The following is a 71,580-nucleotide window of genomic DNA, read 5'->3' on the forward strand; positions in this document are numbered from 1 at the left end:
CAGCCTGGGCTGGATTTTCTCGGTGGAACATCTCCCTCCAGTGGCCAAAGGCAAGTGGTTTCCACGGAGCTCGGGCAGCTGGGGACAAGCAACTGTCCTCAACTCCCCTGCTTTCTCCTTCCAGCTCCACAACAGGCTGAATGGAAACCAGCAGTGCCCTTCCCCACCTAGGAGCCCTCTGGTCAGGGTTGGCAGTTTTGCCAGGAAGCACAGCCCTCTAAATCGTGGGCCCCTGGGAAAGCATCACCACCTGATTAAGGCAGGGTGCTCTGGGAAACCAGCCAGAAATGGGAGACTCCATGTGACCCAAGAACCAAGCTCTCCTCAAGCACAGCCCAGGACAGCCTAAAGGAACAGGTAGTACTCACAGGTAGGACAGATCATTGCACCCAGCTGTGGCTCCAGGATCCATTTAAGCCCCTCTTGCTCTGCACTCATCTGGTCAGGGTTCCTGAAATCTTGACTTAGACCAGTTGCCACCAGTGTTTGCTGGTAGCGCCCCAGTACTTTCTCTGCAAACTTCATTCTGTTTCCTCATGTGTGAGGACTCAGGTCATACTTACTACTTCCTAAAGCAACAGCTGTAAAATTCATTAGCACACTACCTTTGGTTCTTCTCAACCATTCCAAATGTCCAGGTGCACCAATATAGTGTAGGATCTGAAGGAATTTTGAGACCTAGCTCATATCGATTTCTTAGCTGAGAAAAGCAAAAAGATTTATGTACTTGTCTATCTGCTTCTGAGGAGCTTTTCAGTCAAGGCCAGCATGTGGTGACATAAACTACAAAAAGTGACCATCTAGCTTTCTTCCTTCTCACAGTGGCAGGGCAGGGGCTGAGGAATCCTGCTGAAGGTGAGTAGGAAAAAATTATATAGTTAAGCATGCAAGAGCTGTATGCACTGTGGGCATAGCAGCAAGCTTGTATTTTATCAGAATTAGTTCCTAAGGCTTATGACTTCAAACTGTGCAGACAGTGCAGACTTGAAGAAACATCTTCAAATACTTAGCTTAGGAGATAGCAGGTAATCCAAGGAACTACCACTCAGCTCACCCTAAGACAAACAGACTTCATGAAACAAGCCAAAGTTTACTTTAGAATACAGCCCAGAAAAATTGTCACCTCCCCCTGCTGGGCAGGATCTTTACAGTCGACACTGATCTCACACATGCGCCTCAGCCCTTTTGATACCTTGAACAAACAAGATGTCAGTGATCTGCATGAAAAGCAGAAAGGGGAGGAGAGGGAGCAAGGGGAAAACACTTCAGTGCACAAGTCATAGGCAGAGACATATATTTTTTAGCAAAGTCTTTATTACAGAAATATTCACCCTCTAGACTTTTATATCTGTACATGCATTTCTTCCAGTAGGAAGATGTTGCTAAAAACAGACAAAAACAAAAAAGGAAGTCCAGAATGGGCTCCTTTTTACTTGCTGCTCAGCATTGGCATCTGTAACTGAACAAGAATCTTACAAATAAGAACACATCAGAGAATAGACTTTGTGTTACAAAAGCTAGCAAGCTTTACTGCTAAGGGTGCCTTCTGCTACAGCAAAGGTCAGCTTGAAGGATCTGTGCAGGAAGGGGCAGATACCTCAAAATTGCAAAGCCTTATCAGACCTCCATAAAAACCAGTTGCCCAGTCACTCTCCCCAGTCATTGCTCTGCCCAAAGAAGAGGACAGAGCCGGGACCCACTGCTGGGGCCCTGATTCCCTGCACCAGCCTTTCTTCCCAGAAGGAAAACCAAGTAGGTAGTGAAACCACTCCTTGGAACTGCTACTAGGGTTATTACTACCTGCCCCACCCTGACAGGAGACAGTCCTGGAACCACCTCTGTAAGGCAAAGGCTCTCTCACCAAGGACCTTGTAACAGGTGCTTGGCAAGGACCATCCACTTATCTCCCACGCAGATTCCTGGTGTCACAGTCTTTGTACCACGTGTAACAGCAGGAAATCTGCTGCGCCCAAGACACCTCTAAAACTGAGGACTTGCACCCAGCTCTCTTATGTAAGCAGTTGGGCCAGTGTTTCATGTGCATTTCCTACCTTCTTCAGGTCTACACCACTCCTTGCTGCTGGCCACTGGCTCAATAGAGCAAACACCCCAGCCATGAGCACAGAAACCTGCAGCCTGCACAACTGCAGAACGTGCTACTTATCTGCTGCAGTGCTGGCACTTGAGGCAGAACTCAGGATGCAGCCATGGCTCCAGACCACAGTGGAGTCAGAAGAATGGACAACTGAAAAAAAAGCAACTTATCTTTGCATCCCAGCCACAGAACCTATACTGGGGACTGATAGCAGTGATACAGCATCAGCAATCCAGTCAGATCCCTCCATACTCATATCTAAATCCACAGCTAAATTTTATGTTCATAAAGGAGCAGGGGAAGAATCAAATTAATTGTAACCGCTATAAAGTTGGCAACCCGAGAATGCAAACAGCAGAGCCAGCCTGGGGCTGAGTCCACAGTATGCAGCAGTCTCTGAAGTAACCTCCAAGCTGACAGGAGCCAGCAAAGCAGACCTAGGGGGAGAGGAAAAGATAAAGAGGCAAATGGGAAAACATATAAGTGTCAAATCCAAAACCCAAGGGATTCATTCCAGAAGTAGCTGAGCACCAACACCACAATCTGCCAGGTCACACTAGGAATAAATAGGTAGGCTGGGCTCCCTCCTGGTGGCTTCTCCTCACAATCAAAGGGAAGAGCTCCACTGAAGGCAAGGCATAGCTGACTCCAGAAACAGGAGAAGCGAGTGTGACAGTAGCACTCTGTATTTCAGATGAGAACCTAGGCTGGAAGATGCACAGTAGGAGCTGAATCAGGTTAACTGCAAGGGACGAGAAGGCCTACAAAGCATGACTAGTTACCACCACAAGTCAGTGAAGCAAGTGAAGCTACCAAAGCACTGAAATCTCAGCAGAATTCCTGGCTCATGGGACTTCAGGGGGGAGGTGAAAAGATGTGCAGGAGAAGAGCAAGGGGGAGAAAAGTTATTGTATGTTAGGCCCAGTGGGTTGTAGAATGAAGATATGAATAGTATTGTTTAACATGGAGCAGGCAGCAAAAGCATCGTCCCCTCAGGTTAATCGGTGTCTCACGTGACACAAGACAGTTTAAGTTCTGCTTCTTGAAGTAGAAATAATCCAGAGGCAGGATGCAGGTAGCCCAAGGGCTCTATTGCCAGAAGATCAGGCTGTGTTGCAGCTCTAACAGTTCTTAGCAGAGTGGTATCAGAAATGGGATGTCACAGGAATAATGGTCAATGGTTGGACAGTCTGGGTATGAGGCAGGAATGTTCTGTTTGCTCCATTCTCTGTGGTGCCGTAGCTCTGGAGTCAGCCAACTCAAGACTTGGGCACTTTGGTGTAGTCTTCGCTGTGTATGTTCTTGCAAAGCGAAATGGACAGTATCATCCCCAGCAGCTGGAATAAGTATGAAGAATGGGAACAAAATCAGCAACCAGACAGATAAGGTGGGAAGGATGGGTGATACAGGGGAGCCGAATACAGTGAACATCTTTTAATGACACCCATATAGGTGAAGAGAGTTAGTCCACAACACAAGGCAAATGCAATAACTGAAATGACAAAACATTTGGCTTCATAAAGACGTGACTTCATCTGGAAACTATGTTAGGGGCTTTTTAAGGAAACAAGGGGGATTTCACTAAAGTGGGGTTTTGCTTGACTCAGTTTTCTGGTTACAGAATTTTCAAAAGTCAGATACAGCAGGTGGAACCACATGTAGACAAGGCTTGGTTTGATTTTTAATCCAACCAATAAAAGCAGCAGTTCAAAGGTCCAGGCAGACACAACCAAGAGCTAGAACTGCACTGCCACTAAACCAGGTGTCTATTATTTGAGAAAACAGCTTTGCCTTTAAAAAAGTCTCCATGATAAGACAGTACATGTTCATGTCAGGTAATTACTTACCTCTATAATAGCAACACCAGTGCAAACCCCAAGAATGACACCAAGGTTGTCCTTCAGCCACTGCTCTACACCATTCATGCATCCCTATAGAGAAAACACGGCCACAAAGAAAAGCAGCATGAATCTGAAAATCAAAGCTGAAAATCCATAACACATGCACGCAGGAATTATCCCAGTTACATGCTATACCATGTTCCATGGAAGCTTTTGCAGAAAAGGGCAGGATCCCTGTCACTCTGTCCTCCCTTGCCCCAAATTCCACAGGTACTTCAAGCAATAAGGATGTGAAAGAAGTGCTCTAAATTTTCAGGGGAATGAAGACAAGGCAGCTTCAGTGGAAGCTTCACAGGGCCCAGACATACCCACTCACCTGCTCATGAACAGGCCAGTCAGCAGATGTTACAGTGCCATTGACAGAGTCTTCCAGACTACAGAAACCTCTTCCTTCCACTAAGTCCTTAGATCTATTGGAGCAGGAGCACGGATACTCAGTATTGCTTTTGTTCTTAAGAATCTCATTATTTTCCCATTCCTTTGCTCCATTCCAGCCACAGCAGGCAAGCTAATAATGGGAGAGAGATCATTACAGTCTTACACTTTGCACTGGCAAGATAACTACACATGAAAATAAGCAGGCAGAAGTACTCAGGAGCTCTCAGTGTAACAGCAGTCAGGCCATACAGTTTGCATGAATTAGCTGCACCAAACACCACCCTGGTTACTTATGTATAGAGCTGTCCAGAAGACAGGGACATTATTTCCTACTCAAGAGGCACTTAGCTAGCAAAGCAAGAGTTAAAAGGCCCGGGGACAGCAGCAGCCACCACGCGGTGGCGTCCCCACGCTGCCAAGCCCCAGCACATCCCTGCGGCCAGCCCGGGTGCAGTACGGACCAGCTGGAACGCGGGATAGGGGAAATCTTCCATCCAAAAAAACATTCACATTCCTATAAAGCCACGTGATAAAACCGTATTTGCTGAAGGGAAAAGCACATCGGGAAGTCTAGCAAGGAGTAAGAGCCTAAGCTGGATGCCAGTGCTTGCTCAGTGGTACAGAGCAGAAAGGCTGTCTATGACGAGGTAGAAGTTTAGGGAAAATCCTCTGCTCAGAAAGGAAAAGTAATGTTTCCGCCAAAATAGGCATGAGATACAAATAGCTGAACATTCACATCAGGACAAGCATTTGGCTTCCAAAAGGGTGTTGTGGAGACAGAGCCTCCAGAAGGAACTACGTCTCCCTCACAAGAGGTCTGGACTTTAACTCCTGAGACTCATCCACAGAACCCCACCCTCTTTCAAATGCTAACTCCAGTGTGTGAGTCGATGTAGACTCCTAACATTCGACTTCTCCATCTCTGCAAAACCTTTTTCTTCTGTTCCTACATAAAAGAAGGGCTCAAACACTAGTCTCTCTCCACAGTAGAATCAGGCTTGAGTTCAGTATCAAGGAGTGGCGACTACAGTGAAAAAACATACATAAATCATTCTCCAAGGAGGAGAAATAGGGCAGGTCAGTGTTTTGCAGACCAAAGGACAGACAGAAGACAAATGCGATTACTTGTACTTACTACACATCAGTCCCATGCTAGGCATGTATTTAATCACAACAGCCAGCCAGCTCTCAAGCTTGAGGTTTGGCAGTAAACAACTGTCATGACTGCAGTGTGCTTGAATACTCTCTATCTGCCCAAGTGCTGACCCTGATGCTGAAACAGAAATCATGGGCAGCTGGATGGCTCCCAAGAATGCTGATACTTGCAGAAGAACCATAAGCAAGCAACATGCATCAAGTAGTAAGGCGGGTGGTGCTGCTGACTTGTCTGGCAATAAACTAGGGACTTTTTGCTACAAAAATCACGTGCAAAATGTTTTTCACACATGTTAGTATTCAGGAGGCCCAGCAGACAAAGAGAAGTGTTGGAGTGCCATTTGATAGGCTGGCTACATTAGGCCATGCAGCCAACACTAGCTAGTTCTAACACTCAGCATGCAGGAATGGTTCAGGGTCTGACACAGAAGCACCAAGCAAGACCATTTTCTAGTCTGCAGGCACCAAGCCTCACAGGCCACTCTGTAGATCAGCCAGACCAATGTGCAATAGTTGTTTCTCTGTCCTCAGCCTAGCTTTAGAGGTCATTGCCTGCACTGACAAACAGCAACATCTACCTCTTCCTGCCCTCCCCGACTCACCTGTGTCTGTACATAGTCCCATGCATCTCGCAAGTTCCTCTCATCTTCATCTGCAGGGTCATAATCTTCAATCAGAACTGAAACGACGTTGGACAACTCACCTTTCAACTGGCAAGAAAAAAAGAGGTGGGAGAGTTACCTTATCAGTTCCTGCAGGCTTTTCTTTGGTGTTTCAGATACATATATAAAGCTGTAGTCACTCATAAAAGCTGACTGCAAATATTAACAAGTACAGATAAGGACAGCAGCTTTGCTGCTGCAACAGCCAAAGCACCAGCAAGTCCTTGCCTAGACACAGGGTGTGAGCCACTCTGCTCATGGATGCAAATGGGTTTTCTGACACACAGCTGATGGAAACTTGGCTTTTTCACAAGGTGTTGATCTACCTTTCCCAAACTCCCACAATTGCTGTTTCTATACTAAGACAGGAAGTATTACAACCTAAACTGCTCATTAACAGTCTTATCACAAAGTTCAGGGGTATCAAATCATCCCTTTACCACCACTCATTTTCCATAAGTATTTACAACACACTTCAGTTTGATGAGAGGTGCAAGCTACCACCTGACAGACTCCTTCACCTTCTTCCTCCCACCTCCTTCTGAAGCTCTTCTTAACCAGCCTGTACATGAGGACTGCTAAGGACACATCCAGATTCACAAGAGATTAGAGAAAAGTGCCATTAGACTGCCCAAGGGATAGGATAGGGTTACATCAGCCTAAGCACTAGGTTGTTCCCATCACACTTTGACTGTGGTGCTACAGCGTATTTCAAATCAGTGGAAATGGGCTCTTTCTTTTCTTCTACTATCAACATTTTCAATGACCGTGGTGAATACCAGGGCACTCAGCAAGAGGAAGCATTGCCCACTGTTGAGAAAATCTTCTCTACTTCAGCACCTCTTCTTCTTAGGAAAACTGCAGCTCAGTTCACTGTGACCAGCTAGTCAGGCCAGACAGATGGGAGCTGCATGATCTTTCTTCTCATGATGCCTACCTCTTCCCCTTTTAATTACTTCACTTCCCCTTTTCCTTCCCTTCAAATCAAGGCAACCTGACCTGGTTCTCACTAATGGGATTGGCCTTGGCTGCTGCCATAAGCCTTATCAGTTACTGAACCTCTGAGTTCCCACCCTGACCCCTCTGCACACTGCTGCTCCACATACACAGGGAGGCAAGGAGAGCTGGGTTTGTTTTCCTACCCTGGGCCCATCTAGCCCCTTAGCTATTGGGTCAGATGGAGCCTAGTGTCACTTCTGCAAGAATCCCAGGACCCTACCACAAGCAGGCAGGACTTGAACCTGATGTCCCCAGTCACAGCTACACAGAGAAGCTTATGTCTGCTCTGCCCTTCCTCTTACAAAAGAACAGGCAAGAAGTCTCACAAACAGCTCTTGTTATAAAAAGTGAGGCATTTCAAAGGAAAAAAAATAATCAGGCATTCCCAGGTGTTTCAGCAAGTGATCTGAGACAGGGGGAATATTATGCAAACAATGGCACAGCTCTGGAGCCACACAGGCAGCTTACTTGTGGGTTTAACACACAGAGCAACCCAAAGGGAAAACAGACACCTGCAGCTGTTCACCCTTAAGCACCTGGCAGAGGAAAACTGAAAGAGCAACAAGCTAGAAAGGCACAAGGAACACACAGGCTTTCGACATCCTGACCATCTTCACCCATTTAAAGTTAGGAGTTACTACTGTGTAAGACATGACTGCTTCAGGAAATGGCCACCCTTGCTTTCAGGCCTTCTTGCTCCTTCCCAGCTCTAGCAAGCCCAGTGTCAGAAGGCACAATCCCACCCCTCAAAGCAGGGGCACTTAGATCCTGGGCACCACAGCCACAGCCACTGCCAGAAAGCAGCAAGGCTGTCACTCTCCCCATCACAGGGGCTACTGAAGAGGGAGATGGGGAAAGCTGAATGCCAGAGGTAAGAGCAGGTCTTTGATCACACAGTGGATTGTGCATGCTTCTTCCCCTATCAGATGCTGTCAGCCATCGATCCGGTCCCTGTCAGACACAAGATAGATCCTTCCCTCAGCACTTATTAGCATCCAGCCTGCACACAAAAACAAGCTCAAAAAACCAGGAGGGAGCTCTCCTCTGCCTTGTCACTTCAGATTCTGAAACTAAAGCATACTCCATAGCCCCAGACAAGTCACTGCACGCAATCACCCAGGCCTGTTTGCTGCAAACAATAGCTAGCAAGCAGGGCAATTCCCAAAACACCACCATTCTCCTTTACTCGAGGCACTCTGAGCCAAGCTGCACAGAACTGTGTGAACCAGGCCAAGAGACAACTTGCCCAGGCTCTCACATGTTTAGGGGCTTGTGATCCACTAGATGTAGGTGAGTAGCAACATTCAGTTCACAAAGCAGATTATCATTTGCAGCATTTGTGATGTTACTATTTTGTTGTCCATAAAAAAACCCCACCCCACAGTTTCAGTCATCAACAAATGCAGGGAAATAAATGTTGCATCAACATCCTCCCAGAAGTACTGGGCAATTCCAGTCTGAAGGGGCATTCCTCTAACAATGCCCATGGGAGAGGCAAAGCAGCAGCCTTCCTGTCAGAGGCTCAGCCTTTTACAGTCACACTAACTCTATTTCAGTATACTTTCATTTGTCCACGTGGGGGAAGATTTTTGACACCAACAAGAAACAGATATGCCAACAGTAACTTCAAGTGAATCCATAGAAATAAATACTTCAGTTACAAGTGAAGGAATGAGTATCACCTTGCTACACTCTGGATCCAAAATCCTTTCCTTCACTCTTGTTATTCCTTGTTTTATATCTAACCAAGTTCCTGAAGTCAGAAAGAAATAAACACAAAGAACACAATAGATATCTAGGGACTGGCTGTTGAGCAGTTTCAGTGTGCCTCACAGCTCCAAGCTGCCCTGGGATGACGTACAGCCAGCGAAGCAGAGCGACTTGCACAGCAGCACTGAAGCACAGCCCCAAACCACTGTGCTGGAGGTTTCAGCCAAGACCTTCCTCAAACAGTTTTTGTTAGTGCTCTAGGCAGGTACTTTGGAGGATCCCTGAAACAGAATGACTCTAGAAGAGCTTTTCCATTATTTTTTTTCATTAGGGACTGAACAGGAGCATCTGTTCAAAGCCCAGTTTCCCTGACCATTCTCCCAGAGCTGCAAAAGTGATGATCTCAGTCACACCGTCTCCAACAGCTGTGCAAAAAAAACCCCAGCACTTTTAAACTCTCCCTGGTCTGATGAGGTTTAAATTAAGAGTTGCAGCTTAAAAGCTGGAGTTTTCTAGAGTAGATTGGCAGCTGGAGGAGAAATGCTAACAGAGGTACAGAATTTCCTGGTCACATTTCCCCATCTCAGGGGAATGCCCATCTCCACACCTCCACATCTGCATTAGTCAGAGGTGTTTGTTGAGAATCATCTTTACACACCAGTTTTAGTCACTGTTCTAGTTTCTCCTTCAGCTTCTGCCAGCCCAGAGAGCAAGCTGCAGTCACACCACATTTGGCAAGGAACCCAGCCAACAGCTGCTCACAGCCACCACAGCACAAAGTTCACATAAGGCACCTTCCTCCTGCCCCATCCATAACTTCCTCAACTGTTCTGCTTTCTGTAACTATCTATAGAGTTGGCTTAGGAGAGGCAAGCACAGCCGTACAGTGGCATATACAGTTATGCAGCAATGGAGAGGGTTACCCTCAACTTGTACCAGAAGCCAGTAGTGACCCCACAGCTGTAACTTGTTCCCACTGCATAAATGTGGCTCCCAGTTCAGCTGTGAAGTAGCAGAAGGCCTGATCAGGCATTGCCTTGGCCAGGGAACCTATAGCCATGGTGGACTGTTGCAATGCACTTAGGTAGCTCAAAATTTATTTCCTTTTACACTACAAAGTATATTGGAGCTCCAGAAGCACACTCTGTGAAACTGCCTTCCTGACAAAGGGATCCACTTCAAAATATTAAACCACTTGGCTTTAAACTCCAGCTGTAGAACAGGAACCATCAGATATTTGGGTTTGCTCCTGGGGAAAGAGGAGCAAACTCTTCCAAGAAGAGTTGTACACACAGATGCAGAAAGACTGAAAGGACAGACAAGATGGCACAAGGAGGCAGACCAGTCAAAAAGTGCTCAGGCTGGTAACTCCTCAAGGCACCAGTGATGGCAGCATGGTAGTAACCACTGCTACTACATGCCCAAATGGCTGTCTACAGCAGGATCAAGAGGAGGTGTGGTCTGAAACACTTTAAGACTTGTTTCTTTTCACTGTTCCCACTACCCAAAAACACAGACTGCACACCAAATAAAGTTTCATAATCCTTGATAAAGCAGCACTATTGAGGCAGATACAGAAAAATCAAACAGCAAAGCTATTGATCTGGGGTAGAGAAAAGGAGAATCGAGTTATGCCTGCTAACAGTATAGCTCAGTTTGGAAGAAAGAATTTCTAGGTATCACCCTTCTCCCAAGCCAACACCAAGGAAAAGACACATGGTAATACAGACTTACCGTATCTTTCTGGAAGTAGATGACCAGTGCAGCAGCAATCTGAGCTAGGAGGATTATCAACAGGCAGGTGAAGTACTGGAAACAAAAAACAGTGGGTGATCACTGTCAGTCTTTTGAAAGGTCTGTACATAAAAGTTAGTAAAATTTCATATACAAGAGAAATCACAACATTGAGCTAGCATCTTTTTGCCTGCACACAAACTCTGCTATCAACCATGCTTTCCCAGGAAAAAGCTGTGACCAAAGCCAGACAGTGCACCTCAGCACTTCTCCCACTAGGCCACAGAAAGACTGCAGGAGGGAAAGGGTTTACAAGCTCTCTCCTCATATGTCATCCCAACTGGGACTCTCTCCCCCACATCCAACTCCATTCCCAGACCATTCTGGCCTCAATCAATCAGTCGGACTCTGCCCACCTCAAGCCTCAACAGAAAAAAACCCAACAGTCTATTGCTAGACAAGGAGACATTCCTAATGCCAATGCACACGTGTGCCATGCTTGGTTTCTAATATATGTGCTCTGGACAAGATAGTCAAGTAGCAGGCTGAGGTGTATGAAGCTGGAATCATCTCACCCATCATGGACAGAAAGCTTCCAATAGATTTACTGTTTGAAGAGAGGTCCTGACAAACAGGACATTCCTAGTTGGGTCTCTCTCAACTCTTGGACTTTCCACAAATGTGACACAGGACACTGTCATTGTTCTTCTTTTCTTTCACTGCTCTTGGAACTCACTCTTCCACCATTGAGAGCACAGTACCAACTGGGAAGTCAGGGTGAGGGGGACAGGATACGCTTCTCAGTTGGCAGTCCTCAACCCAGAAAGTGTCAGTGACATCCTCTCTCATTCACATTTCTGAGCTCATCATCAGTAATGTCTGAGGAGTTCTGCTGCAGTCTGCAGACTGCTGGAGCATTTAACGTGTGCAAGTTAAGAACTAGATCTAAGTTGACCTGGCAGAAATAACATCCCCAGGAGACCAAAGCCCCATCTACTATCTAACAAATATTTTGCAGGAGAGGTATTAAAGGTTGGCTCTAAAACAGGCACAAATGCTCTCACCAGACCCAAGAGACATCGAATTTCATTGACAGCTCCAAGACAGCCCAGGAACCCCATCAGCATGGTGAGTGCCCCCACACCAATGAGGATGTATGCACCAGTCGTCAGGGAGGGAGATGACGTCTCTGTAGGAGCCAAGAGAGGGAACAACATTAGCTACTGACAAAAAAAATACATCTGCCATCACCATTCATAGAACTGTCTCCATATATACTGAAAATTGTCTTTGTCTGTTCCGAAGTGACTGCACAGATGTGTGCTGAACATGGTGACAGACAGATGCTTCTGGTTGTCGTTTGATGAAGGTAGACTTAAAAGCCATCCTGCAGGTCTCCAGAGTCTGGAAGACTCAAGGTCACTTCAAACAAATAAACCTTGTTTGGAGAAGGTTATCTCCTACTAGAATTTTACTCCCTCATGAATGTACATCAAGTAACAGTAATATAAAAGATTATCTACTCCATAACTACTGCCTATTTGCTTCAATTCCCTTTGCTATCTTCAGGGAAGCTTTCTTCCAAGTCCTAAAACCCCTTTTTGGACAGCCTTTTCATTTGAATGCACTATTTCTTGTTGTAGCCATTCTGTTTTCACTTATCCACTTCCAGTCAGCACTGGGACAAATTAACTCTCTGGAGCAAAACACGCAACAAGCTACAGCTAGTGTTGAGCACAGATGATGTGACAGGTTACTTAGCAAGTCTGGGTTGAACGGCTTGTGGCCAGGCACTAACCACAGGCTGTTGCAGCACCTGTGCATGATACCCTGCAAATCGGTGCTATGCCAGGACCAAGACAGATATAATATCCAAATTAGCCCCTTTTACAAATCCTACTAGATATCCCCTGCTGTTGTTTCTAATGTCTGTGCTTCTCAATGCTCAACAGTTTTGCAACCACGTTTAGGTCAGATTATTTCAGACATGCTGGTTATGTCAGCCCTCCTCACACAGCATTTAGTACTGCAAGCAACAGAAGAAAAACTCTTACATTTGAGTTAGTCAGCAGACTATTTCTTGCCGAATAGGACTGGAGAGAGCAATCATTACAGCACAAAAGTTGAAGAGACACTCTGGCTAGAGATAATAACTAGAAACCTCATTTATCATTAAGAAACATTCCTATATCTGCAACTGGCAGAGTGCAGGGGAATTCTGGTGTCCAGTGATTAATGAAAACATTTTTAGAGCTCAGCATTTAGTTTCCTGAACTAAGGAAGTCTCAGGAGGCAAACTTCCTCTGAGTTCCTCCTGAAATATGTTAAAGGAGAATAATCAAGCCCACACTGATACTCTCCCCTCTAATATATACTTCCCCCTGCTTCTGACACCTGGCACAAGCCACCAGCTTCCAAACTTTTTTTCCATAAAACATGCTGAACAGAGGAAAGTACAGTTACCAAGAAGTGAAGAATATCCATTTACCACACAGGTCACTTCAGCCTTGATTAATTTCCAGGCCAGACTCTCCCTGGCTGGACATATGCCACAAACCCCAGGATCCTGCTTCCTCACCAGTCCTGTGACTCTTGCTGTGCAGGTTACGTGCTGATACTGCAAAGCATTACTGAAGCAGCAGCCTTACAGCAGTGCCCTTCACAAATCTACCCTCTTCCCTCCCTCAAAATCAGCTCAGCTGTCATGCAAGTCAGTGTTCAAGTGGCCAGATTACAGCAACTCCACAGTTGAAGAAAGCAGTTCATCAAATTCCCATTAGAAAAAAAAAAGGTACTTCCAACTCAAAAGCCCCTTGGAGAACTGTCAGTGTCAGGGGACAGGAGCCACACTTGCAGTTCTCATCTGCAGCAGTCTTGTCTTGCAAGAGAAGGCTCTGGGGGCATTCAACTCCTGCTTGTTTGCCTTCAGTCCGTGTTTTTCACTGCGCTGGGCAGGCAGCCAAGCAAGCACAACAGGCTCCTTTGGCAGCAGCTGGGGTGCCCTCCCTGATGCCTAGGTTACTAAAGCAGAGGGAAAGAGGGGCAAGGCATGGGAAAGGAAGTGAGGGGGCAGGGAGAGAGCTGATACTGGAAATCTCCAGGAAGGAAGCTAAATTCTTAAATGCTCTGTTAGCAGAGATTCCAAGTAAATGGGAAGAAACAGAGCCAAGTTCAGGGACTTCCCTTTCCACAAGTGGCTGTAACACCCATCAACCTGAGGGAATCAGCTGCTGACCCACTGGTACTAAGCACACCTCAGACTGTGAGGGATACTGCAAACAGCCAGGCCATGATAGGCTCCTTTTAGGCTGCATGTACTGCTTCTGCTCATGCCCCCACTTTATTAACCAACACCCCTTCATGCTTCTTGACCTTCCAGTGCTGCAGTAGCAAGCCAGACGCCTCAGCACAAAAGCAGAGTAAGGAGCAGTGTCTGCATGTGTGGTATTAGCAGGGGTGTCTTCTTCATCCAGCACCTTTCAAACCCGGCCAGAGTGCTCAGCAGGACTTGGGAGATAAAGCCCTTTGCAGAATCAGTGTAGCTGGGAACAGGACTGTGAATGCCATTAGCGTTCATTCCCAATATCCAGGCAGTTTTCCTGCACTGTCTGAGGCTGGTGCCCAACTCGACAATTCTGGAGGTAGTGGCAACAAATAACCAGAGCCACCAAGCAGAAAAGTTTGAAGTGTTTCTAGGAAGAAGCTCAAAGGAAGCAGAGCTTTTGAAAGGTGGAGCTGAGATACTCATTTGTTGAAGGCCAGATTCTGCTAAGCCAGCTCAGTTTTTTGGTTTTTGCAGAAAGCAGACCCTCTGTTAAGACTCAAGTGGCTGACTTAAAGGAAGTTAAGCTCCTTGTAGAATACAGAACACCTCTGATGTCCAGGGTAAGTCTCATCAAGTGTATACAAGAGTATTGTTTTAGAAGACAAAGGACTTCAGGACTCTACACCCCGCAAATCTTCATCCTTTACTGCTTAGGAACCATCTCCTCTCAATGTACATGAAGCATCAATAAAACTAGGTACTTACTTTCTTTGGCATTTAAAACATTTAAGTTGAAATAGATCATTACAGAAAGAAAGCAGTGGAGGAGTCACACAGCAAAACTGCATTAAGGCATTGGGGGCCTTTGCACATGATAAGGAAATCAGTGTGAAAACACAGAGCATGCAGTGAAAATAGGATGAAAGACTAGCCCCTGTGTTTAAGACAAAATATTTGGATTGTTGGTTGAAGAGGCAGTAGTCTCACTCAGTCTGACTCTGGTGTTTCAATCCACAGGACGAAGGAATGCTATGTCTCCAGGGCTGCTCCCTTTCACCGTGACCCTGATAACAATCCCATCTGGCTAAACACCATGTTACTGCTCAGGCCACAGACTGTGCACAAAAGTATTGCTATTCCTAGACTACACCATGGTCAAACACAGCCTCAAACAGGGTTAATTTAGAAAAAGAAGGAAAATAAAGAAACACAGTCTTACGCAGAACAGCAATGAAACTGGTTTTGTCGGCCAGAATCCATATTCCAAACCCCAGGATAACAGCACCCAGAATCTGAAAGAGCAAGAACAAAACATACACGGTTTTGTGTAAGTTATAAGCTTAGATAAATAAGAGGATGCAATCACTATTATCCATACTTCCAGTTTAAAAACAATCATTCCTTTGCTGTTCCCACCCATCTCCCCTACAGTACTCCTCCCAGGGTAAACAGGATTAGCACAACTCCAGGAAGAACGCCTCAGCCAACTGCACAGGAGCCCCAAGATCTGCTTGGCAGTTTTTCACACAGTATTTTAATAGCACAAAATGCTGTATAGGAGGACTATTCAAAACAGTCTGAGGAAGAGACACCCTGCTGCTAGAACATTGTTGTCAGAAGCGAAAGGTAAGTGCGCTGCTTCTGTGAAGAACCAAGGACAGACAAGCACACGATTTTAAGTATCTTGGGTTTTTTTTTAATAGCGAAACCCATGACTCTAAGGGCCAGGCTGGAAGATAGCTGACAAAGGATTAGATATCTGGCAGCTGGAACCTCTCCAGGCAGGAAATCTTTGGCTTGTCAGGCTCTGTTACAATGTTATGGCCTCAAACCACAAAGACAAAAAACCAGCAGCAGGTTCCCTTGAGCAAAGTGCTTCACCCCCTTCCAAAGCCAAGCCTAGGCATTTTGGCTTGGCCCCCACTTTATGGCAGAATACCTGAGCCCCAACAGAGTCAAGAGTTATGAAACACTAGCCATGGCCTCTGCCTTGCTCACCACACAGTCTTATGTAGGGCAAGGATTAGTAGAGCAATAGGTCCCTGTGAGGACTCAGCTGAATCCAGACACTGAGTTCAGTAGCCAAGAAATGCATACATGTTCCCATCTCACTTTGAAAGGTGGGGGAAGCATGCTCTGTTTTAGCCTTCATGTATCAGCAAGTCTTCAGGTTTGATAAGAAGCTGAAACGTGCTGTTCAGCCAACTAGGACTGGAAAACACTTGTGCAAAGATCCAAAACAGGCTTTGAAGAAACAAGGAGTGGACAAGAACTGCAAGTGAACTGCAAGCAGCTGTTCTCACATCAGCAGGATTTCAAGACAGGATGAAGTGAAATAAACTAACAGGGCTAAAGAGAGATTGCAGTTCTCTGCTTCATTAGATAAGGAGTTTTAATACTTGGGAGACATGGAAAATGCCAAACCACCACCCAAAGCAAGCTGGCAGAGAGGGCTGTATGGACATTGGCTCCACACTTTGAAAGTTTACACTAGGCTTCAGCTGCTCATACAAAGAAGCTTTTCTGAACAAAGATAAAGCCACAGTCTGAAATAAGCTGCTTGCAAGCTTTCCTGTCTTGGCAGAAGGTGCATCATGTAGTTACCTCTGGGGACAGCATTAGAAAGCCATCAAGCAAGTTCCCACCTACGAAGCATACTGACTCAGCTTCAGAAAGCATGTAGTTGTTGTATCCCAGAAAAACAGAATTCCCCCTTGCCTTATGTCCCAACATGCTGCACCCACAATGCTCAGTCTGCTGATCAAGTGAGAAAGGCCCCTTGAACATGCAACAGCTGGGAACCTAAAAAATTCCTCTCAAACGTGGTAGTACCAAGAACTGTTGAGCTGACAGTTTAAGGCAGTCTCACATTTAAACTATAGTTTTAATAAACATTTGTCTTAAAGATGCAAACCGGGCCATATGTGACATCCCTTTTGGTTCACTGACCCTGAAACGTCACCTAAGTTTTGTTGTTGCTGACAAAACACGGAAGGACTGCTGAGCAGAGTTCCTGGGAAGTTACTTGTATGAGGTGCTCAGACTATCCAAGGCCTGTTTTCACTCTGATCTTTGCTCCAGTCTACAACTTGTGCATTTGCCAGGAGCTGCTGTGGAAAACACTACAAGGGGAAAGCAGGGAGACAATAACTACAGGCAGGGAGAAAACACTGTCCCATTAACAAGAGTGCATTTACTTCCTAGCAGGACAGCTTCTCTGCTCAGCATCTTCAGGAGTTTGCATCACATAGCAAGGCTGCTTCTGCCACTGGCTTGGCTTCAGACCCTCCATAGAAGAAATCACATCTGCTTTCCATGGAGTTTAATTCCTTTGCTCCACTGCTGTAAACTCGTGGAGTGGGGAAACAGACATATCCCCTCCTCCCTGGGGGTTTGAGGTTTCAACCCCAGTTTCAGCAAAATCTCCTTCTACACCCAAGCCAGAAGGATGCAAATCCCTCAAGACAGGGTCAGCAGTTTCCCACAGAGAGCTAATTAAGAGGGGCTTGGAAAAACTAAGCTGTGATGGAGCTGACTCATGTTGCTGGAAAGAGCGGCTGGGGGTTCCCAGCTTTCCTTCGCCTGCACTGCTTTCCTTCCCGCTCAGATTGTGTCATGTAACACCGAACCTGTTGGCACAGGGGACAAGAGAAAGACTCTAAAACTCCAGGTTTTGCTTTAGGTAGCAGCCTTCTGCTGCATTTACTGAAGAGTTAGAAGCAGGACAGACACTTATATGTTCCAAACAAATAGTTTCCAGACACTGTTAAACTTGTCTTGCAGAACTGTTTTCCCTCTAAGGAGAAGCATGTACTGCAGCACATGTCTGCTAGCCAAGAAGGTAGATGTGTTAAATTCTGATTAGGAAACTAAGGTTATACTCCAAGCTTATCTGGTATCTTTTCTAGTAAGCAGGCAGGCAGTCCAAGTAACCTTCTTCCCTTTAACCAAAGCAGGTCAAACCCTTCCCTGAAGTAAAGCTCCAAGACCGCAAAATATCACTGAGTCCCTGAACTACTTCAGCTATAGCAAGTGACCTTCTCACAGACCTCGAGCTCTAGAGAAGTGTTATTTCAATGACTAACTTCTAAAAAGAGTCACCAGCTTGTCTCTAAAGGCTTCAATCATCAGCAAGGCTGAAGAACACACTTCAGCCAGCAAAGGCTGGCTGCAATCACATAGGTTCAGCTCAAGGTCCAGAGCAGACACAGGGCTCTGTCAGCAGCATTGGTGCTCACCTTTGCTCAAACACTCTCCTCACAAAGCTCAGCAGTTTCAGGAAACCAGCACAAGGCATTCAAAACCTGTCTGCACTGACAGCTCACACACAGCAGCTCAATACAAGTAACTTCTCTGCTAGATTAATATAGCTCTACCACACTGTATAAGCTCAAGAAGCACCAACTACCCTCCCCAATTCAGATCTTGAACAATAACAGAAAAATGTCTCAGGTCAATTCCTCCCTATTAGAGGGAGGTAGTAATGTATGCCACCTTCCTCAACATCTGGCACGTGCAAAAAGCCTGCCCTCAGTCAAGACAGAAGCACACTCAAAATCTTCTCTAGAGAATTATTAAGCTTGGCCATAACACAGTGGCTTTGGAGACCTCACAGAGCAGTCCAAGGGGAAGACAATGCCTGTGCTGCACAGCAGGGTTAAAGAGCTCATTTAAAGCAGCTTCTCCCTTTAGTCAGCACAGACCTTCTCACAATACATCCTACCCTAAAGTTCTTTTCCTCCAGGTGCAGCTCAGGGAATCAGATCAGCTTTCCACAAGAGGGAGGGGGGCTGGGTGCTACACCAGAGGAGCTGGCTCAGAGCAGGGTGTGCACAATGCAAAGAACAGCTACTCCCAATTACTTGCCACCCAGACAGGAGTTCTCAAACCTCTCCAGGACCCAGAGAGGGATTCAGTGCCTGCCATCCTCACAGTCTTGCAAAATATAGGAAAGTGCATTGTGGATGTGGGTCAGCCCAACAAAGCAGTTCAACTCTGCCTTCTGAGAGCACATCAATCCCCACAAGCTGCCCACAACCATGCCTGGCTCAGCAGAGCAGGGAGAGAAAGACAAGGTAGAATAAAGATGCCACCATCACCATTGAAAGCATACAGCAAACCCAGTGACAGAGTTGTAAGGTACTGGAGTATTTCAGGCTGTCATCTTCCTCCTTTCCTATATACTAGGCTGCCTTTCTTGAAGAGAACTTTCTCCACACAGAGATTAGCTCATGAACTCAGACTGAGGTTTGGGCATTAAGGAAAACTAGACAGTGGCCAGATATTGGGCTTCAGCAAGACTCAAACACTGTCTTAACAAATACAGCTCTGCTTCCCAGACTGGTTGTTATATGCTGCTTAAAATTTATCACTTCTTCCCCAGAGGAGAGAGACTGGATGCTGATGTCTGCAGAAGAATCCTGCACTAGGAGGAGGACAGGCCTGGACTCAGATAATTTTTCCTATCTTTAATGTGGATTAAATCACACTCAGAAAGACCCAGTGGCACTTGAAATACCTGTCCTCTCCCTCCCAAGAACCTTCCCTATGGATGCTCTGAGCACTCCTGACTTCACACCATTACACTGCAGTTAACTATTCTTAGAATGGAAGTAAACACAGAGAGCAAAAAGTGAGTACAGTAAGCCAAGGGAAACCAGATCCAGACGTGCCTCAAGTTCATCCTGTGTGCTACCAGCACAGTGCAGTCATGCTGGAAGCAGGAGTGAAGCTGTGTGCAGGGACAGAGAGTAGAAAGCAACGCTCACCATACCATGATTCACTTCCCTCCCTTCTCTCCCAGCCTGACCCTTCCTTTCCCTTACACACTGCATGAAGGATAATGATATCAGACAGGTAATTTTTTTGCTGACACACAGTCAAAAATTTGCACTTCCCCACTACACCACTCCACAGCAAGAAGGCATCACCAGCAGTACCATCACTGCCCACGGGACACACAATAGCTGGTCATCAGAAAGATGCACGCAAGAATGTGTGTGGCCCTCCCAGACCCAGTGTGTTCCAAAAGGAGTTCATCTTTTGCTAAGCCTCACACTTGAAAATAACTGCACCCAGTGGGCTGTTTTATTTCCCCAGACAAGCCTGTCCCAGTCTCCCCCACCTCCCAACTCCATTTCAAACAAACTTGGACTAATTCATCTTGTCACAAATCAAAACCAGCCGTTGGGACTCAAACAAAATTAGAGTTGTTCTTTGAAGCCTGGCTGGCCTATTTAGGAGGGCAGTGCCATTACTTGGCAGGTTTTGTAGCTTTGCTGCTCGGGGACAGTTCAGCTGCTGCTCCAGATGTGTCAGAGAAAGTAGTTACAACTACTCTCCTTCCAGAAGGAACCCATAACTCCTGTTTTCCCTTCCCAAGGCAGGAATGGAGCTGTGTGCACTGGAGGCAGCAGGTGGCTACTGGGAGTGGAGCTGCTTGGCATACCTGAGACACACACAGTAGCTCTGACACCCCCCAAGTTCAGGGGTCCCCTCCCTCACTCCAAAACTGTGGCCATTTTATTTAATGAACACACTGGGCCAACATCCAGAAAAAAAAAATCTTCTCGCTAATTTTGGTCCAGGCCTTCCTTCTTACTCCACAGATGCTCAAAATACTTACAAGAAACAGGAGATTGAAAAGGAAGAGGAAGTACTTGGTGACTTTTAGGCAGCCAGACCCCATCTTCTTTCACTTACAGGACCTAAGGGGAAAGCAGACAGACAACGAGTTATGTTACAGACAGATCCTCTGGCCAGTGTCAGAGCAACACCCTTCCCCTGTGCAGAGCTCTGGATCTTCTGGTGGGCCTCAGAGCACATGCACAGAATACCAGAGTTGTCTTTTCAGGACAGCAAAACAGGACACCACACTACAGTCCCTACTGCCAAGATCTCCTGGAGAGTGACACAGAGCTATCAGTGGTTACAGAAGAGATTTAATCACAAATACACTGCTAATTCTATCACCATTTATATGGACTTTGCAATAGTAGCATCAACTAAGACACCAGCCCCAGCTACTACTCCTGGTGGTGAAAAGTGATGCAAGCTACTTCAATTCCCTGACAGCAGTAAAAGAAATGCATGGAGCTTCTGGAGCAACGGAGATATTAAAGGGTTGGAGCATCTCTCTTACAAGGACAGGCTGTGAGAGTAAGACCTGTTCGGCCTAGAGAAGAGATGACTGAGAGGGGGCCTCATCAATGTCTAGAGGTGTCAGAGGATGGAGCCAGGCTCTGCTCAGTGGCACCAGGCAACAGGACAAGAGGCAGTGAGCAGAAACTGATGCACAGGAAGTTCCACCTGAACACGATGAACTTCTTGGCTGTGCATGTGATCACACACCACAACAGGCTGCCTAGAGAAGTGTGGAGTCTCCCTCACTGGAGATACTCAAAAAACCATCTGGATGCAATCCTGTGTCATATGCTCTCGGATGACTCTGCTTGAACAGGGAGGTTGGATCAGCTGACCACTGTGTCCCTTCCAACCTGACCCATTCTGTGGTTCTGTCAGCCTCTCCTTCCTGCCCCAGACGCAGCTGTTTCCTACACAAAAAACAGAGAACTTTTAAGTTTCTTAAAATTTGCTCTACCAAGCTCTTTGCTCCAAACACACCATGGTACTTTTAAGAGTTGCCAGCCAGAGGAACAGCAATACCAGGCTGGGGTCACCAGCCTGGCCTGGGAAGAAACAGTCCCAAGAGAGAGCAAGATCAGCAAGGTTCTCTGCTATCAGCCTGAGTCTACCAAGGATTGCCAGAGACCAGTCCGTTCTTTTGTTGCAACCGAAGGCTTTTGCTTAATCCTATTAAATATTTAGGTTAACTCTGGAGCTAAACTGGTATGTGGGCCTTGTTATAACTGGCTAGTCTTCCCAACAAGCAATGATCACCCTCAAACTACCAGGAGAGAACACAAGTCTGAACTCTGTGGCTCAAGTTGCTTCTCTAACTTCAAGGAATGCCATGCCTATCACTGCACAGCACCTATCAAGATGTTACTGAGATGGGAAGCAGCAGAGATATAAAATGTCAGACAGCTGTGCTACAGACTGGTCTCAAATCTCATCTGTACAGCAGTCATTGCACCTAAGGAGCTCTTACTGCACAGCCGGGTTGGCAACATCTCAGTTTTTCTTCAGTTAACTCCTCAGGTCAGAGGCTATAAAGCCAGTTGCACCCCAAAGTAGGTCCTTCAAATGAGCCATGGAAAAGTCCTGTAATAGTTTCTGGTCCATATGTACACCAAAGATCAAACACAGCATTCCCATTTTCAGTGCCCCTGGGTGCAGCCATTACCATGAGGTGGTTCTGTTCCAGCACAGATGCACTATACAACAGCTGCATCACTGCCACCCTACGAAAAGTGAATGAAGGCTCTCTGTTAGCAGAACTCCTCCTTTCCTCTGCAGGAGAAACATTCTCTCAAGCCACTAGTCCTGCAAGGTACCAACATCTAAGGCTGCATTTGGAGAGGATAACTAAGATATAAATTTTCCCATCCAGCTGGCTTGCTTCCTGGCTTCATCATGAATACATCTCCTCTTAATAGGATCACAAACTGGAGCCTGGCAGTCTAACCAGAGTACAAAGGCAGCCAGATCCCTAGGCAATGATGAATTTCTGTTGTGGGAGTTACAAAAGCTTTTCACTTCTTTAACCTAGCCAAGAACTAACCTAGGTAAAACTTCCCGCACAATGCAGTAGACTTCTTACCTTAAGATCTGATCAGGTGCAATCCTGCTAATTTTCAAACTGAAGGGGCAAGTCCCAGTACTCACTGACTTGCTTCCTAGCACTAAAAGCCATATGTTGCCTATTTAAACTCTGCCCACATTGTTTTGATTTGTCAGGGAAACAGATTTGCAAAGCTGTTAGGATCTTCATAAAAGTTATTTCAGCTAATTAAGCACCAAAGTAAGTTTACTGTGGAAGAAGATATGCCTGAGGTTAACAAGAGTAAAATATTGCCTTCAGGGGTCTGCTACTCCTAGCTATTTGTTAAAGACATACTACCTCCAAAGTTTATTTAAAAAAACCAAAAAACAAAACAACCAACAAATAAAACAAACCAAAAAACTCAAAAAAACCCTGACCCCCCCCCGCCTCAAAAAACAAACAACAAACCCCAGCTGTGCATTACAGCATTATGCACCATTCTCTTCTTGCCATAGGGCAATGTATCTCTTTCATAGCTCCTAGTCATAAAGTAATCCAAGTAGTTTTCACATCAGAAGAGGAAAAGGGTCTTAAGGTTTTGTTTTGAGCTTTTAAGATATTTTAGAGCTCCACCAAAATATTACAGATTTTTCAATCTTCCATTCTTTGCAAATTAACTTTTGTCCACTACATCAATGAAACTCCTCAAAATTCCGTCTTCTGAAATTGCACAGTCATAAGATTAGCAACACTCTCATACAACAGAAGCAGAAGCTCCACAAAATTCGAGACAGGTCAGTTTTGGGAGCAGATGAGCTTGGAGTTATCACAACCAGGCATATTCTCAGGCCACTTGGCAGCAAAAAGCCAACTTAAGTATACCATAGCTAGTGCTGTTGTAAAAGCTGAACTTTGCCTTCTGAAGTTGGTCAAGTTTTGCATGCAGAGGTTAAATACATTAAATCTGCAGCTTTCAAATTCCACTAATTGTCCACAATCATTTGTTTTTTCCTCTCTCTCTCCACTCCTACTGCTTTGACCATTTCAATTCTCATCCCCAAGCAGCAACACCCACTCTTTTCAACAATCCTGTATGTACACATCCGAATTTTCCCTGTCATTCTCCAGATTGATGCCAGCTCATAAGACACCATCAGCTTGCAGAATGGCATTTCTTCTAACCTCTCATTCTCCATCTTGTAAAGATACACAGGATTATTTATGCAGTGTGTTGCTTTGCGGCACTACTGCCATAAAAACTTGGTTGCCAACACAGCCTGGTCAGCCGCTGCGAAGTTGATCCAGGGTGTTTCTTAGCCCAGGTTCAGTCCCAGGAACTGAAGGGAGAATTAATTCCAGGAAGGCATCAATTGTTCCAGAACTCAGGGAGTTTCCTACCGGGAAGAAATGGAATGGGTCTTCACAGGCTAGACTGGCATCAGGGGACGGCTCCCTGCCCCCTCCATGACCTCCAGCTCTCAGGCTCATCGTTCTCCCAGCAACAGCAATGAGAGCAAGACCTGTATATGGAGCAGGAACATAAAATCCAGGATATGTGTGCCCAAGGAGATGCAGACAGAGTCCTGCTTTGTTAGCAACTGCAGAGGAGTCCCATCACAGCTCAGAGATTAACTTATTTTTGTCACAAGAACCTGTGAAACTCCCAGTCCCCTCCTGTAAAGATGACCCCAGAGGACAGGTGATATGAGGAGAGCTGAATACCTCTGCCTCCTGACCCCACCACTGGCCACAGAGGCAGGAAGGGGAAAATTCAGGCACAGACATTATAACCAGATCAGTCAAGGGGCAGAGAGGTCAAGTTAATTTTTAATAGCAACTCTGCTCTATCCAATTAGATCCTGCACTGCCTCCACCCAGCAAGCACTGCATGCTTGGTGCTCAGTGAAGTTTACACTTGGCCCAGGCTAGTGCTGTACATGCCTGGGCCACACAGTCCTGCTGGGAAAGGCTCAGCTCCCCTCTGCAGCACCACCCTCACACTCACTCCGCAGGTTTCTCCCTGATGAGCTGTGGCAGCTGAAACACCTCAGCTGCCAAGTTACTGTACAGCACAAATAAGGGGCTCATTTATGAGGGCAATGAAAGAAAAGAAGAACCACAAAACAAACCAGAGCAGAACAGCTGTGGAAATCACTGTCTCAGTAGATTTACAAAATGTGCAAAGTTCATGCAAACCCTTAAGGACAGCACACATGTTCCCAAGAGCAGTGAGCTCTGACAGTCAGTCCCAATACTCCAGCTCAGGTGAAGAGGGTTCACATTTGACTGTGCCCACATAGCCTGAGGATGCTGTTCCCTCTTCTCCACACGCTATTGCTTCAGGACAGGAAACGATTGGTTACAAAGAAGCTGCAGGCTATTTCTGTGTAGCAGTTGCTCCCCACCAGCACCCCTCAGGCTCTAACACCCGAGGACACAAAACAAAGGTAGACCCTATAGGACATGCTACTACCAATTTCTACCAGGCTAGGATGAGGTCACAGCAGCACCAGATTTGGCTTTCACAAGCTGCTATTTCCATTACCCCCACAAACACCTCGAATGCCCTGTAAGGCTGGCATGCTGGTTCAGTTCTGCTGTCCCTCCTGACAGCTCAAGGAGAAACTTCCAGTTTGACAGACGCAGAGATGTAGCAGCCAGCACTACAAAATAAAGTTCTGCAATACACCCTAGGGCTCCTGATCCTCCTTCACATCTTGCATCTGATATGGGTGAAAGTCCAGCTGGTCCATTGAAGCAACCTCCAAAGCAGCCTCAGCTGATCTGATTGCAGGCACTTCTTGAGACAAGAAGCAAGCACCACCTTCCTCACTTAGGTAAGTCTTACACATTGCAACAGGTCATTTCCCTCAAGATATTACAAGGCTGGACACTTAAAATATCTAAAGCTGCCCCTGATCTGATCTCACCTCCCTGTCCTTTCTTTCTCACACCACAACACTGGCCAAAGTTAGCTGCATTCATTTGCAGATAGATTGACCAAGAAATCCAGGAGATGGAAGAGCTCCCATTGCTGTACTCAGGTTGCACAATTTGCTCCCTCTGCCCAAAGCAGCTAGCAGGTGTCCCTAGGAAGGGGTCAGCATGCTGCTGGTTCCATAAGGATGTTTATCTGCACAGTAACTTGCATGGGGCTGAGGCCATTTTGAAGGCCAGTGTAGTTAATTTTTGCAGTATTATCCCAATCCAGAACCAGATTAGATGTATAGCCGGACAGAGACCCGCAGAAGCCAGCACATAAATGGCCACTTTCCAGCTCCACGGCAGACATCCCCATGCAGCAGAGACTGGGGAAAGGGCAGCTCAGAAAGCCATGGAGCAGAGGAGGAAACAGGTTATTCTTTGCAGGATTTTGAGCCCTTGCACCCCAAAGCCCAGCTGCTTGTCTATCCATGCACATGCAGAACAGACATTAGGCAATCAGAAAGGCTCCAGGTCATGACTGATGAGACAGGACAGCTTCACACAACAGTACCAGTTAATGAACAATGACAGAGTTACTAAGTCTCCTGTTAACCAGGTACACCACTGCCCTCAGGACAGGGACTGTAAGTTACAGCCCCATTAACATACAAAGAATATCCTAAGGAGTTCATTTCCTTGACATTAATATACAAAGGCCTTGGACTTTCAGTACACCTGGGAGGTACATCTTGTCTCTGGTAAGCAAATAACCACAGAGCTGATGAATGACCCAAGCCTGAATTCACTGAACTTTCCTTTAAGCTTCACTGAGATAATACCAGCTGTGTAATGACCTTGAAAACATAAACAAGATTATGTTTGTCATGGATATTTTCCAAATAGCATCTCTTCACAAGTTACAATAGAAGGATTGAGGAAGCTGAATTCTAAAAATTAAAGTATATCTATTACATATTTTATATATATTTTTATATGTGTGTATCTCAGTGATACAGCTACAGTTTCTTTTTGAAGGAAAGCGTCAGTACAAGGTAGAATTTTTTTTATTATTACAAATTTTGAAAACAGAACAAACCAGACCCTTTCTTATTCCATCTACTACTAGAGAATTTCTTCTTAAGTAGAAGTAATTGTCTTCAAGGGTAGAGGAGATGGTCTGAGGACTAAGCAGAGAGAGAGCAGCACAGCCCCTCAGCCTGCAAACTGCAGCATCACACTTAATTACCTGCAAACTTTGAACTACCAGCACAGACACGTACAGTGAGACCCTAACAGCATCTGCAAGACATCTGCAGGATAGAGACTCAAACGTGCATGCAGCCCCTCCACACATGCTGCTCCTGGGGCAAAGGGAGCACCCTAGAGCAAGGCAACAGCTGCCTGCAAGAACTCCAGAAATACCACTGGAAAGAACAGATTTCTCAGGAATAGTTTCTGAGGGAACTTGTCAGCTCACACTGCAAAGGCAGACTGCTCCTGCTAAGACATTGAGCTTTTCTGTCTGACTTTTGTAGCTAATATAGTGTTGTGTGAATTATCTGACTGGCAACTGCATTCCCCAGCAAGACTCTGGATTAGAAAGCACTCACAGGGCTTCCTACAATGGCACAGATTTTTCAGTCTGTTTTATCACAGCAAGCACATGATCAGTATTTTGTTAAAAGGAAATGCGTATTTTAGAAACATACCTCTGATGCTTGACGGGAAATGATCAGATATTTATAAACCACTATCATATTGTTAAAAAGAAACCAAGCTCACAGCTCAGTATCAAAGAGCAGCAGAGGTTTTAGAAATGTCTGGTTTTATCTCTATGTTTACAAGCAGTGTAACACATTTTGAGAACATCTGGTCTTCACACTTCAGTTTGAAAGCTAACATTTAAGTAAGTCTTCAGTCCCTACAACTGGCAAATTGAGAAAGTTCTTGCCTATTTTCAGCCTACACACTCATGCTTGCACAGCATGACAGTATTCACAGGACAGCATTTCTCTTATTTAAGCAAAACTTTCCATACATCAAGAATTCTGCAGAAAAATGGGAGGAAAAAAACAACCAACCAACCCCACACCCCACAAACTGTCCCAGAAGTAATTTGGTTCTCCTCTCCCCCTACAAAAAAAAAAAAAAATCAAACAACAGAAAAAAAAAAAAAGAAGAAATGAATCAACTTACCAAAAATAGTAGACAGAAGAAACAGCCAAAAGTACAGTTTAGTGGACTTTCTCTTTTTAATTACCACGTATTAGAATGTTAGTTGTGCAACAAACTGCAGGTCAGGTCCAGAAAGAGGTCTCCACTGACTACAGCCAGCACACAATGCAGTAGAAATGCAGTTTTCACAAAACTGGTTGGGCAACTCCGTCACTTGACTACATTGGCTCTTTAATCGCTTCAGAGACCAGCTCAGCTTTGTTTTCTGCACTTGGAGCTGCCAGGCTGCAAATCTAACCTCTGAAATGGATGTGCCCACCTGCTCCCACATCTGCCAGTGGCATCACTGTGTCAAAAGCAGTCCCCCTGCTCTGGCCTGCCCCATACCTCCCCACAGATGAGCAAAACCTGTGAGCAGGACCTGCACTCCAAACTGCAGCAGGGAGACCAGCACAGACTAGCAGCACTGTGCTCAGGTGTCTCCCCAAGCAATGCCTTGGAGGTCAACAAATCTCCAAGGAGTTGCACAATATCCCTCCCATTACCACTTGGCTTGGAGACACTTCCCTCAGACTCAGCAGCTTCTTCCCCCCTGCCAGAGCACCCAAAAGCTACCACAATCCAGGCAGAAAGAAAGTATTTTTTTCTATTTTATTAAACAGCAATACAGATTGTGAGACTTACGTAGGAGCCAGGTAGTATAACTGATTTTTATCTTTCCTGCCTCCTCCTCCCATAAAATGCAAGAGGTCAAGGTTGAGGACATTTTACGGTAAAGTTTCCTTTCCAACAAACTGATTTTCAGTTGCTTCCATTTTCTCAGATACTAGGGCAAATAACTAGTGGGTGATTAGATTCAGCACACCCACAACAAACGTTTCTGAGAAGTCACAGCATCTGCTTGACCTGGGAAATGAGGTTTCCTACTCTTGGTTCCTTTCAGGAATTAGCAGGGAAAGTAGTTTTACTTCAAGGGCAGGAAGTTTTCCACAGCTTAGCAACTTGCACAGCACTTAAACAAACAACTTCTCTCTCCACACCCCCCTCTGCTTATTGAGTCTTCAGATCACAAACCTCCACAGACAGGTGGATGGGGCTGAGCAGAGCCTGGGCACTGGCATGGGAAGGAAGCTGAGCTTACACAGCATCACTCCCTGCACGCTCTCCTGGAGTTCATTTCATAGCTGAAGCCAGACACTTAGAGAAGTGAAAGCACTAGAGACTGCCTATTCAGAAGGGCATAGGGCAATGACCACTCCCTTGTCCTTCTCAGATTAAACTTCTGGAGGAGCTCAGACACCTTGCCAAACTATCTGAGTCACCAGAGCAACGAAGTCCCTTGTAGCTGACAGACCACTGAAGAATGGAAGTGTCTTCTGCCACCAGGATTCTCCCCAAGACCTCTCCCACTAGAGTACATCCACATGCTCTCAAGTGGCAGAAAGGAAAAAAAAAAAAAACAACAAAAACAAAAACAAAAAAACCCAAAGAAACCCCCACAAACCCAAAACCCACCACAAAGCAAATAGAAGAGGCTTCTGGTGTGTTATTCCAAATAACTGTGAAGCTTCAGAATTAACTAATCTTCCTTGAACAACAGAAGAGACAGGTTACTCATCTACTTTAATTATATCACATGCTTTATATCAGATCCTTTGCAGATAGCAAGGCACTGATCTAAAGAAGCCGAGGCTTTAACTCCTTAGCCCACAGATGAAGTAGAGCTGGAAGAGAACTGCAAACCCATCACAACTGGAAAGAGAAAATAATCCCTACCGGAAAAGTAAAGTGCTTCAGGCATGGGGATACATTTTTTGGCCTTTCCTTTATAGGAAACAGTCCCTTTATTATTTGTAATTTTAGGAAACTGGTTTTGCCAAATAGACCATTTGCTAATATGTAGCTACCTGAACCACCCCTGTGCCCCTGCTAATATACTGGCACAGCTACACGAGATTCCCGAGCAGATCAGCAGCTGTAACAATCTCCCCTCTTCAGCAAGGTCTGCCCCACCATCCCCATGAGCCTCCAACCTGAAGGGCCTCACTGCAGGCTGACAGTACAGGAATCAGAAGTACAGGACTCCTGCTAGATTCTCACACAAAGTACTTCATGATCTCTCCCAGATTTGCATACCAGGGAAGACAAGGGAGGCAACTCAGCCAAACCATTTGTTACAAGCAGCCAGGGCCAGCTGAGCCTGGGGTCTCCAAACTCAGAGGTACAGAATCACACCCTCTGTGGCAGCAGTGACACAACCACAGAAGGTTATTCCCGGACCCAGCCTCTGCCCCAGATGCAGCTGTACTTCCCACCAGCCCATCCCAGGGTCACAGGAGCCCTTGTGCCCTGCTGACGAGGGGAGCATTGTCACACACAGTCTGAGGATGAACATTTCACAACATCCTGAGTTTCATGCTACAGATGCCACCTGACACTACCAAAGGGTACGAATGAAAAGAGAAAGCTGGAACTATAAAAAGCTCCTGAGGAAGGGATTCTGTCTCAAATAGACCCTGTTTCCAAAATGATGACATACAGAGGGCAGGAGGGCATGAAAAGCTCTACGTACAAGACTTTAAACCACAGATATTTTTAGTAATTTCCTGCTAATCAAAAACATTCACTTCAATCACATTTTCCTTCTCCAACATCATGGTAAATAATACGAAAAGTTTCACATTTGTAACTGGCAGCACCTGGCCACAAGACACAAAGCCTTGCTGCCCTGATCACTCTGAGGATGCAACTCAGAAACTATTTCAAACCTTGCCCTGGAACAGTCAGTCCCAACAGGGGCTGCTGTACAGTCTCTCAGATGTACAGCAGCATTGTCTAGTCCTTTTTCCTTTCACCTTTAGAGAACACTCGCCTCATGCCAAGCTCTTCCAACAGGAGACAGAAAATGGAAAAAAAAAGCAACACTGTACAGCAGTAAAGAGCAACTCTGTGAGGAGCAAGAATAACACAGCATGAGCTGTTACAGAAACTGCAGTGAAGCTGCTTTGTTCCCAGGCTAAGCATTTTAGGAAGTGAAATGCCACAATAAGAAATCTCAGCAGACAAGGCTGGGAAACAAAGGGGTCCTGTAGAAAACACTTAGCCAGCTGGAAGAGATACCCAAAAACTTTTGGTTGCCCTTCTATGAAGATAGCTCTGAACTCCAAGGCAGGCTGCAATGTGTAGAGGTGCTTTGCTACCCTGATGATTGTTACATTACCATGCAGGTAATCCCAGCAGAGTTAAGTGGAGCAATACAAGAACATCGATTAGTGATAGACCTGTCATCTGCAATTAAGATCACTCCTCCAACACCATCTCAAAATAAGAAAATAATCAATCCTTCAAAGCAATACATGTGTAGGTTCCTGACGAACTGCTTCAAGCCAAGAAGAACAGACATATGGGATAGGTTCCCTAGGAATTTGGCAGTTAAAAAAGACAGCAAGACTTTGAGAAACTGGGTCTGTTTTGGGAAAAAGAGGGGCCTCCTCGGAGTCTGCAGACTAACACACACACAGTGGTCTGAAAATGGGTTCAGCTGAACCTGAACCAAGAGAGGCTGGGTGGCCTTTTTTCCCTGAAAAGGTCTCCTTCTCTATGTTTAGAGCATAAATATTTCAGAAGACTATTTGATGGAGGAATGCTAGAAGAATAAGATGGAAAAGAGCAGTTCAGAGGTATTTACTTTAAAACAAGAAAGAACCCAGAATAACCAATTTACAAATAATCCAATGAGCCTCAGTGCAGACATAAATGTTCCCATTTCAGTGGAAAAAAAAGCAGGCTGTTCCATCTTTAATCGGTAAATCATGATTGAAGCTAAGACTACTTTTTAATAGAATTGCAGACACAATTTTTTCTTACTCGCCTCTGTCCCACTGCATTGTTGTCTTTCCTCCCACAGCCCATCTGGTTTTACTTCACATCAGCTCCACAATTTTTAATCAAGCCAAACTCACCAATCACCTAAAACTACAGCAAGGGGTCTCATGCATGCTCCCTCTGCCCCCAGCATACACATCCAACCCTCACTAGTGCAGCAGCTTGAAACCCAGCCCAGCAATGCCTAATTGCCTGTTCCTCCTCTGATGGGAGGCTGCCAGCAGGAGAACCACCCATCACAGGGCACCAGGGCTCTCCACTGAGATCCTGGGCACAGGAATAACCATCAGACAGCACCACAGTAACACAACTGCTGACCTGGCTCAGCTCACACATGGCTGCACAGGCTGTTCTTCCTGACGGCAAACACCCTGTGGCAGAGGATGTCTCTCTTCTGGGCAAACAAGGAGCAACTGTTTAGGTTCCCATGGGACAGCTGCACGGCCACCCACTTGTATACACACTGGTGGGTCTTGCTGGTGGATGACAGCTGGGATGGGAAGAGGTTTCCTATCTGCCTGAAGCTACACAGAGCAAGAACCTAGCATTTTACTACAGGATCAAGTCTAAATCACTGCCACAACAGCCTCCAAAGCTGCAACACGATGGACTGGTAATGAATGCAGAAACACTCAGGCTCTGAGACCACCAGCAGGACTGCAGCATCAAATAAAAGAAGCCTTTGAGATCTTGGACTGGGGAATTAAAGCAGCTTGCCCTTCCTCAAAATAGCCCTTCCTTGAAATAATCTCTTCTGCCAAGGCAACAGCCAGTTTGATGCAGTTTTTGACATTAAAAAATTCCCATGAAGTTTTGGCAACTGCGTTTTTGTCACCTCAGTTTCATTCCAGGAAGCCGTGAGTCACACCACCTCCCCCAGGGAAAAAGGGTGAGAGGAAACTCTGACATTTCAGGTCTTCCCACATCAGGCAGGAGAAGCACCAGCAGCTGTGGGCATCACCTCCAACCCCTCAGGAGCAGCCAGGACCACCCCAATTTTAGCTGCACTCGCACAAGGCACTCTCAGCCTTGGTGCAAAGGAGCTGCTGAGCTCTGCACAGGAAGCAGCCACCCCTGCCGCAAGTCCCAGGGAGGGGCTGGGGCTCACTTGCAAGGCTGATCTCTCACACAGGGCTCCACTCCTCCCCACCACCAGCCTGCAGGGACTGCACTTGTACCTGCAGCCTGTCCCCCCACCCCTGTGCAGTCTCCCCAGAGAAGTGCAGCAGACCCTTGGGAACCAGGGAAGAGCTGTGCCTTTACCTTGTTTCACAAGGCTCACTCACCAGGGCTTCTCCACACAGCTCAGGTCTAGCACTGCTCCACACAGCAGCTGCCGAGCAGAAGTCTACTCTAATTAAAAGAGCTTCCTTTGGGAATAGGCAGATCTACTGCACAGCTCAGAGCGCTCTTTAGTTATTCCATGTGCATAGCTGCAAGCCAGCATTAGAAAGGGACCTGAATGCAAAGAAGAGTCCAGCAGCTTCTCAGACTGTTGGGAAAGCACATTTAGGCAGCTGGAGTTTTAACTGGTTGGGGTTCCTCCCATCTCCAAAAGACTTCAGAAGTGAGCATAATTAGAACTCCTGCCTGCCTTTTATGCCCCATTTCTTCAATCATGCAGCACAGATGCTGCAGAATAGTAGCCACAGCTGTTTGGTCAGTGAAAAATACAAGGCAGCAGCAAGGGCAAACAGCCTTGCTAACCTGTAGGTCAGCAGTCTGTCTCCTTAATCCAAGCCCTGCTCTGCTTCTGTGTTTTACAGGGAGCCTAGCTCCATGACACAAAAGAAAGGGAGTGAGGGGACAAGAGGCCAAGGAAGCACACTGGAAAGCTGAGGACATTCCAGCAAAGCCACTCAAGACTGACTCATCACCAGCAACTTCAATCCACGACAGACACATGACCAGTTCCACAGCAGGCAAGAGGATGCTTTGTGCCACAGCATCACATGAAAGCAGCCCCAGAACCAATGCAGCCCCAGAGACATTGTCTTGTTACACACTAGCCAGAACAGCACCCTTTTATGCAAAGAGTACTTACAAATTAATTGATTACAAGCAGAGAAGAGAGGAGCACAGCACTCTGCACGGTGACTTTTGAAAGCAGGCATATTAGCTCTGGGGACCAAAGAAACCCTTGACATTGCCACCACTGAAAACAGAAGTTCCATTTATTTCCACACACATTCCAAGTAATGCCAAGTAAGCCATTTGCATGACTAAGAAAAAAATCAGAGAAAAGTCATATAGCACTGAAATGCCACAAAAGGTAGAAACTTCCCTGGAAAGGTCTAACTAGAGCACTGAGGCATTCTGTTCAGTAGTAGAGATAATATATTAATTTAGAGTTTGTAATTGACTCCCAACAAAACTATCAACCACCTATATCACAGGAGATATATCAGCTCTGGGCATTTAGGATTTGCATATTCTTATATTATGGGATGACACAGCAGCAACTCTTGCAATCCATGCCAAGATGCCCCTTCCACACCTGCCCAGCATGCTGTTCCAGAAGCTCTGCACCAGTACAGCTCAGGTCGTGGCCCCATAGCAACCCAATGCACAAAACCCCAGCTCACGTGAACTTGTGCCAGCCTGGTGCACCAGCCCGAGCAAAACCAGCGTCCTGGAGCAGGTTACTTTTAAAACTAGACAGACAAGGTGCTGCATGAAGCCTCTCCTGTAGAGGCAGGAGCTGAGGGCATCAAATTCCTGTGTAGTCCCTTGAACCCATCCTGGCAAGGACACAGAAACCTCATGGATCACGGAGTCAGTAACCAAAGCAAGGTGCTGGAGAAGAATACAGTCAGATCCAGTGGCTGTAACCCCTTTTCCAGAACAACTCTGGGAAACAGCCTCCTTCATTCCTAAGAGGTACAGCTGCTTTCCAGCATGTGCAGTCCCTGCTATGCACACCCCTCTAAGATAATTCCTTTCCCAAATTACCTCCTTGGCAACGAATAGGAAGCAGGAGGGACCAAGGGCAGTTCCCAACCCAGCTGTGGGAAGATCAGCTCAGCTCAAGGTGTGTGGCTGCAGCTCTGACAGCTCATCTGTTCTTTTGCTCGTGTATGAGAGAGTGAAGCAGATTTGTTTTGCCTACAAAGGGAACTCCCCATTATATAACTTCAACAGGCTGCTGGATATCCTAATGTATACAGCTCGTCCCAGATCAGCATTTCTCCAGTACACATGGCCATGGGATTATCACCATACTGGAAGAGATCAGCAATCTGCTTACAGCTCAGTAACAATTTTGTAGTAAAGGGTAAAGTGCTTTCATGACGCACCTGCCTCAGGGCTGTGCTGCAAAGCAACTAAAATCAGCAGCCCAGAAGCATCCTTAACAAATCCACCATTACTTTGCTTACATGCAAGGTTCTTGCTCTGGTTCTTCATAGCTCCTGAGCTCCTTAAAGACAGACAGGGCACTTACCACACCAGCAACTTTCAGCAATTAGGTACATGCATTGGAGTTTGGTTTGACTTGCTTTTAAATGGTGGTGTCCCAGTTCTGGAGCTCCATCAAGGAGACAAAGAACTAGAGCAGTCAGCCAGACAGCCTGTGCACACACCTCTTCCCACAGGACTAAGCCTGTCCCCAGCTGAGTCTCCTTCCTTTCTCCCCTGTATTTACTTTGGATGAGCCACAAACCACCCAGCTTCCCTTGCTCTCTGGTGTTCAAAAAGACACACGCTTGGGTTCCAAGTTGGCAGTCTCCATTCCCTGCTCCCAGCCCCACAGTCTACTGTTTTATTCCCTTTTTCTTCTGTGATCAGCCAGGCAGTCCCTTCTGCAGAGCTGCTCACAGTAACGCCTCATCTTTCTTCCAGAAAATTAGCTAGCTCTGAATCTCACAGTGCACGCAAGAAGTGATTTAAGCAATCTCACTACGCAGTTCCTTTGCTTCACTTATCACCCCATCTAGACTGAAGTCAGCCATTAACTGCTTCAGTGTTTCCAAGCCCTGATAGCTCAGAGAGCTTTCAGCAAACAGGCTCTGCCACAGCCAACCAGCTGTCAAGGAACTGCTGGCACTGACTGTGCCTTCTGTATTATTCCTTTTACCATGCCAAGAGAGCCTGTAATTTTTAGCCTTTCCTCCATTTCATTCCCTCTAAGAATACAGAAGAGCCAAAAAGAGACAGAGGTGGTTAGGTAATGACTGCATCTCATTACACAGTTGCTAAAGGAAAGGTGGCTCACTCAGCCATCCCTCCACACGTATGTCATTAATAGTAGCCTGTAGAAAGTTCCAATCCCACATTCCTCCAACAGATGCATCAGTCCAAGGACAGTTTATTTCTTTGCCCAGTAAAGCTGGAAACCACATGGCAGCAGGCAGGCTACTGGGCCCAGCTACCCCTTTGCTGCACAAAAGGACTCCAGAACTCTGGTAGGCATGATCCGTGCTCAGAGACAAATGAAGGAAGGAGAAGGGGACACAGATGTCATGTTCCTATATTAGAGAGGTGAAGTTCAGGCACTCTAGGGTGAATGCCATAATTCTTGGCAGTAATAAGTAAGTTTTGGTGCATGTAACTTTTTCCACAATGGAAACTGAGGAGTAAGTGCAAGAAGTCTGTGGCTCCAATCACCCCTTGTTACACAGGCCCACTGGAAATATTGCTACCTCTTCCAGCCTTCCAAGCTACGCAAACAGAGCCTGAGCCCTGACAAGGCTCACCCCCTCTAGCACCTCCCACTCACCAGCCAAGAGAAACCAGACCAGGAAAAAAGCTGCCATGCCACAGGCACCATTAAAGTGGAGCAATAATTGCTACTTCAGATAGCACAGGGCACGATCCAAGTCCCAGCATCCTCCTGACATTCCTATAACAGTGTCCAAACATCTTTGTGGCAATGCCTTTTATCTGTCCTGCATGCTTCCTGCTGCAAATGCCAGCAGGCACCAGGAACCACAGCCATGGTTTGAAACTTTCCCTGGGGTCTGTATTACCAGAGGCCTGAAAAACTCCCACCTGCATCCCTCTGACTTGAACATCTACTGGATGAACACGTGCACTGGATAGACCCTTCCTGCCTTACAGCTGAGAGACCAGGACATGGAGTAACAGAAGAGTGCTGCAACCTTTCCTTGGTTACAATCAGATGAGAAATTTCATATGAAATCCCCCAATGCACTTCAAAGAGCTTGAAGCAGAGTGGTTTGAGTAGCAGGGACAAGAAAACCTTCACAGTGCTGTGGGAAGGCCTCGTTTGAGCACTTCCTGCACCAGCTTACAGTTGTAGGTCACATTACACCTGCCTGTCACCCGAGAACTAAAATAGAGACAATAACAGTAATGAAGAGAGTCCAGATGAGCCACATCATTAAAGCTTCTAAATCCTCTTAAGGGAGGAGCTTCCATGCAGCAGGACAGAGATTGCCCACGGGGAGGGCTTTCTCCAGGCACCCAGTTTGCGTCTTGCTCTATTTCTGTCGCACACAGGTAAGAAGCTGAGCAAACACTGCAAGACTTCACCCAGCCCTGCAGCACAGGGATGAGAATGTCATCTCAGTGGTCCCCAGAGCCCTTGACAAGGATGGAGAAACCCAGCCAAAGAGGGGTTTAGGTCCAAAGAGGGGTTTAGGTCCAAAGAGGCTACACCAAGCAAAGATATTCTGCTCTGAAAGGGGTGCTAAATGACACAATGTTAGGAGTGGGGAGATGCTACTCACTTTTTTCAGCCACTCCAAACCCACACATAGGCTTGCAGAGCAGTTGCAAAGGTTCTTCTCACCTGTGTGGGCTGCCCAGCATGAGCAAGCACCCATGGATTTCTTGTTTGTTTTTTGTTTGTTTTTGTAAAGAAGCACAGCTGCAGCTCTAGGATCTCCCACTCCAGCCAAAGGGCCAAAAACAAATGTAAATGTTAAAAAACCACCTCACTGTTGCAAGAGGTTCTGCTGTGGAACACTGGCAGGTCTTCCAATGCCTGTGCAGTGACACTGCAGAACAGGTCACTGACTGTACCATCCAGTGCCCTTCTGCCTTGTTAACACTTTCTTCCCACTTAGTGCTCATGAAGTATTTAGTAAGAGCTGAGTAATTTGTCATTTTTACAGTTTGTCATATGCTTCACATCAGCATACAGCAGCACACTACTGAGACTGCTCCTCTCACTAGACACCTCCATCTAGATTTTCAGAGCACTTCAACCTTGTGGCCCACCAAAATTACCCTAGCCAGAGGCTTCTGCTTGACTGTTCTCATGCAGTGAGCAAGCTTCACAGCAGCAGGTTCACATCTCAGGCTTTGAAGGGGATTTTTCTTAAGCCCAAGATGTCTGGGAAAGGGAAAAAAAACAACAAAAAAACCCCATGGAGAGGAAGTATCACTGATGTCAGATTTCAAGACAGCATTGTCCAGCTGTTCACCCTCACTTGCACAGAAGCACATGGGTGTTGTCAGAAGCTAACAACCCAGAGGCCTCACAAGTGGTAGGATGTGTTACATCCCTGTGAACCTCTACCCTCAACAGCAGCTCAAACACCTCCAAGAGCAGCTCTTCTCCCCAGCCACCAGCTCTGAGAGCACTGCAATAGGACACTGTCCCTCCCTTGCACAGACAGTAAATTTCAAGCGCTCATCTTATACACAATATGCTACAGTTTATCCAAGACATAGCAACACTTTACCCTAAAGTAGCTTTACAGTTTACTGTAGCCAATATTTAGACTTCAGGATGGCTGGGGTTTTGGTTTGATTTTTTTTTTGGTACCAAACCCCCCATTTTACATGACAGCATACACAGCAGAGCTTTAATGTTCTGGGGCAGAATCAGCATGCCTGGAGTGCAACAAGCTGCTATCCCCTTATCCCTCTTATAAACAGATTTGTTACCAGTCACATTGCTAATGTAATTCGCATTTGCAACATCTATTCTGCTGTTGAGCTGCAAGCACTACTCGTCACAGGGATCTGAAAATGAAGTGGGGAAAAGGGACACAGCAGGCTGGGCCAGCACCAGATTTCTGTACTCGTAATAGGGTAAGATCGCTACAGAAGCGTCTAATCCACATCCTGGAAATCAATCAAGACGGAGCGGACTGAAGGCAGCCGTGTGCCCAGTCTCATCAGCAGAGGCACCCGGCCGAGATCCCCGCACGGCAGCAGCGCTCCGGGCCAGCAGGACCCGCTCTGCGGGCGCCGCGCCCGCCGCACCTGGCCACGGTCTGGGGCCACACACCTGGGAGCTGCGCCAGGGGTCACAGCTCAGCCCCGACTCCAGGGCGGAGGGGCACACCTGGCAGCGTCCAGCAGCGGGGACTGGCGCCCCGAGAGGCTCCCGCAGCACCCCAGGAGGGGCTCGGGGCTGCCGCACCGCACCGGGGGCTCCCGGCCACTAGAAAGCCCTGCAGAAATCCTCCGGCTAGTCCCGCCGGGCACGGCCCCCGGGCCGAGGGGAGCGGGGTGTCCGGGCACGGTGGGGGGAGTGCCGGCCGCGCCTCCCCTCCCGCCCCGCTGCCCGGCGCTCCGGGGGCCGCAGCTCGCCTACCTGCTCCGCTCGCCGGCTCCCCCTTCGCCGATGTGGGCCCGGGGCGGAGCCGGCGGCTGCGCTGATCCAGCCCTGGGGCGGGCCACCGCCCCCGGCCCAGCCCGGCCCCCGGCCCTGCCCAGCCCTGCCCGGCCCCCGCGCAGAGCCGGAGCCGGAGCCTGGCCCGGGCCCCGCCGTGCCCGTGCGCTCCCGCCTCCGCCCGGGGCTCCGCGCAGCGCCCGGCACTGCCCGCTCCAGCCCGCGCTGCTCGCTCCTCACACCGTCACACGCTTTCCACTGCCCACCTCTGAGGCCTCGGTTGCTGCCTGCTCCTCTCCACCTGAGACCAAACCACCCCGCTCCGCTCGGGCAGGTGGCCAGCGGTGCGCCGGGGCCCTTTGCCCTGCTCGCTGCTCCTGCCGTGAGCCCGTCTCCTCCCGCGGGCCCCCTGCCTGGCCCGTCGAGTAGGTGCAACAAGCGCACACACACAAACACCCCTTGAACCTCTCTGTTAAGCGCACTGGCAGCTTGTCTGGTGCTGCGAGACGCTGTGGCTCCCTGCCCAGTGAAAGCAAGCCTGATGACCCACCGAAAGATTTTTCCAGTGGGCAATTTCGCTGCCCCAGTGAATCCTGTAAACATCACCCGGGCTGCACATTGTTCCCCCTCCAAACCCCGTTAAGCTCTTGTTTGCCCCAGTGCCTCCAGCACTGTGAAGATGGTGAGGTGCTCGCATGCTGTGGCTGCTGTTTGCTCTGCTGACCAGTGCCACTGCATTGTTTCCATGGGCTTCTCTGTTTTGTGTAGTGTATCCGCTCTGCGCAGCAGGCAGCAAGCTCAAATCACCAGCTCTTTGTTCTTGGCACGTGGCGTAATTAGCCCAATGGGAGCCTGCCTCTTTACTGCAGAACACAAATAAAAATAAAAGTGATAAGGTAATCTAACAGTAACAACGTGATCCTCTGTAAATCCTCATTTCAGACACTGAAACCAAACCCATCAAGCCAATCCTAAAATTAAAGAATATCAGGAGGTTCCTCACCCTTCTGAGGAGCAACATTCCTCACTTTCATGTATTCTGCTGTCCTGGCAGGAGGAGGACCAGCCAAGTCATTCAGCTCAAGGTTCCAGTCCTCATTCCTGGGGGCAGCAAAGACCAGTTTGGCTTTTGTACTGAGGCAGGTGTGCAATGGCCACCTTACTCTCTCCAAACAAAGTGCCTCTTGGTCATCTTTATGTATCTGAAGGCCGATTCTTTACTATGCCACCAGGCTTAAAAAAAAAAAAAAAATTAAAAGTCCTTTTCTGGGCTGTGTTTATTCATTGCATTTACATGACCTTCATTCTGGTATTTAGAGCCTCATCCAGTCCAAACCTTTCCCTGCAGCTCCCAACCATTTCCTCTGGTCCAGGATTAAACACATTCTCCTTCCCTTTTTCAGCAGTGGAGTTCAGCAGCGGAGTTCAGCAGCCTTCCCTCTGGGCTGGATTTTTATCCTGCAGACATAATTTTTGTCAGGATAAGCATGTGGTCATGCAATGGGCAAAGCTAGGCCACAAAACAAGTCCTCCTTCATGCGTGGATAGGATGAGGCAGGAGGGGCCATGGGAGGAGGCTGGAGAGCAGGTGTCACTTGCTGAGTGCCACACACATCGCATGCCGCACCCTGGGCTCCGCACCCTGGGCTCCACACCCTCCTCCGTGCCACCAGCAGGTAACTGCAGGCTCATCAGCTGGCATGAGGGCTCGCTGGGGAGAGGGGATGGAAATGCAGGTGCTGAGGCAGAAGAGGGACGTTAAGGTGGAAGTGAAATGACTCGTTCTGCAAAGGGGTTTTTCTGGGTGTGGTCTCACTACTCCTATTTCTGCAGCTGGTCACAGCAATACCAGGCTATCCATGGCCTGCAAACTGTCTAATTTTGCTCAAACTCCTTTCTCATACAAAAAAAAAATTGTAAGGCCATTTGTTAGTGTCTAAGACAAGGACGAATTATGCATGATAATTATTTGGTGCAATCTCTGAAAATTCTTTTACAACCAATCTTGGGGACTGTGTCTTTCTGGAAATCAGCAGCCCTCCAGCGTCTCTTTTCAAGCAGAATTAACCTTCATTAAAAACAATTCTATTCTCAAACAAAATATTTAGAGTACTTTTTCTTTACCTCTTCTCTCTCTGTAATAGTCTTTAACTCAAACATCTGCTCAGGCTTATGCCTGTACTTTGAAAGCCAGAATGCTTATCTATAAAGACACAGGGGTTGGTGGGGCAGGTCAAATAGCATCTGCCTGTTCTTATATTTAGTCTTCCTCATCTCTGTGCTGAGAGATTATCTAAGCCTACAGGTACTGAGCATGTAGCTGGTTTCTGATTCTTACAAAAATTGTCCTACTTTGAGGAAGGAAGCCTGGGCTCAAAATATTTCCCCTGAGGATTAATGCAAAGGCTGTTTCTTAAAGAAAATGGGTTTTAAATAAAAAGTGATTACAAGGTGCAGTGCAAATGGATTGTGCCAGCAGCTCTGGTTCACCAGCCTGAATTCATTTGTGTCAGAGGCTTTGAGAATGGGATACATGTTTAGCAAGGGCAGTGTGGGAATATATATGCATCAGTGATTGCATGCATAGCTGGCTATGCTCGAGTGCCACTCGGATATGAACCAGTGAGTCTAGAAAAAGCATTAAGTCTATACCAGTGCATTTGCTGAGAGAAGGGAATAGGTTTTAAAAGAGAGTTTCCAAAGTGCCTGAATTTTATTAGAAAGTCTGACGTGAATCATGCTCTTCAGAAGGCTTGCAACAGGGACTTGGCAGCAGAGGAGAAACAGATCTACTGAGATGTTGCAGTAAGCTGCGCACAGATGGCAGACTAAAAGCCCAAGTATAAACAGCATCTTTTACAATGTACACATCAGGCTGGATTCTCAGCTAGTGATTAGTCAAAAGTGCTCGTAAGAAAACACCCAGGCTGGAGAAACCCACCATTATGTGGTATGTAAGGCCAAAAACTGAATACCATTTCCAAGGCAGCCAGGGACCAGCCAATGGGTCATTGAGCCAAGCAATCTGTTTTTGCCTTGGGCCATCTTCATTTCAAGCACAACTATTCCCTGTCAAATGAATACTTTCTTTTTAGGAGGAATTAATCTCTGTACCAAATCAAGGCATGGTCTATTCTGTGGGTAAACAAGGGAAGTCTGCACAGGAGTCCAAGTCCCTGTGATGCAGCTTCATACAGGTTCTGATTCATTTGTACACAAGGTCTGTTTCCTCAGGCACAGGGGAATACTAATGCCCTGCACAGAGCTGGCTGGCTGTGCTTTTGTGGCTGCTTGCAGCCTTGCCCAGGGTTGTGAGAAGCTGCACACTCCCCACTGCTTTGCAATGAAGAACACGAATATGGCATGGGTGGCTGATAATTACGGGTGGCTGATGATGGAGGGAGGAGCTAGGGTCCCCTCATTCTCTGCTGATAACCCCATGCCTGGCTGGGTTGGGGCCATCCTGGAACAGCTGGGTGCAGGCAAGAGACTTTCCACCATTTTATGTGTAGGCAGCTCTTCATGTCTCTCTGAAGCTGGGATGGGAGGTCTCAGGGTCGCTTGGCTGCAGGCTGCAGGGTGGAAGGGACCGAACTTCTTTTCTTTAGTCTCAGAGGATCTCTGAGAATAAAGGGTTTGAGTTGCAGCTTGCACTGTTTGCTGCCCTGTGTTGTATGCACCAGAAGGAGGAAATTAGTCTTTGGCATTAGGGAGAACAGAGAAACAGGAAGACACGTGGATTTCTAATGTTTGCATATCTATTTCCCTTGAAAAGTCTTTGAATTGGCCTCACATTACTGTGTCTTTAGGAGAGGAAGGATTTCTTTCCTGATAGGGCCAAAACATTGAGTAATCCAGGAGTTGTAATGGCGAGGACTGTAATTATCAGTACAAACTGTCTAACTTTAAAAAAAATGTTATTTCAAAATTGCTTTGACAAGAAGAGACTTCAAAAATAGAGCAAAGAATTGCTACAGGGGTTGTCTTTCTGTTTAAACTCTAAGTTAAAAACAAAATGACCAAACAACGTAGAGTTTGTGGTTAGTATCTGTTTGATAGCATAGTATAAAATAGAAAGAATGCAAAACACATTTAAAATTACATATTTTTTCAAGCCTCATTTGAAGTGTGTTCATGGCACTGTATGTGGAATCCTCTTTTATTTGCTCCAAACTGTGATTTACTATCAGATTAATTACATAGAAATAATAATGGAGTGCAGTGGTTGCTGAAGCCTGTGGGGCAAGAGGGGACTATTTCAACTTATATTAGTGGAAGACATGTTTATCGAAAGGTGTGTTTTCAGGACTAAAATATTTTTGATATTCTGTGGTTTAGGACTTTGGAGTGCACAGCAGCTCTAGCAAACTGATCTTATTTTCCTGATGACCAGTTGCCCTCCCCTGGCTGAAATGAGAAATGCAGGCAAGTGAAGTTTTCCGGAAGTTGGACTTGGATAAACTAAAAGTAAACTGTTCTGCCAGAGGTACCGTATAACTGGGAAGCAGATTTGTCCGTAGTTGGGTTATTTTGAATCGTGGTATGGGTCCATCACAGCTGAATATTACAGAAGTGACTGCACTCCCAAACTTGGTATTTTGCGAGGAAATGCTGATCCCCCTCTATAAATGCTGGAAAATCCAACACACAGGGGTGTGTCTTCCTAGACACTAGATTTGGGGCTATTGAACCCTACATTTTTGTTATCTGTTAAGCAGTAACAAGTGTTATAAGTATACATGTTGGATATCTATCTGACCCTTGAGATGGAAAATTTTCTGGAAAAAATCATCAAGATTTACCATCCTGTGCTTTCCATAATTTTTCCCTTTGAAAAAAAATTCTCATAGAAAAACATCTCAAAGGGTCTGTGAGCAGATCACAGACATCTCTGGTTTCAGAAGAGTCCGTGACTGTTGCCATAGCTTTGCTCATTTGAGGCAGGTAAGACAGAAAATTACTAGAAGGGTTTCAGAAATGCATCCCACTCAGTAAGGAGCTCTTGCTAGTTTTGCTGAGCTTACAAGCGTACTGGCTAACAACATCCACAAAGTGGGATTTTGGGAAACTAGGACTTAACCCAATTTTACAATCATTCCTGTGCCTTTTGCAGTCATCTTCGGTAACCAGAAATTAATTTCCAAGAGGTAGCATTCAATCTCAGTCCTTTTAAACATTTGTAGATATGGATGAACACCTGAAGAACTTGACTGCATTCCTGAGGCTTCTATAGTAACACCAAATTTTTTTTTCTCCTTTTACAAGTAGTGTACTGCTGTTTCAAGTGTGCTGTCTTTCCCTGTAGATGCAAGGTGTTTTGTTTGTGTCTTTTGCAGGCATGCTGGTTTTGACTGGTATAGCATTATTTCTTTCACAGAGGTTGGTAAGGGGCTGTGTTTTGGATTTGTGCTAACACAGGGTTGATAATGCAGAGATGTTTTTGTTATTGCTGAGCAGGGCTCACACAGAGCCAAAGCCTTTTCTACTTTCCATGCTGCCACAGTGAGGGGACTGGGGGAGATTGGAAGGAAACACAGCCAGGATGGGTGACCCCAGCTGACCATATGGCATCATGCTCAGCATATCAACTGTGGGGGAGAAGGAAGAGGAGGAGACATTTAGAGTGATGGCATTTGTCTTCCCTAGTAACCATTTCACGTGATGAGGTCCTGCTCTCCTGGAGGTGCCTGAGCACCTACCTGTCCTTGGGAAGAATTGAATTAATTCCTTGTTTTGATTTGTTTGTGTGCCCGGCTTCATTTCCTTTTTAAAAATGAAACTGTCTTTATCTAAACTGCTGAGTTTTCACCTTTCCAATTCTCCCCTGATCCTGTTGGTGGGGAGTGAACAAGCACTGCGCAGGGCTTCGCTGCTCACTGGGGCTACTTTGAATCCCAAACTCCTGTTCAGAGAGCAACAAGAATGTCCACTGTTCTTCCAGGAACCAAATACAATCTTGCTTCTAAAAGCAGATTACTGAACCACAATAAGCTTCACCTATAAACTTATTTTGATCTAATATTTACAGACTGAAATGATATTCTGGATTTTATGTGCACGTTTGCACTGGGAGGTTACAAAATGCCAAAGCACTATAAGATTAGTACCGTGCCACAAGATTTGAGCTGTTTTGCACAATATGTTTCCATAACAGTGTTTCTGAGGCTGGGCTGTCTGGCTAAGTGTATGCATTTTTCTGCATGGTAGGAAGAAGGAGCCAGAGTGCTGATAAGATTGCTTTCCTCCCAAGTTCATAGCTTGAATTCAGAGTTGAATGCATCTGCCCATGTCTTTCAAAATATGAAGAAGAGAATTGGCACTAGAAAAACATGGGCACATCTGGGCAGATCTCATACATGATTCATTTCTGGCACCCATGTTGACTTAGATCAGCTTAATCTGATAGAAGACCGAATAAATGTTTTTAAACTCCTACCTGTATCTTGAAATTTCTTTTAACTTTCTTTTACATTGGATTGAGAGGAATGAACATTGCTGATCCCCATTGATCTGAGAGGGGTGGGTGCCAGGAGAGATGCTCTTGCCTAGGCAGTATTATTTCCACACCCCACAGCTCCAGAGACTGGTGAGAAGTCACACTTTTGAGTCCAATTAACACAAGCACCTCAGAAAATCTGAGGAGAGAGAACCCAGTTCAAGGTCTGCCAAAGTAAATGAGACTGGCAGGCTGGGTATTTTCCCAGGGAATTGTGTGCAACACTGGCACGATTTACCTGAAGGAGCAAGGCGAGTGGAACAAACAATCCTATGACACTAATACCTCTTATGTAAGCTCAGATCCACAAAAGTATTTAGAGACTTAATTCCCCCCAATTTCATTTATTAAGGCATCCAAGTTCCTCCTTGCTATGTTAAGCAATTTTAAATCACGCATCGGAAGGAATCTCTTTTCTGCCTTTGCCTCTCTCTCTTTTCTCACACAGATGCACGTTTCAATGACCACATGGCCAGTGAAGTGCCCAAATGCACCCCTGCAGCAACTACTTAGGCACGTAAAGCTGCAGCAAACCACATGGAGGAATTAAATCCTTGAGGGCCACTGGCAACTTGCAATTAGTCATAAGTCTTTCTTCCACTTGGTGTCTCCCTTTAGTCTCAAATCTGGGGCTGAATCTCCAGTAGTGCTCTCCTGGGGATGAATATTTGTTATTTGCACCATACAAAGCACCCCAGAGTTTCAGTGGTGCACCACGACTCCCCTGTGATTAGCAACACAGAGAACTCACAAAATGTGAACCTCTCCTCCCAGCTGCATAGCTTTGCTCTATGGTCCCCATCAGTTTTAAATGTGTTTAGGAAATCCAAATATTTATTTTTTGTTACTGTTTGTCTTTGGAAAATAAATATATTAATTGCCTAATTTGATCCATTTTTTGTTATAGAGAGCTAGGGCTGGTTTGACTCATTCTATAAATGTTAGAGAAGTTCACAGGAATACAAGAGAAACGTAAAATGTTATTTCACTGAATTAATAAAAGAGTATTTTTTAAAGGGATTATTTCAAAATGACACTGAATAAGAACACACTCTTTGCCCTTGTGCAGAAACAGAAAAGGTAAGGGATACTTCTAAACTTTCTTCATATTATAGTGGAAAAAATTCAGGGAGGGTGGAGGTGGTTTAAGCTTTTTTGCACTGGAACCCTGTTTTTTTACGGTATGTAAGAATTACTTGGTAGGGAAATATGTAAGTTTGGATTCCTTTTCAATTTATGCACAGTGCAAGCCAGTTTTTCAGTGACTAAAGCTACACTGGAAGTTTCTGCTTTAATGACTTCAAATATTTGCAGCTACATGGAAAACAGTGTGGCTCACAGCATATATGTGCTAATGTGCTTGATTCACTGCTGCTTCTGGGCCTTTTCTGCTCTGCCAGTTCCTCTGAGATTAAATCTCTGAGAGAAAGTTGTCCAAATCTAATGTGTTTGGCAGTCCCCTCAAATAAAAGCTCCTTTCTCCAAACACTGCTTGGTGTCTTGCTTAATTCTGATCTGGAGACCTGGAGACTAGACTCTGAGCTAGTATAAACGAGGGAAGTATACCACATAACAGCAGCTGAGGATCTGGAAAATAGTATCTACCAATAATGTCTTACTTCATGTGGGTTCTATCCAAATAATTCACTAGCCCTCCTGTGGGAGAACAAAGCACTGTATATTTCTTTTTACGAGCTGTTTTGCACATAAATGCTCTTTACAGGCCTAGTACATCTTCACTGAAACCAGCAAGAGCAAGCTGGCAAAATCTGTGTGCAGCTTATTTTTCAATCCTTTTAAAATCACAGAGGAATGCTCATCAGATTGCAGATCCCAGATGCAAAATAACTGCAAATTGTGCCAGCGTTTTCTTAGCGCAGATCTGAGATAGCAAATCATCCTTTTGCTGTGCCTGTGCGGGATGAGCGGGGTATCCTGGATTTTCCTGGCTGTGAGATACCGAGTTTGGATGAGGATGGCCATGCCATCTAGCGGCTGCTTGTCCCGATTGCTTGGACAATCTTATCACCAGTTATGAACAGTGTCCCCCATTTGTCTCTGGAAAGTGAAAAAATAGACATCACTGCGTTTCATCTGAGAATCTTGACTGGTCCATCTCTTCGCTATAGTACCTGGAAGATTTCTGTGTCAGGCTTCATCTGATTAACTGGATTTTCAACAGCCAGTGTTCCTAATAGTCAATGAATCAGGGGTTTGTCCACTGTCCCTTCCTTTGACACAAGAAAAGGAGCTGCTCTGTCACTTGCTGTGCATAGAGGTCTCCCTCTCCAGAAGATTTTGCCCTCTTCCACTTGCAGGAATTTCCCTGGCATGCCCCATTTCCTCTCCTACCCTCTTGAGCTGTCTCAGCAGCTCCACTTAGTCCCTGGTGCAGGGGTGCCACAGGGGTGGTAGCACTGCGGAGGAGGCTATGGAGCAGCTATAAACAACTCTTTAATTCTAGTCCTCATGCCAAAAACTGACTAAGGCTGCTATGAAAGGGATGTTAGATGTGGGAAAGCAATTTTCAACCCTCAGGATCCTGCTTGCCACCAGCAGAGTTTCCCCAGCGAGAAGAGGCAGAGAAGCATATTCCACACTGCCTCTAGACACCCTCCACTAAGCAATCCCATACATCAGGCCAATATCAAATGCAACCACAGAGGAGGCTTTCCCTTATCTTTCAGGACAATTACCAAGCTATACATCACTTGAACAGTATGGGAACGATGGGAGATTGTGGTTTCTAGTAAAATGGGAAAACTTTTTCATGGTTAGCACTAGCAATGGAATTTGTAGCCCACCTCCATCTGGGCTGAGGCACGGGTGATCATTCTTGGAGATGAGCTTCAATCAATGTCAAAGGGCAAATAAATAACTAACAATGTGTGAATGTGCATTTCAAGGAAAAATCGTGCTTTTTTTCCTTCTCCCTTCCTGCCCTTCATTTTGCCTTGGAGAAATCAGGGGTTTCCTCAGGTCCTCAGAGAGGTTGAAAACTGTCCAAAATGTGCTTCAGGAAAGTGATCATTCAAAGTGAATCAGTTTGCAGTGTCTGCTCACCATCTGTGTGCCTTCAGGAGATTGTCACACTTTCGGCTGGCTTCATCCATCTCTCTAATTCCTTGGTTACAGTCAAAACAGTTTTAAAAGTGTTTGGTTCCCACAGTGGGAAAGTAACTTGGATGCTGCCTGCTAGCATCACTTCACCCAGGAGCAGCTGACGCCTCTTGGAAAACTTTGAAAAGCAAATTTCTCTTCTGAGTCAGTTCTGCTGATGTAGCTTCTACTCCGAGAATTACTCTGCTCTTCTCTGTATTTGTAAGGGCACTTGTATGAGAAGAAGATCCTGCTTTTCTGGAAGGATGTGCTGCCTTCGGTGAAGTCATGAGCATCTCTAGCATTGATTCACCCACTCTGAACAATCTGAACTGGTTGATTTTAGGCAAAAAGGAGTCCGATATGATGAGCCATGGCCTTCTGGTCTGACATGTTTTGAATTATTATTCCTCTGTTACATTTTTCATAGAAATGCCCGAAGCCACTGACAGACTTGGTTTAGCAATAAAGAAATATTCATGTCCACAGCAGTTAATGGGATGCCAACAAAGATGCTATGTGGCTGAGTCATCTTCATGTTGCAATAGTGCTGCCCAACTAGCCACCCTGCGAGATTTAGCAGGCCCAGACTTTTTAGCTGGGGTAATTAATCTTCTTCAGTCTCTCTCAATAAGCTTCAGTAACTAGAGAGGTGAAAAAAATGCCCTTTTCATTGCAGAAGACAACTGAGGGTCTCACCACCTAAAGTGCTGACTGTCCCAATATGTATCTTCATTAAATTTGGCAGTCAGTAAGAAGGTTTGGAAAAAAACCTGTCCTTTAATTGTCTGAGAGCTCAACAAATGCTCCCACAGCTCCCACTGATCTGTTCCTAAGCTCAGACTGTTGCCCATGGGGGGATTTCTAGTGCACATTATGGCAGCTAAAGAGGAGTTTGATACCTAAATGGGGGATCAGGGCCAGGATTAGAAAGAGAGAGGAAGCAGGAGGCCAAAGATTAGTTTACTGTGAATGAATGATTACACCTTACTACTTGCCTGCTCTCTAGGGGGATAATTGTACCTACCCTGCTGATGAGTAGCTCCAGTTCTATGCTGCTTCCATGTCATGAGCAGGAGCAGTTGTCTCCACAGCTTTTCTTGGCTGTTCTCTTCTTGCCACCTCTTGCTGCAATGTGAAAACTGTGCTCTGTTGAGCCATCTGTCTGTGCTAGATCCCTCTCCAGGGAGCAGAGCTTCAGTTTTCTCACACTAAGTTCAGTGAGGCTCTCTGCATCCTGCTCAAGAGTGAATTGTCCAGGTTAACTGAGGCTCTTCTCACTCACCTTTTCTGTAGCATTATTTGTAGACTGATTTTTTAGTTATGACATAAAAAGGCAGCTACCAAGCTGTGTCCATATCTCTTATGTCAAGTATTCATGGCTGAGGCCACTACCCAGAGCTGTACTCAACTGGAAGGACAGGCAGCATGTTGTATCCTGTAGTTTAAAAACAGCACCATGCTCCAGACAGATTGGGTCCTTCCTAAGCAGTAGAACTCGGTACTTTCCACCCTAAGGGTGACTGTGTGACTAGGAGAAGGGAAGGGGCCACTTCCTGGTGGGCCCAGGGGATGGCCCGATTTATCCTGGCAGTGTAGAGGTCCAAGTGGACATTTATAGCACAACTCCCCACAAGGGATTTATGGTTTGGCTCTGGCACGGTGGCAAGCTGCTAAATACTATGAGTGTGGTATAAATTGGTTGGAGGAGAGGCACAAAGCCAGAGCTCCAAGAGCAACACGCAGGAGGTCTTGCTGACTTATGTGTGTGGCAAAATGATGGCTGAGGAGGCTGCTACTAGAAATGTGGGTATCACATGTGTTGCTGTAGGAGATGCAGCATCATGTAAACATTTAAGAGTTACAGCTCTTAAAATTGTATTCTGTAAGCATAGAGCTGTTTCCCCTGTAAAAGAGGCCATCTCTCTTTTGCAGTACAGAAGAAATAAGTGCATCTCCACTCCTATTTCACTGTGTACACTAAGACAAAACCAGAAGATAGTGGAAGGGAGGCAGCAAAGAGGAAAAATGTGTTTGCACTTCCAGCATGCAAAGAGTTTGAACATTGCAGTTTCTCTTGGACTTTGAAGCTCACTGTGCATCCTAGCTGAAGCCAGACACCTTTGGTGTGTTTGTCAATGTTGGGCTGAGGAGGAAACATCAGTGTATGGCATTCGCCAACTGTATCCCTTTCTAAATTCCTTCTGCTGGCCTGAGGATTAGTGTGCCACAGCAACATGATCCCAAAGGCAGCAGGGCTCGTGCGTGCTTCTTGGCCTTCCAGCACCTCATTTCAATGTGTACTGAGTGGCTATGGTGACAGAGGGGAAGGCTTGGCTACGACCCTGTTGAGAGCTGAGTGTTACCAGAGGTCATCACTGCTCATGGCTCTTGCCTGTGTGAGAGAAGCTCCTTGGGTTTCATCCAAACCTTAGACTCAACAACACTGAACCCATCACCACATCTGCTTGCACAGCTGCACAGCCCCTCACTGGCGGGCTCGGTGGAGAGAATAGTGCTGAAATATGGTGCAAGGACTGATGACACAGTGTCTTTTGTGGAGATAAAGGGAGGCTGGTCCCTTTCATCACTGCTTAAGCAATTGTTTCCGATGTCTTTGCCTCACTTTTGTTCTGGTCAGGGTGAAAGTTGGAGGCTCTAATGGCTTCAGGACAACCTTTGCCAGAAGGTACAGCTCCCTGGATGGGGGTGGACAGTTCTCACTCCCAGTTCCCTGGAAGGCAGCCCCACACTGAGGCATCTCCATCTGTCTTGCCCATTCTAGAAAAGCCTGGTGTGCAGGGACTCCCCTGGTCCTGTCCTTTGGCATGTCCTGTAAAAAGAAAGGCCCTTCAAAAGGGTTTCTGCTTCTGGCTCAGGAAGTAAATGCTACACAAACCAGTGACACTTATTCCCATCTGACCCCCACAGTGGTCCTGCTCCTAAACAGATGCCCAGCTCTGCTGTTCCCCTGCATGCAGTATGGCAGCCAGGAGCGTGGCTGCTGAACATCAAAGTTAATTAACATCCAAAAGCAAATAAATCAATCAATACATTCCCAGCCTCCTTAGAAAATCTCATTATTGGGAACCGACCCAGGCAGCGACTCCCAGGAAGAACTACAGAGGAAGAGATCCTCCAAAGCTGTAATTTTTAAGGTTGTACCACTTGGAGAATAATTACAACCAGCAAAACAATGTTCACATCTCACATTAATATAAAGTAATGACTGCATGCCTGTAGCCAGCTAACCACAGAACTGAGAAGAGACTGTCAACTCTTCAGCTCTGCCATAACACAAAGCATCTTGAAAATGCTAACAGCCACTGCACGCCAGCCCCTTGTCATCCCTCCTTCTTAAAGACACAGACTGAGGGCTGCTTCAGCCTCTGAATGCTGCTTGTACAGGAGATGTCGTCACCGATGAGTTTCCTTTCTGTCTAAACTAAAAATGAAAACTAATATGTTTATAATTTTCAGTGAAGCAGAATTTTAAGATAATTTCAGACATTTGCAAAAGTTTTTGTTTCAGAAAAATACTGCTTCTGGTTTTGGAAATGTGTCAAATTTCTAAATACCATTTTGTCTTCCTTTGTTTCTACATTATGTTTGCTATCCTTTCTACACTACTTCCAAGTGTGTAAATGGTGCTTATGGTGAAGTGCAATGAAATAGCGGAAGCAAGAAAAACATACAAATTAATGAAATGATAAATCAAATCAAATAGTATTTCTGAAACTCCAGCACAATTATTGTTATAGCTGGAAAAATCTAATATGAAGTATTTTTCTATGGGAAGGAAAATCAGAAATCAGGGAGTATGAAATCATTTCCCTTTAGACTGAGATAAAAAGTGAATAAAATATGGCTAGAGTGTTCTGGAGATCATGATGTAGAGAGGACACCTTTCTTGTTGGTAACATGTACTGAAGGGATTGTTACCAGATTATCTGTCATCAGAAGGAGATTCTGTAAGTTTAGACTCAGTCCCTACTTCTGGTAGTGGAGGGGGTTCATGTTACCATCTTTATACATCAGATTAATTAGCTGTCTTAAACAAAGTATTCAGGAGGTCACACTATCAGAAAATTCTTCTGCTGTGACTTGGTTTGATTCCCTGAGAAGATCTTTCATGGGTGATGCAGTCCACTTATGCTTCAGCACCCAGGTTCTCATGCATGATTTTGGAAGATTTCCCTTTGCTCTCTCTCATCCTCATCTATTGTGGGTTTAGAGCTATTGGGGGGACTAGCAACACAGTTGCTTAGTGGTTCTTAATGCTTAAACTAAATAAATAACAAAGGAAAGAAAAAGTCAAAGGGATGTGAGGGGAAAGGTCATGCCAAAATCCATGAAGTCAGCAGAGCTGGCAAGGGTTCATGAAAGATTAGAGAACCACCACTATGGTTTTAATGAACTGGAGTAGATCTAGTGACAATATTATTTCAACAGCCTGGGTGCAAATGATGTTCTGCAAAACAGCCAGATCAGCAGTGATGGAGTCATGGTTTTAATTTGCACTGACTGGACACCTGCTTTACCTTCAGGAAAAGATGAGCTGGAAGGTCTTTGTGTGCTTCTTGCCGTCTATGGGCCCAAGCCCTGGCCTGAGGGGAGGCCAGCCAACATCCTGAACTGCACAGACAGGAGTGTCCCACTTGGCAGCCACTGAGGACATTCCTTGGCTCAACTGCAGAGCCTAACACCAGAGGCGTTCATGTTGTGCTTGGGCCAGAGACTACAGGACAAGGCAGCTTCTCTGGATCTCCTCAGTCCCTTTGCACCCTCCACACAGCCCAAACGTGCCTCATGTCCTAGTGCAAACTGTCAGCACAGGGCACAGGGAGGAAGACAGCTCACTCCAGCTGATCTGCTGGAACCCCCTGAGACACCAAGGGGATGGACCTGAAGGGGAAAAAGTGGCTGAGAAATTGTACTTTCACTCTGTGTCACTTTGAAGCCACTCCCAGAGGTCTGTTAGCAGCTGATATAGGTAGGATAATCTTTATGCTTCTGCAATCCAGCTGAGGGTTGAAAAGCAAAATATAGAAGGTCATCATATCCCAGCTGGAGCCTTACCTTCTTCACTGGGGACAATTGCAGCAAAGCAGGGACTCTGGCCCTAATTTGCCAAAAACAGAGGAGTTTCTGGGTGTCCTGTTCCTTCATGGCACTAGGCAATAGGCAGTGAATCTCATTTATCTTCCAAGAATTTCAGAAAGCCTGGCAACTGCACCGACACCATCTTGCCCCAACTGAGAACTAAGGAATTTTGCCGCAAGATCCATTCGAAACCCGCTTGAGCTTTCCAAGCCCGCTGTTCCCTTGGGGCAGGGGAGGCGGGGAGAGAGGCTTGTGTTGATTAATATTAGAAGAAACTCCCCTGAAAGAATGATAGATCATGACTTGGTGACTCCAGAATCTTTTCTTGTTTCTTTCTTTGATGGGAGGAGGGGGAACTGGAAACAAAAGGCCTAGGAAGGGGGGAATGGAGGGAGGGGTGTGTTTTGAAATCTGCTTCCTTTTGGCCACGCTTGAACTTCCAAGAGCCTGGTTTTGACTGACATCCCTAGGAAATGGGAGAGAAAACTCCATGCTGAGCCGGCTCTCTGCCCAGCAGAGGAAGGAGGAGGCATCTGGCTCCAAGGAGCTGAAATAGATGCCTTTAATGTGTCTGTCAGCCAGCATCACAGAGGTGCACTTGGGTTTTTCAGCTGGAGCACTCTTTTGCTGCAGGCTTCCAGGGCCTCTTTGGTACTGCATCCACACTCACCTGGATGGCTCCAGGTAAAACAGGGGAGAAACCCCAGACACAGAGCCACTGTGCATTCGCAGCTAAAAAGGACAGAACGAAGCCACTGTTGCAAAACCTTGCTTTGCCCTTCCTAGCAATCCTCTGTGCCAGAGCAGGAGTGGTGGTAGAGAGCTGGGGCTGTCACCCAGAGCATTTTAGAGACATCACATTCAAGAATGTGGAGAGGAAGTGTGTTAATAAGGGTATCATCCATGCCATGCAGCTGCCCCCCTGCCTGCAGCCCCAGGGGGCCAAACACTCATCCATATGTGGGGCACATGTCAGAACAGAGCATCACAGGAAAAAATGGGAAAATAGCTCTGAAAAGGGAGATCTGCTGCTTGTCTTGCACCTAGCTGGGATGGGAAGGTGGGGAGAAAATTAGGGAGAGATCAGGCTAAAGGCCATGTGCTTATTCCCATTCTCTGTGTTAGAACTCTTGAGCTCTTTGCCAACAGCTAGGAGCTTCTAGAAGACTCTTACCTGTAGTCTCCAGTTTTCCCTGTCAGATTTCTCAAGCGAGGACTTTTGAGTTTTCCCCCAGCAGAACTGAAAGCCTGATGCCTTTTACTGCATCTTGAAACATTTAACTGTTTACATCAGCTTTTGCTAACTAAGTGTTCTTTTCTGAAAGGAGGAAGAGAAGAGTTCCTGTGTTTCCTTTACCACTGAGTTCTCAGTCCATCAGTTGATATTCATCACTAGGTAATAGGAGGTTGGGCAATGGATCTGCCTACCCACATTTGATGATGTGCCCATTTCTGATCATAAGTATTTTCCTAACGTTCAGCCTAAGCAATAGCAATCCATTAACAGAACGTGGTCAAACCCTCTTAATGAAAAGCGAGGGAAAGCCAAGTGGACCAGATTTCAGATCTTCTGGGGAACAGGGACAGTGTAAATGCCATTGCAATTTGGTAGTTTGGGATCTTATTCACCTTTCTCAAGCCACAGAAGTGTTTTCTTGGCATTCTCCTGCCGATGTAGTTTTGCTGAGCTTGTCTTTTATCATGGCAGTCACATGACACATTGTCATGATCACATCAGAGTGGCTTAAGGAAGCCTGTGGTCTTTGTCTGTCACTCATAACACAGGCTTTCTTTACGTTAGGGGGAAACTGGTGCCAAATAAAAGGAATGAAGGTGGCTAATGGCACAAGATGTTGATACTGGCAGTCTCCCTTTGTGCAGATGGCCTGCTGAAGTCCATAATGTGTTGGACCAAAGCCTCAGTTATGTGTTACATTTAAAAGCAGTCAGCTGGCATTTCTGCAGCTGGACTGGACTGGAGAAGGTGTTCGTGGACTGACAGTTTCTCCTTTTCTCCTTGGGCTTGTCTTTTAACATTGCATCTTCTCCAACACTGCTCAGTACCAACAAGGAAGATTTGCCCTTGCTGAGGAGGTAATGGGAGGGCAAGTTCAGCCAGCCTCCAGCCAAGAGCCACAGAGAGCAGAACGGACTGTGCCACACTCCTGGGGAGCCGTGCATGGGCTTTCTGCAGAGCTTGCACTCTGCAGACAGGAGCCTTCAGCCAGAACCAACCGTGCTACATCCCAGACCTGTCTCCAGTTCCACACGCTGCCTGTGATGAATAGTGAGCCTGGGGAAACCCACAAGGCTTTAGCTCCCCGTGTTCTGGCTCTCCCAGCACTCTGAAATCCTGCCCTCACTGTTGAGAGACAGTAAGCTTGCACGCGTCCAGACGAGGACTGTACAATGATAGATAATACCAATAAAGCCCTGAGCTGTTCTGGGGAGGGAAGGGTGATTTATCCCCAGCTGGACGGCCGGGCCGAGCAGAGCGGAGAGCGGAAATCCTACGGGAGCTGCGGGGCACACATCAAACCGCATGTCACAGCGTCCGCGACACCCGGGGCGCCAGTTCAAAGCTGTCATGTGCTGCGGCTGCAGACTTAAGGTGATGCCAAGCTAATGAGCAAACGAAACAATAAATAACCCCAGTGATCATTATGCTCCCCTCCTTGGAGCTCGCCTGCTCCGGCCCTGGTGAGCCAGTGCTTCTCACACCCAATTACTCATGCTGAAGCCCCTCAAACGGAGCCCGGAGCAGGCTCAGCAAACCATTCATCTTTGCAGAGTGGAGTCCTTTCAAGTTTCTCTGCGGCAGCCGCTCTGTTTATTGTTAAGATGAGCACACAGTTTACACGAACTGTTCTTATTTATCTTTGACTTTTACCTTTTAGGTCATTTCTTTGCAAGTCCGGCACTTTCCAAGTTTTGACCAAACTTTTATTTATGTCCTAGGATTTGCTGTCTGAAACTCTCCAGCTCCCAGTGATGGAAAGGTGAGCTGAGCTCCTGACCAGGGCCTTTTCTCCAAGAGAACTGAAGTCCCTGAGGCAATTCACTCCTCTGGACAGAGATTTAGGAAGCTGCTGAAGGGAGGGGATGGGTGGGTTTTGTGTCCAGGGGGGGTGCATGGATAAGTGCTAACAGCTGAGTTTTGCGTGACTTTGGGCTGAGGCCGAACATGCAGCCACGCTGGGCGAGAGAATGGATAAGTACATGGTTTAGGCATGATGGAGGCTCTTTGGGAATTGTTTGGCTGTAGTGTTTGCTTTGCACACTGCTATGATGCCTGAGGGGAGAACAGACCTGAGTACTGTCCCCAGTGGGCTTCACATGTTGACCGCTGCTGCAGGTAGTTGTAATCTTTCCCAAATTCCAGGTCTTCCTCAGCAGTCACCACAGCACTGCTCCCCTGCCTGCAGTGACCATCTGTGCCTTGCTGCCTGCTCTCTGCCACCAACCTCACTCCAAGCCTTGATCAGGGCACAAACTCTGTTGCTTTTCAGATGAGCCTTGTAAGAGTGACATAGAGGGAGTCCTTCCATGCCTTAGTGATGATGTATCCAAACCATGAAGAGCTAGATTTGGATTCTCCCCAGAGCCAGGAATTGGAAATATCTTTTATAATATTGTTTATGGTCAAAGGGCATAACTAGGGTGGGGTGTCACCAGATATGTCCCAGAGCTGAAGATCTGCCTGCTGTGTGTTCACACAGGAGGACAAGATGCAGGCTAAGAAAAGAGCACTGAGAAAAGATAAGCTCTTCAGCAAATTAATCACTTGGAAACACAGGACGGAGTGTGGATTTCATTGGAGTTATCCCACAGTCTCTGATACCCTGAGGCAAAGAGCCAGACTGCACATGGCAGAGCTGCCGGTACCATCACCTCTCCAGAGGCCTTGGGAGCAGCAGTGGCTGGAGGGATAGTGCTGGGCTGGCCGTGGGCTCTGTGTGGCCCTCCAGGCTCTGTCCCTTGTCTGTAGCTGTGAGAAGCTGAAGGCAGACAGAGCCACAGACCTGCTGCTGCTGCCACGTAGCGCAGCGGAGGAGGCAGCCCGGGAAGAACCACTGCCCTTCGCTGCCAGTTCGGTCTTTCTGTTTCAAAGGCACATTGCCTAAGCAAAAGGTCACACATTTACATTTCATTCCAGGGGTTAATAACTTCCTCAGTGATTAAAACGGAAAGAATTTTTTAAATTGCATATTCCCTTTCTCTGGCTTGGCCAGGAAAATAACTCTGGATTTTTTTCTATTTCTTCTTGCTCGTTATCTTTGAATTTGCTTTCTAGTTCTGTAACCGGTGTTATCATTTACCCTAGCCAGTGCCTGTTTTTACCTTGGCTCTTTGACCCATGAAATAGTTGAAGAGCCTTTGCATCTCACATGTCCAATCACTACGTGCCAGTGGAGTACTGTGAGCACTCTACATGAGTGGTACTAAAGAAATGGGATGTCTTCACCCAAGAATATTTTCTCACCTGCAAGAGCCAGCATGCAGGTGTTTCAGTCCAGAGCTATGCCATTAAAAAATTGCTCAGGAATATGCAGGGGCAAATTCTGCTCAGTGTTACACTCACACAGTTCAGAAGAACCACTCCAATTCCTCACAAGGTAGATGGAGAAGGAGCAGGAGCTGGGCCCACACAAAAAAGGAAGAGTATCCTAATTTCTAAGGGTATCCTAATGGTATGAGAATGAACTTCCAGCCCAAGAAGGTGAAGCAAACCCTTGAAGGGAGGGAGAGCAATAGCAGGAGTGCTTCTATATTTTGAGAGGCTTTTCTGACCTGGAGAGTTATCAGATATAGCCTGGTTGTGTTCATGTCTTTCTTCCTTTCCCCTAGGGACCAGAAAGGGTTAAAAAACTCCTGTGATATAGGTCTGTGTTCACATTGAATCTACACCCATCATATATATATAGGCTTTTGAGGAGGGGGGGTGCTTTGCACATGTCACTGGCCATAACTCAGCCTTTTATTATAATCGTGACCATATGGTTAATGGGACCTAATAAACCACTGTTGACCTGGACACTGTGCGCACAAATCCCTTGCTCTCTTTGCTTTTTTCCTTGCTTGTCTGGGTGCACTATGCCAAGCAGCTGCAATTTAGTGACTCTAAAATGCCAGTTTTACTGGTCCAGCAACTAGTTTGTTTAGAAAGAATAAAGCATTACACTGTAGCCTGATGGAGACAGGGGCTAACATTTTCCTGGTGACAGGGCAGCTGCTCAGTGCATTGGACAGGCATGAGCAGTGTCTGTGTGAAGGTTGGAACAGGGGACATGGCAGGGACATCAGGCAGGCCTGAACACCAGAGGCACTGGGTGTGCTCCAGTGACTGCTGTGGAATTAAATCCATGTTGCTCCTGGTGCAAAGAGAGGAACGTTTAGCCAAGAATTTCAAAGAAACCTTGCGTTCCGGTTTTGGCAAAAATTAAGGCTTCCACTTAATAGAAATTAGAACTGGGGGGGAAAAGCTGTTAAATCCTATCTCAAGCTTTCCTTTGGGAACCCATTGAAGGACTCATCCAGGCTGTGTCTTCTTCAACTCCTTATATAATCTAGTTTTAGAATTATCTAAATGATGAGCAGGTGACCTCAGCCTTGGAAGGACATTTATTTTTGATCAATCATGCTATCACCTCTCCCACTTTTAATAATACTGCCTTGTCGCCCATCTGTCCCTCTATCTCTCCTGCTCAACCCTCTCCATCCCCAAAGGGGTACTGCAAACCCTCCACAGGCACGGCTGGACATCTGCTCACCAGTGTTGGTTACCTGAGCTGTGCTGCTCCTGGGGCTTTGTATATAGCTCTTTACAAGACCTCACCATCCAGAAATTTCCCCAAGCTTGGTTTCATTGCTCCCAGGAATGCTGCTGCTGACGGATTTTACAGGTGGGGGCCCAGGAAGAAGTACCTTAGCTTTCCTAGAGAGCTGAATTTATGTGCCTTGGAGGAATGAGTGATCTTGAAGCTATCGGCATTGAGGCATGTGTCTGACACATCAGGCTGAGCCAGGGTAGAAGTTTTGGTTATTTCTTTTGATCTTGAGCTGAAACTTAATGTTTCTATTATTTGATTGGTGTTTTTGTGATTACATGCACCTGACAATAATGATATCCAGGCACACTTGTTGGTGGGGTGCTGTTGAAATTAAACTCTCTTTCTTCCCTAAAATGACTGTGTAAACACCAATATCATCTCCTTGTATCATGTTTAGAAAGGAGGGCTCCTGGTGCTGTATGAGCTTTTTAAAGCCATTCAGAACAGACACAGAGGAAACCTGGAAACCTATGCTGTTCTTCTCTTCTCTTCTCTTCTCTTCTCTTCTCTTCTCTTCTCTTCTCTTCTCTTCTCTTCTCTTCTCTTCTCTTCTCTTCTCTTCTCTTCTCTTCTCTTCTCTTCTCTTCTCTTCTCTTCTCTTCTCTTCTCTTCTCTTCTCTTCTCTTCTCTTCTCTTCTCTTCTCTTCTCTTCTCTTCTCTTCTCTTCTCTCTTCTCTCTATTTTTTTTTTTTTAATAAGTTCACCCACTGTTTGGAAAATGTCATATCTTTGCCACATTATGCACTTAGGGCTCTGTTTCTTCTGACCACATATAGTTCAGATGGCTTCATTTAGGACCTGATCTGAAGGCTGGTGGTCACAGCTGGAGTCGTTATGCTGTCTTTGATGGCTTTCGGAGCAGCCTGAGTAGATTTTGGTACATCTTCAATCATGTTGGGTAGGTATAAAGTGTTACTCTTCCCAGAGCTCTGTGTCTTCTGAAACTGGAGCGTTTTTTCCCTAACCAGTGGCAGCCTTGGCACTTGGATAGTCATAGGATGCATTGGAGATAGATGGACGTACAGACTGCACAATGAACCAGAAACATAAAAGAGTGTGTTTAAAAATGTAAAAGCCAATGGTCTGCATGATGGTTTGGCCTCCAACAGGTGAGATATGAGAGGTTAAAACCATGCCAAGAATAACCTGGCCCCAAAATGGAGCCAGCCCTGGGACATCTCACCCTCCATTCCATCCCACTATTCACACAAAAAACATCCTTCCCACCCCTTCCCATGGTAGCCTCCTGTGGAACCACCCTGCCCATTGCTGCAACCACACAAGTTTTGTTTGGCTAAGAATTCATGTCTCTGGCTGGAGATCATGGCTGGGGGCACTGATTCTTTTCCAGCAAGTCCCCATAGGTCAGGTGCAGGGCTGATATGAAAAAGCAGCCTCTGAGAGGGCAGCACCATATTTTCCCATGTTGAAGGCCTTTTACTCTATTCCTCAGCACAAGCAGCCAAGCACAGGTCTGCCCAGGGGTGCAGGCAGAAGCAGCCACAGCTCAGAAAGCCTCACTTCAAGCAGAAGCCTTGATGGGCACCATCAGCAAGCGAGGCAAGGGCCAGGCAATGGCTGGGCAGCTGTAGGCAGTGCCTGGGGGACAAGGGGCAACAGGGGCACCTTTACTGCCATTGCCATACACTGTGTACAGACAGGAAGCATCCAGCTGCACATGCAGCTGTCCAACAAGCCCTTACTTGAAAAGCAGAGCAAACAGTGGAGCAGCATGCATGGAGGCACGGCAGGATTCCAGCAGCAAAGCACCGTTTGTCTGGCATTGCTTCGTCCCAAGGTAGGGTGTCACGCCTCACCCTGCAAACAGAATGAGTGCTCTCCTCTGAGATGATTTCAGCCATGCCAGAGGCTGCCAGTCACACGGGGAGCAGTCCTTCAGAGCAGCTCACAGCAGACAGACGACATGCCAAATGTCTGTGCCCGCAGGAGGGAAGCGGCAGGGCTGCCCGCACCCCTCGGGAGGAGCGTGCCCAGAGGAGCAGGAGGCATGTGGTCTTCACTCCCAAAATGCTGGCAGTGTTTACAAAGTCAGACACGTCAGCACAGTTACAGTCAGCGAAGTGAGTGCAAAACTGGCCTTGTTACTTCCCAGATCTAAGGGATACGAGGCAAAAACACACAGATGGTCGGCCACTTTCCATAATGAAACACGTCTTTATTGTCCCGAGGAAGCTGCATTTCACAACCTAAGCACTGAGGCTTGCTTCTTTTTTTATATATTTTATTTTCTCTGCAAACTGTGGGCAGTTTTGCCCCTTCCTTAAATCAAAAATTGTGGACGATAAAGACGTGTTTCATTACTGAGAGCTGGCCAAGCATCTGTGTGCAATGGACTTCATTTTCTTCTGTAGGTTGCTGGCACAAACATTCCCAGACAAAGCCAGAGAGGAAACTGAAGTGAATGCAGGGATCTGAGTACTCCCAAACTTGGGGAGAGTTCAGATTTTGTTGCTACTTCTTTCTGGTAATGCCCAGCAGACACATCCTGAACTTTCAATGATGTGATGAAGTTTAGGCACAAACTGACTTTGCCAGACTTGAAACACATGGGTGCCCATGCTGCTATGGTTCCCAGAAGAAGCTCACAAGAAGTAGGTACTGTTCTTTAAGGGATGGCTAAATTTGTGCAAGTTGGCCTTGAGGAACCTATCTAGAAAGTACATTATCCTAGTGATCCCATGGCCTTTGTTTTGTTTTGCTTGGTTTCTGTCCTCACTAGTAGGATTGCAGCCCTTACCTCTGTTTGTATGTCTGGATTCATGGCCCTGGCAGGACTCGTGAGCACGAGTTTGGGAACATCTTCCCAAAAGCTGGGCCTGAGCTCCTCCTCAGCAGCAAGAAGGGTATGTGGTGTGATGTTCAGTCCCCACGACTGCCATGCATGAGGCTCTAGGAGCCAGCTAGAATCCTGCCTGTCCAGCAGAAACCATGCTGTCCTGTTGTGATTTACACTCCTGACAGAATACTTAACAAATGCAATACTTTAAAGCATTACCGTATTCACCTTGGGACGAATCCATTCAGAGACACAGTACAAAGCATATGGTTGTGATGACAGCTCTGGGACCAGGATCTATTTGTCCCCAGTGCCATGGGGTTATTCCTGCAAGCATATATTTTGTGAGAGGCAGTTGGCTTTAATGATGTTTAAACAGCCCTCCCAGTTCTCTTTCACAGGAAAGACAGAAAGACTAAGAAATAAAAGAAGAAAAGGAGAGGGCCCCAAGAAAAAGACAAGTCATTTGTACCACAAGCAAAAGTATGAGGCTCTTGACCAGGCACCTGAATGATTAGAAGCATGTTTTTAAAAGCTTTTCTATCTGCATAATTTGTGCTGGCCTGTGGTGGGCTCCCAAAGACAATAAAGTCTGGGAGGGGAGCAGCCAAATGGGATTCTTGAGAGCCATGATTTTTGCTGTAGGCTTGCTGTGGGAGCCAGGACTGAGCCAGGATATGTGCTTTCCCGTGCTGTGGCATGAACAGGATGCTTGCTCGGTGAGGCTGCATTGTTTCATGTGTGTGAGGACAGTTTTACATTGGAGGTAGACCCCAGGGCTAATTAGCCTGGATTAATTCCTCTTTGCTCATAACACAGGTTTTGATCCCAGTTTATTTGGTCCTGGTTTCAAAATCTGCTTTGCTCAGAGTTAGGAGCCAGCCAGCATAGCAGTGCCAGTTCAGCCCAACTCATACTGCATGAGGAAAGGGTGATAAGACACATTCCCACACTGTGTCACCGCAGCATGACTCTTTCTGCATAACATCTCTCTCTTGGTGCTCAAAATACAACTTTTAATGGACAATTCAGGCATACTGTTGTTTATCCTACACAATTAAAATAAAAAAATAATTGAATCACTAAGAACTCGGTACTAAGCACTTTTACTGGGCTATTGGAAATCTCTCCTAAATATACCATATGCTTACAAAATACAGAATATGCATGTTCTAAATCTATATAACTCATCTTCTCTGCTATTTAAATTTCACCTTTAGCTTCTTAAGTTGCAAGGACAACAAAGGAAATTAATTTGCAAACCCCTTGACTGTCCTTGCCTACAGCACATGCCTTTCAGGGAACCTGATCTTCACAGAGTCTTTGGGTCCTTCTCCTTAGGATGTGTTTGAGAAAAACCCTCTTTGAATTCACTGTCCTGTTGGCAGTTTTGTTAAAAATCCAAGTGATTCCTGGTGACAGATTTGAAGAGCAGCTGGTGTCTTGGCTGGGCACAATGTGGAGATGAAACTGCACTGAAATGCTCAGGTTACCCTTTGGAGGAACTGAACACAGGAGGGATGAAGAGCCTGGACTCCTGGGTTGGCTGGCCAGGTTGGTAGATGTTGGCATTGAGGAATGGAGTAACAGAAAGCTCTAATGCAGCTGAGTGTTGATCTGTGTTAGAGGGCCAGCCTGTGATCTCAGTGAAGTGGTCTTTGAGAAGTAAAACAAGAATGAAAAACATGCTCCCAGTTTACTTCTGTGCTGTTCTCCCCTGTCCCACCTCTTGCTACATCCTAAGATGTCTATATGACAGGACTGTTGTTTGCAGCATATCTGCTACAGCTGTCTGCACCTACGCTTCCCTCCCAGGTATTAGGCTCCAGGGTGGGCCATCATGAGGCCAGATTGGTGGCCAGAGCCCTCCATGATCTTGTACAGCAGGTGCATAAGGCTCTGCTGTCAATTTTTCGTTTTGCTGAGCATGGCAGAGGACCACAGCTGCATGTGCAAAGACCACAGCTGTATGCACACACAATGCTACACGAATTGCTGTGTAGCCACTGTGGGGCACAGAGTGGCATCTTGTAAAGTGCCACTTCTTAAGCTGCAACTCGAAGGCAGCTGTAACCTGCAGCTGGAGCCAGAAAAAGCACTGGTTCTCACAGCAGACATTTCCATGCTCTCTTTCTTCTTAGAAATGTGTACAACAGTAGATACAATGTGAAAAAAACAACTCTGCTTGCTTGGACCAACAGCTTCCTATTTGTCAGAGTTTGCTGGGAGAACTAGAGGAGTTCAAGAAACACCTCATGACTGGCAACGTGGCATTATCTGTACCCACAGCTTGACATTCACCTTCTTGTCACAGTCAGAAGCTCAGGGTGTCATAGGGAGGTTGGGCTAGAAAAAGTTGTTGATAAATGGTCTTCCTCTGAAGTCCTAAGCAGACAGAGTGCTCCTGAGTGAAAACCATAAAGAAAGCCCTTTTTCCACTGCTAAGCTGACAGTCAAGCATGCTGAGTCAAGCCTTCTGTGGGTGATTCATGGCTCTGGGGTCACACAGGTTGGAGCTTCTCATCTGAAGGGGATTAGGTGTTTCCAAGGAAGCCTTCAGTGCCTTCAGCTTTCCTTGAAGTTTCTGGAGCCTCATTACTCTGCCTCATCACATGAGAAGTCCATCACAGCTTTGGCAGAAGGTATGGTGAGTGTGTGGTGTGGGGCACATGAAAGGAAATCCTTTGAAGGGTGCTAGTTCCTTCCAATAAATCCAAATACATCTGGGTGCAGGGGAAGCCAGGCCACCTCCTGGGAGTCTCCTCAGTGTCCAGATAATATGTTCATCCATCTGATAGTCTGTCAACAGAGCGTGCGCCCCACCTGGAGCTCTCTGTGTGCCCCATGCTTTGCTGCACAACTGCACCTTCCACCCTGCTAACTCACTGCAAACTAGCACAAATGTTTGTGTGGGGAGGACTGGCTGTGAGGCACATCCATGTGGTGACAACCCAGGGAAAGACAAACCTCCTGTGGATAGCACACGCAGGGCTGGCTGCTTCAGTGGTGAGAACAGGCTCTCATGAGGCTGCTGGGAACAGGGCTGGAGCAGACTCCATTGGCCCTTGTTTGCCTCCTTCCAATCTCTCTCCTTCTGCTCCTCTCTCCTTTCCGACATCAAACACTTCTCTCCTCGCAAGGTGTTTTCTGATGCCTTGCATTAAGTTCACAGTGTAAAATTAGAATGTACTGGGGCACTACAGGATGCTGAGGTTGTTAAAGCTGCGTGTGCGCATGCACATGTGTGTGTACGTGTGTGTTTAATGCAGGGCTTTACAAAACTATCAAGCACTCTTTAAAGTACCATAAAATTTAATGCTCAGTAGGGAAGCCTAAACAAATGAAGCTGCACCATAAAATGTTTAGTGTTTCTATCGCTTTCACTTTGAACATGAAGACTTACTGCAAATCACAAGAGGGATTTCTCTGTCATTTTTCTTTCTAATCTTTTCTCCCTTTACTTTATTTTCTTCTGGATTCCCTATTCCCTGAGAATTTACCAAGGACTTTCTACAGGAATATCTCCAATGCCTTGTATGTTTGATTCCAAAAATGTGGCTGTCTGCCACTGAAGGGAGCTGCGTGTTCTCTGATTGTTCCTTGGCAAATATATAATTGACACTAAAAGACAAAAGCACTGCTCTTTCATTTACCCCAAAAGCCACTATATGTAATTATCTTACCATGTACATTGGCTGCCAAAAGTGCCTTGTGCAACTCTTATCCTTGGCCCACTGAGATTCTGTCTGCTTTTGTTGTGACTTCAAACACAGATCTCAAAGCGCAATCAGTAGAGAGCCGAAGTGTGCCCTGAGGTCTCCTAGGCGTAGGTGATGGGCATGTTCTGCACAGCAAAGACATCCAGGTGGCATTTCTTGTTATTGTCAATGAACTCAACCATTGTATGACTCCCACCCAAGCTGCACGTCTCTCAAACCCTCTCTCTGAAGGAAGGCAGGGCATGAGCAGGTGGGGTATCCTTGCTGCTGTGGCAGCATATCTCAGCTAACCCTCATGGAGCAACACAGCCAACTACCGGTGAATAAAATTAGGCAGTAAATTGCCAATTTCAGAGGCAGTGGGGATTAGATATAGCCTCCTATATCCCAGATGAACAGCACCAGATTGTTCCCATCCTCATGGTCCTCACTGGTAGTCCAATGGTGACAATATTTGCCGCCTTCTGGCATAAAATGTTCAGCTCACTGGTTTGTGACATTTGGCTTCTCAGGAATGCCAGAATGAGTTTGGAAGGGAAGAGCAGGACAGGCATCTAGTTGGCATGGCTGTGTTTCCACCAACAGGCAATGGAAGCATGAATGAAGGGCAGTGAAGACTGTTAGGTGTTGTCTCCACCTCTTCTGCACTGTGCCACAATATTATGTAAATGTATGGTTTCAATTCTGTCCAGACTATGATCCCTCTGGAGAGAAGATGTAGCCAGTTGCCTTTGTTCAAATAATTTTTCCATGTGAAAGGCTTCAGATTGCCCAGGAAATTGAATGACTTCTCTCTTTCTAGACCTGGCAGAAACCATAGCTCATGGCCTTTCCTATTAATTCAGCCTTCTCCCTCTCATCAAGGGAACATTGCAAGGTCACAGCCTTTTGTCCTGACTGGAACCCAGGAAAGTAGGGATTAAATCGTGGGCATACGCTAATACCCCTGAATTTGGACAAGTGGAAAGAAAAATTCTGTTTTCTAGTTTACCTTCCATCTGCCCTGGGGCCTGAACTTAACTGCAGGTTTCAGCATGAGAAGAGGCATGAAGTTCCAATGTGCACATCTGGAATTAAGAGCTGAAAATTGGGCTCGGTGCTGATAACGCTTTATTGACAGGAGATGAAAGTCTTGATTCCAATAACTTTCTGAGCTCCAGTTCCCACTGCTTTACGAGGTGTTACACACTTTGGTACCTTTGAGAGAGAGTTTGCTTCCCCTCCTTCTCTCCCACATCTTTATTGCTTCTGTTCCACAGACTCGAGTCATTAAAGTCTGAAACGCTTCAGCCCAAGAGGGTATGGAAACCTCCTTTTCCTGAGCTACAGTGAGGAAATGCCAGCAACCAGCTTATCTGAGAGGGATGGGCATGACAGACCCTGAGGCCAGAGTGCTCCCAGGCCCCTGGCATCAGTCAGGGGCAGAGCTCAGCACCAAAGGCTCAGGTCAAACACCATTCACAAAGAGGGCAGGCACCTACAGTCCATACTCTGTTCATCTTCCTTCCTCTGCCCAATGCATGGCAACAGCACAGGAACTACCACACTACCCAAAAAGTGTGTGTGTGTGTGTGTGTGTGTGTGTTGGGGTGCAGGGTGGTGTCAAAGCAAAAGCAGAGGAGGGAAAGATAAACCAAACGCTGCAGGAGGTGTGCTGGGACTGCCATTCCCACTGCCACTTGTTCCTACCCCAGCGACACAGGGCACAAGGCAGGACTCGTAACTGGGGCCTTATCCAGCATCAAGAGCAAACTGATCTCAGAAGGCTTTGAGTCAGAGGGATGCCAGCCACTTCCATCAAACCTGTCTTATAAAGCCCAAGTCATCTACATCCATTGGGCTTTGGAAAACCAAGCCAGTACCTGTGTTCTTGTTTCCCTTTGAGCTGACCCAAGTTTCCATTCCTCTCTGTGCTCTAGTCGTGCATTGAGAGGCTTCCTCCTGCCTGTCTTGGGCTACCTGCTCATTTACGACTCACTCCTACTGCCGGAAACAAGATCTAATAAGAGTCAGCTGCTGTAAGGGACCCCAGACCCTAAATCAGTTCTGCATTAGCAGCAAAGGCTCCATGAAGGAAAAGTCAAAGGCTGCAGGCCATTATAATTACAACTGTCAAAATATAACATTGCTCAGATTGGGAAATATTTTATAAAGGGTTTTTTTTGTGTGTGTGCAGAAAATCTCTGCTAGCCTACAGAGAGGCTTCTATGTTGGTATTTTTTCCTTCCTTATATTAATTTATTTTCCAACAAATAGTAGCTCTCCTTAAAATTCTTGCCTGTGCATTTCTGGACAATTCCAAATTTTCTTTAGAAAGGAAAATGTCTGAACAAATGAAGTTTGAGGTTTTCAGCCAAAGTTTTATCCTAAAGTAAAATTGCAATAGGAACTTAAGTGAGCTATCAAAAGTAACTCTTCACATTTTAGGAACAATGTTTTCAGTTACTCATGATCAAAGCTTGCTGTAAGGGCATCATGGAATCTGTAGTCTCATCCCAGAGTAGAGGGATATCCCATCTATAGAGCTGAGTGTGGATGTGAAGAACTCTCACTGCAACTCCCATTAGGAAGGCAATGATATATACATAAGCCAGAAAAATATAAATCTTTTTCAATGCTAACAACAATTCAGATGAAATTTTTACATTTTTAATGTTAAAAACACCCCAAGCTTTCAGCTGAGCTGTAACTGCAGCTCTGTGATGGCACTCTTAAGGTTCCTATAGCTACTGCAGGCAGTTTGTTCTCCCTGAAAAAGGTTGCTGCAGTATTTATCACAACACTGGGATTATAACTAGTGCTGACTAACAGCTGTCCCTAAGGGTGGCTAAATTGTGATCCAGAAACCTTGTTCATTTGCTGTCTTTTGCACATCTCCTTTATCTGATTGTGACTGCATTGAGCCAAACTGTGTAGGAGGAAATTGTGACTGAAGCCACAAGGTTGCTCTGGGCTTCCCTTTTACTGCTGATCCTCTCGTTAGGACATGATGATACCCATCCATTACCCTTCATGACCCAACATTGCTGAAGCCCACAGGAAAGGAGGCATTTTAAAGAGGAAAAAAACCTCTACATTCCTGGCTGGATTCAGAAATGAGAACCCTTCAGCAGTTTGCTGGGATGCTGCTTATCTGCAGACCTCCCCTATCTGACTTGAATACCCATTTTGTCTTTGGTGATTTCTTCTCCCTGTAGAAGAAAGGAAGAATTAAGCCTTCAGCAAGCTAACCTTTTTCTCCAAGTCTTGCTGACAGCCAAGGCCCCTCAATAGCTGCAGGCTGCTCACACATATTCTCATGAGGTCAAATCCAAGAGTGCAAGACTGTCACAAAAACCTTCTTAGGGAAGGCTTCCCCTTCTTAGAAGGCACAAGGTTTCTTCCCAGTTAGCACTTTCTGAAAGAGTTGGGCGCCTTTAGTTTTACATCAAATATCAAAGAACAGCTCAAAATCTGGAAAGGTCTTGAGTGCTCTCTTGAATAAAATCCCCAGAGAGCCTGAGAGTAGAATCCTTTCCTTGCCTTCACAGATTTTATTTTATGTTTATAGGAAGCCTTTTGCTCTTTGCTGGACCTGAATTGTCTCTGGTCTGTCAGCCACATGGTGCAGATGTCAGCATCTCCTTCCCTGCCAGCATTCTCCCAGTCATTATTCCCAAAACCTGATCTCCTTGTCTGAGCCTCCATGTGTTAAGGAACCCTTTGGGACTACATGATTATTTCCTTCTGCCTGTTGTGTATCCCCTGACAGCTATTCTGGTGAAAGCCAAGCTTTGACCACAGTCTTAGAACCAGTTCATCTTGAAGGGAGAAGTGCTATTACTTGGAGTTGCAGTCCTTTTCACTAAACAGATCTTGTCACCAGCCTCAAAAAAAGCCCAACCAAAAAAAACCAACCCAAAAAACGCCCCCCAAAAACCCCAAAACAAAACACAAACACAAACCACTGAACAAAAAAAACAACAACAACAACAACAACAACAACAACAAAAAAACCAAAAAAAAAAAAACCAAAAAACACAGAGAAAGGTGGTAACTTTTGATTTTCTTCACATCATGGAAAGTGCATCTATTTACTCTCTGTTTAAAATTACTATTAAATTTGAATAAGGAAAACAGCAGTGAGGACAAACCTCCAAAATGAGAGTGTGTGTAAGCCAAGTCAGTAAGGTATGTGTATGTATTAAATGGGGTCCCCTGACTGAGACCCCTGGCTTCCCACCAGGTAAGCCACCTACAGACCCTGCTGTGAAATGCTGTGTCCTCCATCTCCTGAGAAGAGAAGCCTGAGGGAACAGAGGACAAGGGCCTAAACAATCATGGTTGGCCTGGTTTAGTCTCCAAATCTTCCATCTCTAGAACGAAAGAGACTTATGAAAAAAAAAGCTAATGACAGGATCAAAACACCAAGAGGTATTTCTTCATCCAGCCTAGAGTTAAGCCATGGAATTCTTTGTCACAGGATGTTTGGATATAAATAATGTACTTACTAGCTGCTAAATTAAAGGGGAAAATAATTTAGAGCTGTTAAACACAAGGATATTAAATTGCTGGAAGTCTGGAAATATGTGCTTGAAATCTGCCCTGTTTGTCCTTTTCTAAGCATCCATTATGCAGGTCTCAGAGGGCCAGAATAGGTGAACTTTTGGTCAGCTGCTGTGCTGAAGGCCCACACGGTGCTGTGTATGTTTAGATGATTTGCATTTCAGCTCATATTGCTCCTTTAGAGGGCCTTACTGTTACCCAAAGCTTATTGCTTATTCCTTCTCTTGCCAGTCCTGGCTTTCCACTGGCTAATGAAGGAGTAGCAGATACCTGTGTGTCTGCCCTGATGGCCAGCAGAAGATGTTAAGCCCTTCTCTCCATAGTCCTCTGAGGTGAAAGTGAGGGGTGCAAAGTCGAGCGTGCTGCGCCTCTGCCGCAGCTGTCTGCGATCTCCTGCTCCCCTCTGACAGATGGGAAATACCCTGAAGCAAAATTGAGAGGAGCCCTGTTTATTTTGGGACTGCAGATTACTGTCAAACATGAAGAGAGACAATTATTTCCATTGTGGAAAATGTGGTATTAGTGAATGAGCAGTTCCCTCCACCTCGCCTTTGTTTTGCCTTTCTCTAAGGAAGGTTTCCTTTCTTTTTGCAGCACAGCCTTGAATTAAGTGGGCAGAAAAGAATTCAAATACAAATATTTGTAAACTAAGTGGTTTTCCCGAACAAAGTAGATCCAGATGACAGTCTGCTGGCTGTAGCATCTTGGTGCCTGTCCATTGCCCCTTTTTTGGCAGCTGGGTACCACAGGAGGCATCCCAAGGGGCGCAGCCAGGCTGACGGGCAGCACCCACTGCTGGGGGACAGCAGTGGGAGAGCCGACTCAGTGGGCAGGAAGAGAGAGGCAGGGCATTTTGGGCTGTCAGTCTTACAAAAGTTGTATTCCAAGTACCAAAATGCCAGGCCTGAAGACC

General features: G+C 46.2%; 1 protein-coding gene across 4 annotated transcripts; it reads right to left on the reverse strand.

Annotated features, from left to right (window-relative positions):
• Positions 1–1,294: 1,294 nt before the first annotated feature.
• CD82 (CD82 molecule) lies at positions 1,295–39,437 on the reverse strand. Of its 4 annotated transcripts, none has more exons than XM_033063426.2 (9): positions 39,344–39,437; positions 20,525–20,606; positions 15,119–15,191; positions 11,699–11,823; positions 10,635–10,709; positions 6,132–6,239; positions 4,313–4,504; positions 3,943–4,026; positions 1,295–3,432 (listed from the first exon to the last, which is right to left on the reverse strand). In XM_033063426.2, the coding sequence occupies exons 2-9, from the start codon at positions 20,585–20,587 to the stop codon at positions 3,355–3,357; spliced, it is 798 nt and encodes a 265-aa protein (XP_032919317.1). In that variant the 5' UTR covers positions 20,588–20,606; positions 39,344–39,437; the 3' UTR covers positions 1,295–3,354. The 4 variants fall into 4 exon arrangements, with proteins under 4 accessions (XP_032919317.1, XP_032919316.1, XP_032919318.1 ...); XM_033063425.2 differs by lacking the exon at positions 39,344–39,437 and adding an exon at positions 39,060–39,145; XM_033063427.2 differs by lacking the exon at positions 39,344–39,437 and adding an exon at positions 32,836–32,858.
• Positions 39,438–71,580: the final 32,143 nt, after the last annotated feature.

This window comes from Catharus ustulatus, chromosome 6, assembly GCF_009819885.2.
Source record: "Catharus ustulatus isolate bCatUst1 chromosome 6, bCatUst1.pri.v2, whole genome shotgun sequence".
Taxonomy (NCBI): Eukaryota; Metazoa; Chordata; class Aves; order Passeriformes; family Turdidae; genus Catharus; species Catharus ustulatus.

Excerpts from the sequence above, each read along its gene's own strand:
- CD82 (XM_033063426.2), bottom strand. The coding sequence starts at position 20,587 with ATGGGGTCTGGCTGCCTAAAAGTCACCAAGTACTTCCTCTTCCTTTTC. Across the intron at positions 11,824-15,118 it reads CAGTTTCATTGCTGTTCTGC|AGACGTCATCTCCCTCCCTG; the intron begins GTAAGACTGTGT and ends TGGCTCCTACAG. Across the intron at positions 10,710-11,698 it reads TTCGATGTCTCTTGGGTCTG|TACTTCACCTGCCTGTTGAT; the intron begins GTGAGAGCATTT and ends TTTTGTTTCCAG.